The sequence below is a fragment of the Panthera tigris genome (assembly GCF_018350195.1).
Source record: "Panthera tigris isolate Pti1 chromosome D3 unlocalized genomic scaffold, P.tigris_Pti1_mat1.1 chrD3_random_Un_scaffold_123, whole genome shotgun sequence".
NCBI classification, from domain to species: Eukaryota; Metazoa; Chordata; class Mammalia; order Carnivora; family Felidae; genus Panthera; species Panthera tigris.
This window is the reverse complement of record NW_024962173.1, coordinates 1-63,623: the sequence shown is the minus strand read 5'-3', so window position 1 is coordinate 63,623 and position 63,623 is coordinate 1. Positions and strand designations below refer to the sequence as shown.

At 52.3% G+C, this 63,623-nt stretch overlaps 3 protein-coding genes and 1 pseudogene across 4 annotated transcripts; 3 read left to right on the top strand and 1 right to left on the bottom strand.

Annotated features, from left to right (window-relative positions):
* The first annotated feature begins 4,218 nt into the window (after positions 1–4,218).
* LOC102952388 (leucine-rich repeat-containing protein 74B) lies at positions 4,219–11,419 on the top strand. The gene is given in 6 exon segments (XM_042977130.1): positions 4,219–4,674; positions 5,660–5,775; positions 6,529–6,607; positions 8,400–8,495; positions 10,705–10,802; positions 10,804–11,419. Coding segments are annotated over 6 exon segments (783 nt in total). The 5' UTR covers positions 4,219–4,335; the 3' UTR covers positions 10,859–11,419.
* Positions 11,420–15,379: 3,960 nt separating this feature from the next.
* On the top strand, positions 15,380–23,652 carry LOC122236264 (tubulin alpha-3 chain). Its single transcript, XM_042977129.1, has 5 exons — positions 15,380–15,474; positions 19,205–19,427; positions 20,309–20,457; positions 20,771–21,451; positions 23,255–23,652. The coding sequence occupies exons 1-5, from the start codon at positions 15,472–15,474 to the stop codon at positions 23,549–23,551; spliced, it is 1,353 nt and encodes a 450-aa protein (XP_042833063.1). The 5' UTR covers positions 15,380–15,471; the 3' UTR covers positions 23,552–23,652.
* A 1,378-nt stretch (positions 23,653–25,030) lies between these two features.
* LOC122230429 (mitotic-spindle organizing protein 2B) lies at positions 25,031–32,720 on the bottom strand. Of its 2 annotated transcripts, XM_042977128.1 has the most exons (4): positions 32,520–32,720; positions 32,157–32,305; positions 31,059–31,238; positions 25,031–25,293 (listed from the first exon to the last, which is right to left on the bottom strand). In XM_042977128.1, the coding sequence occupies exons 1-4, from the start codon at positions 32,681–32,683 to the stop codon at positions 25,136–25,138; spliced, it is 651 nt and encodes a 216-aa protein (XP_042833062.1). In that variant the 5' UTR covers positions 32,684–32,720; the 3' UTR covers positions 25,031–25,135. The 2 variants fall into 2 exon arrangements, with proteins under 2 accessions (XP_042833062.1, XP_042833061.1); XM_042977127.1 differs by lacking the exon at positions 31,059–31,238.
* Positions 32,721–33,697: 977 nt separating this feature from the next.
* LOC122230411 lies at positions 33,698–56,436 on the top strand (annotated as a pseudogene).
* Positions 56,437–63,623: the final 7,187 nt, after the last annotated feature.

Sequence of the window (63,623 nt, the reverse complement as noted above, 5' to 3'; positions counted from 1 at the left end):
TGAAGAGGCAGTGGAGAGCTTCAGGCCTACAAATCTTGGCAAAAGGCATGAAGATTTTATTTCAAGTACCGTCTTCACGGTACATCCACTTTGATGGGATTTCTTGATCTCACCACTTTCTCTCATGTCCCGGGGCCTTTGCACAGGCTATCAGCTTTGCCAGGAGCATGCACTTCTACCTGTCTGTCCTCAAGCACTCCAGCCAGTTACAGGAATCACTCAGGACCCTGGGTTAGGAATACAAATTCCTGGGCCCTGAGCCTGCTGAACCAGAATCTTGGTGGGGGGATGCCCATGCATCCACATTTTAATGGGTACCCCAGGAGATTTATCTGATCAAGAAAGTTTTGGAATCACTTTTCTGTCTCAAGCTGCTTAGGGTAGGAATGGTACCAGCCTTGGCCTTTGAGAATCAGCCTTAGAATTTAACTGCCAGAGAGCCATTTACCTTCTAAGAAAATTATCTTGTTTTGAGAGAGAGAGAGAGAGAGAGAGAGAGAGAGAGAGAACGAACACAAGGGGGTGTGTGTGGGGAGAGAGACAGAGAGACAGAGAGAGAGGCAGAGAGGAGACACAGGATCTGAAGCAGGCTCCAGGCTCTGAGCTGTCAGCACAGAGCCCAATATGGGGCTCGAATCCACAAACTGTTAGATCATGACCTGAGCTGAAGTCAGTCGCTTTAACTGACGAAGCCACCCAGGTGCCTCCCTTCTAAGAGAATTATCATGATAAGTCTGTGAAATTAAAAGAGAAGTTCAGGGCTGCCTGGGTGGATCAGTCAGTTAAGTGTCTGACTTCACCTCAGGTCATGATCTCGTGGTTTGTGAGTTCAAGCCTTGCATTGGGCTCTCTGCTGTCAGCACAGAGCCCACTTCAGATCTTCTGTCTCCCTCTCTCTCTGCCCCTCCCCTACTCTCTCTCTCTCTCTCTCTCTCTCTCTCTCTCTCAAAAACTTGAAAGTTTTTTTTTTTCAAGTTTCAAAAACTTGAAAACAGGGAGAGAAGTTTATTTCAGACTTCCAAAAAACTAAGTATAGATGTCTCCCAGATCTTCACAGTGAAAAGGTAAGCACCAGAGAGACAGCCAGGATAGTAGGGGCCGGAAGCTAAAGCTCTGTGAAGCCTGCACAAATATGGAGTACGGAGGTCTTCATCTTGGAAAAGGACAAACTCAGCAGGACCATTTTGTTTCCCTAAATGGGGATCTGTGGGGATCTCAACTCCCTTGAGGGGTGAAGAGCTTAGGTCTCAATCTCCCGATCTGACCCATGGCGAAGGTAGCCCCTGCCTCATAGTTGGCTACAGAGGTCATGAAGACCAAGTATTGGAATTTCAAGAGGCCAATCATGCATGTTGGAGAATCTCCTCACCCTCTAGTTGTTCAGAAAGAAGGGTTTCCCTACAAAGTGCGGACCACCACTCTCTTCTCAGCCCTAGAAGTGTCTTTATCTGAGAACCCGCCATGTCAGACCCAGCGCGAGTGTGGAATCCAGAGTCCTAGCTCAGGAAGGCATCACTGGGAGTCCTAGCAGCCTTGCAGGGAGCTCTCCAAGGTGCCAAAGCATCTTGCTCCAGTGGGTCCTACTGGAGTAGGCTGGCTGGCTTTCTTTCTTTTTCTTTCTTTCTTTCTTTCTTTCTTTCTTTCTTTCTTTCTTTCTTTCTTTCTTTTAAAAATTTTTAACATTTTTATTTATTTTTGAGAGACAGACAGAGCGCAAGCAGGGGAGGGGCAGAGAGAGAGAGGGAGACACAGAAGCAGGCTCCAGGCTCTGCACGGTCAGCACAGAACCTGATGCGGGGCTTGAACCCACCAACTGTGAGATCATGACCTGAGCCAAAGTTGGATGCTTACTGGACTGAGCCACACAGGTGTCCCTCTTTCTTTCTGCCTTTCTTTCTGCCTTTCTTTCTTTCTTTCTTTCTTTCTTTTTTCTTTCTTCCTGTCTTTCTTCCTGTCTCTGTCTTTCTTTTCTTTTCTTTTCTTTTCTTTTCTTTTCTTTTCTTTTCTTTTCTTTTCTGTCTCTCCTCTCTCTTTCTTTCTTTTTTCGAGATTTTACTTTTGGGGCTCATGGTTGGTTCAGTAGGTTGTGCTTCTGACTCTTGATTTTGGCATAGGTCACGATCTCACGGTTTGTGGGATTGACCCCTGAGTTGGGCTCTGAGCTGAGAGTGTGGAGCCTGCGTCAAATTCTCTCTTTCCCTCTCTTTCTGCCCCTCCCCTGCTCACTCTCTCCCTCTCTCAAAATAAATAGATAAACTTAAAAAATATCCCATGTTTAAGTAACTTCTACACCTAAGGTGGGGCTTGAACTCACAACTCCTAGATCAAGAGTTGCATGCTCTACTGACTGAGCCAGCCAGGCACCCCCCAAGCAGGCTAGTTCTGCTTAATTAGTGCATCTGTTTTTCTTCCGTGCATTTCTTCAAACTAGCCTCACTAAACCTGCAAGAGGAGGGGCTGAGACCATGGAGAGGAGTCAAATTCAGATCCTTGAGGGACTCCTAGGCTGATGGGAAAGACTGGCCAGGCAAAGAGAGGTCATTAGATCAGAGCCTGGAAGGGTAGAAGCATAGTGGACCTGGGGCCTGAGGCAGCCTAGCCCAGCTGGGTAAGCAAGGCTTCCTGATGTCATGAACCCAGGTTAGAAGGACGAGGAGCTGTTATCCAGGTGAAGAAGGGGGTGAACAGTTCTACACAGGGGGACAGCCCAGAGGCATGGGAGCAGGTCAGACTGGCTGAATGCTGACAGAGTGGAGAGCATGATGGGTGGCTGGGGCTTCTCTGCATTTTATAAGCTAAAAATCTCTTGGGGTTTCTTACCCTGCACTGCTCCCTCTTTCCTTTCTCCACCACAAGCGTCTCCTTTGCACACAGCTGCACCAGCCTCATCACCTTTTGCCTATAGACTATGGCACAAGCCTTCCAACTGGTGTCCTGGGTTGTAACCCTGCCCCTGCCTACCCCAGTCCATACCCTACACCTGCCACTAAGGAGCCCAGCCTTGTCATTTCTTAAAGCCCTCCCTGCCTACTAATCGGTTTGTGCCCAAAAGTCTTGGTCCAGCATTGATGGCCTCTCAGTATCTTTCCAGGGTCCATCATTGCTACCTCATTTCACTGGCTTCCCCCCACCCACCAGGCCTGTGGGAATTTCCTCAGGTGCTCTATGCTCCCACATGCCTCTACACATTTGCTCTTTCCCATGTCTGTTCTCCACTGTGCATGCACACACACCTGGTGAGTCCCTCAGTCTTCAAGATTATCTCCTTTTTCCTCACTTTCCTGACCCTCCTCAAAAGGGAGTAAGTCCCCACGCTGTTCCCACACATCCCCATTTGTAGTCTATAATAACTCACATCCCATTAAGTTGTATTTACATTTGAACAACATGGGTTTGACTGCATGGGTCCACTTATACACAATTTTTTAAATAAATACAGTCTAGTATTATAAGTGTATTTCCTCTTATGATTTTCCTTCTTTTTTTAAGTTTTATTTATTTATTTTGAGAGAGAGAGAGAGCGAGCAAGCACGTGCATAAGCGGGGGAGGAGCAGAGAGTGGGGAGAGAGAGAATCCCAAGCAGGCTCCATACTGTCAGCACAGAGCCTGACACTGGGCTTGATCTCACAAACCATGAGATCATGACCTGAGCCAAAAGCAAGAGTTGGATGTTCGACCTACTGAGCCACCCAGGTGCCCCACATAATTTTCTTAATATTTTCTTCAGGTGGGGCGCCTGGGTGGCTCAGTCGGTTGAGCATCTGACTTTGGCACATGATCTCACCGTTTGCGAGCTCAAGCCCCATGTGGGGCTCGGTGCTGACCGTTCAGAGCCTGGAGCCTGCTTCAGTATCTGTGTCTCCCTCTCTTTCTGCCCCTCCCCCGATCTCTCTCTGTGTCTCTCAAAAATAAATAAACATTTAAAAATAATAATAGTATTGGGGTGCCTGGGTGGCTCAGTCGGTTAAGCGTCTGACTTCAGCTCAGGTCATGATCTCTCAGTTTGTGAGTTTAAGCCCCGCGTTGGGCTCTGTGTTGCCAGCTCAGAGCCTGGAGCCTGCTTCTGATTCTGTGTCTCCCTCTCTCTCTCTCTGTCCTTCCACTGCTCACGCTCTGTCTCTCTCTCTCAAAAATAAATAAACATTAAACAAATTTTTAAAAATAATAATAATATTTTCTTCAGGTTACTTTATTGTAAGAATACAGCATATAATAGGTATAACATACAAAATATGTGTTAATCAACACTTTACATTCTCGATAAAGTCTTCTTTCTAAAATCCAATAGCAGTGGGCTGTTAGTAGTTGAGGTTTGGGGGGGCGGTCAAAGTTATATGCAGATTTTTGGCTGCACAGGGGTTGGCACCCCTAACCCCTGTGCTATTCAAGGGTCAACTGCTTCTCCCCCATTAAATGTGAATTCTTTTAGGACAGAGCAGGCCCATATAGGGTTCAACTTGGTGACTGTTGTGCCAAGCGGAGACCCTGGCACACAGCGGTCATCAATATTATTTTTTGAGGGAAAGAACAGAGTGAATAAGGCCTGTCTTGGTGTTTCCGAAGGGGAGATGCTTGGACCAGCCCTGGCAGAAAATACTGGACTCACCGAGCTTAATATAAACTGGAATCACCTTCGAGGACCAGGAGCTGTAGCCTTTGCCAGGGCACTGGAGGTATGAACACCTCTGTCACCCATCTGCCCTCTGGCCTGGCCTGTGGGGACAGTCTCCCAGGTGCCAGCTTCCTATCTTTGCAGCTCTTCAGAAATGACCCTTGGATCCTTCAAGCAGAGCTTAAAGAATATTTTGTTTGGTGATTTTAATTGTCCCAGCCCCATTTCGTGACTCCAAAATACCGTGCTCACTCTCATGTCACTTACTCAAGGGTCTGCAGTTCAATGTTGCACACCTTCTCCATTTATTACAGACATATGGCTGGTGGGGGACATCGTGCAGTCTGGTGACACATGCCTGCTATGGGCACATGCAGATGCTTCCCTGAGATGACAGCCCTGCACCCTGCGTCCCAGCACATACTCTTAAACATCCCACCTGCTTCCTTCGATGTTGTGGTTCATAAGCCTCGGGAATGCATGGCTCCTAGCCCCTGCCAGGATGCCCCTGGTGCTGGCTAGCTTTGTGGGGCCCTCCTCAGGGAACAGCAGCAGCTGCCTTGCCCCCCTCCTCAGGGGCTGACCTGGGGATCCTGCCCCACAGGGTGGTGGGTCAGGCTCTGTCCTCCCAGTGCACCCACAAGCTCCTGCCCTTCTCCCCATCACAGCCCCCCAAAAGCCCTTCACCAGAGTCCCTCTGTCATTCTGCTCTGTGCCTCAGAGGACCTACCCTTGAGCCTCCCCCCCCCCCGCCCCCAGCAGTCATGGAACCAGACCACTGTGTCCCTGGGGTCTGCTGCTGAGCGGTGGGCCTCTCAGTCTCTGAGGATCATCCACACCCACAACCACCCTTGGTGCTGTGCTTCCAGTCATTTGGTTCTCCCGGTCACTGTCATCCAAGCCACAAGACTCTTACCAGGAACCTCTGACCTTCTGCTCTCAGCCCGTGCTTTTTTGCACCCTGGGCCTCCCGGGCTCTGAGGCTGTGACCCCTGGCTTTCCCCACTTCGCAGGTGGTCTCCTGGCTTCACTCTTTTGCATTCTAGGCAAACATCTTCCTGAGAGTCCTGGACATCTCATACAATGGCTTTGGAGATCCTGGAGCATCTGCAGTGGGTGAGGCACTTAAGACCAACAATGTGTTGGAAGAGCTCAACATGAGGTGAGGCACACAGGGTGGCCCTGTGTCACAGTCTCCAGATCCATAGCCACCTGAGGGACCAGGGACTCCATGATCCTGTTGCTGTTTACCACCTTAGCAACTCCCAAGCCTACCACAGTTTACCCACGATGGGGCTTGAGACACAATCCAAGAGCACCCAGCTCCCTCCTTCTCACTCAAGTTTAGCACTGGGTTTTTTTTTTTAAGTTTGAAAAAAAATTATTTAAGTAATCTCTACACCCTACAAGAGTTCAAACTCATGACCTCAAGATCAAGAGTCATGGGCTCTATCGACTGAGCCAGCCGGGTGCCCCTCAAGTTCAGCACTTGAACCTTGGAGCTCATAATTCCTGACGGATAGGTGGGGGCTGCTAGTGAAAACATATATGTAAAACATCTTCACTTGAAAAGGGGAGGAGGGGTGCCTGGGTGGCTCAGTTGTTTGAGTGTCCAACTCAACTTTGGCTCAGGTCATGATCCCAGGGTCGTGGGGGGGGGGCGGTAAAGGAGGGGAAAGTAGGGGAGGGATGCTCCAGGTGTGCTTGCTGAGTGATCTCCCTCAACACTGGGAACCAGGGCTGTTATCCAGCTTTTACATACTGACCTTCCCAGGGTCCCTGGGGCATCAGTGGAGGCTGGAACATGAAGCCCAAGCAGGTGGATGCACCAGCAACACCAGCTTGGACCCTGGGACCATCTGGCTCTACACAGCTGCTCGGAAGGTAGCAAAATGCATATGTCTTTCTGTTGCAGCAACAACCGCATCTCTGCAGTGGGAGCCCTGAGCCTGGGCCTGGGCCTCCGGGTCAACCAGACACTGAGGATTCTTGTTGTGAGTGCTAGCCTGATGGGGCAGGCCCCAGCATAGACCTGCCTGTATGTGTCCACACAGATCCATCCCTCCCCTGCCTCATCTCCCCACTCCAGTGGCAGCAGGGTACGAAATTTCTAGAGCCCAGATGAGGGAGGGGACCTCCTGGCTTCCTCCTATGACCACTTCTTTCCCTTGCCATTCCCTCACCCATCTCTGACCTGACCCCGGCACTTCTTCCGACTCCTCCCTCGTCCATCCTTCTCCCCCCAACCCCCAGCAGTGTCACCTCCACCTCCCGACTGTCCTTGCTCCTTCTCAGCTCACTGGGTCAGCCCAGGTGTACCGTTGGCTATGCTCAGACCTACTTGAGGCCTTGTGTGACAGATGGGGTTTCCCTTTCTTCAGCATTGCCAGTTGGGTAGGAAAAGGGAGGGTGCAATGGAACGTGAAGCCCAAGAGGGCCACTGTGCTCAGAGGACAGGTCCTGGGTGGCATCCAGCCCTGCCTGGCTCTCAGCTCCATCAACTGGCAGAAGAGCCCCCTGTGGGCATCTGGGTGGCTCAGTCGGTTAAGCATCAGACTTTGGCTCAGGTCATGATCTCATGGTTCATGAGTTCAAGCCCCGCATCAGTCTCTACTGTCAGTGCAGAGCACACTTTAGATATGTCTCCTCTCTCTGTGCCTCCCCTGCCCATGCGTGCTCGCTCTCTCTCTCTCTCTCTCTCTCTCTCTCTCTCTCTCTCTCATAAACATTAAAAAAGAAGAAGAAGAAGAAGAAGAGCCCCCTGAAGCACTCCCATCCACGCTCCCCCCTGCAGCCCAGACCTCTCTTAAGCTCTGGATCCCCATTTACAGCCACCTGCCGGACCATCCCCTGGATGTCCCATGGGCATAAAGCACAACCCGAAGGCATCCTCTCTCTCTAAGGGCTGCCTCTTGGTGGTGGGGGAGGGGGGCTCCTCACTGAGTCAGAAGTAGGCGCCCAGTGCTCACTCCTCCCTCTCTTTTCCTTGCCTTCCAACCTTCATCTTACTTCCTGCAGGGTGCTGGGGCTGCCTGCTCTTCCTTCTCACTTCCCCTCAAGTTCCGTTGACCTGTGAATTTCCCATCTCTGGTCCTTCCTTCTCACCTGCCAGTTGATCTTTCTAAAGCAGAAACATGCTCCCGTCCCCTCCTTGCTTTAAACCTGTCAACGGCTCCCCTCTGGATAAATCCAAGGTTAGTAGTATGTCATTCACCGCACATTGGGCTCTGGGCTCTGCCACAGCCCCTCTGCCTTCCACCGCTGAAGTTCATTCGCTCACCCCAAGCTGCTCTGAATTTTCTGCACATGATGCAATTTCTCCCCTTTGTTTTGCTCCTCCTGCTCTTGCTGAAATACCCAGCTCTGCCCGCCTCACCCGTAAAGCTCAGTGCGGGTGCGTAAACTTCACCTCCCCAGAAGAGTTGATGTACACTCTCATTGCACTTATCACACTGCATTTTCATGATGTTTCCTTTTCCTCTCCTCCCCGTGATGGGTGAATTCCTTAAAGGCAGAGCTGTGCCTTGTGTGTCCGTATCTTTGGCACCTGGCACAGATTTGGGCACATGGTGGGCGCTCAGCCAGTGCGTACTCCCTTCCCCTCTTCCCCAGCCTCACCGCCTCACCCAGGGTGTTTTGTCAGTGGAGACAAATTCTGAGCTGAGACAGTGGGGCTGTCCTGAGGCACTTGTCATCAGAGATGAAGAATCCTTCCCTCCCTTTGGACTTGCTCCACCTCCAGCTTCCCTGGGCTCAGTTTTTCTCAATTGTGTGTGTGTTTCTCAGATGTCCAGGAATCCCATGCGAGGTGAAGGCTGCTTTGGAGTTCTAAAGTCTGTCCGGGATAATCCAGGGTCCGCCCTGGAACTGCTGGATTTCTCTGTAAGAGCTTTTCATAAATCTCATCTGTGATCCTTCCAACAGCCCCACGAGTTCTCATTTAGAGGAAGAAAGTAGGGATTAGAGAAACAGCATGTCCTGCTCAGATACTTAGTGTGGCTAAGTCTGAGTTCCACCCCAGGCCTGAATGGAGGGTCACAATGCCACTGTGGCTTTATTTCCACTCCTGACTGGGGGATACCGTTGCGGTCTCATCTCTGGCTCATGCCTGGGTTCTTCGTTGGCTGAGAGAGAATTGCCTCAGAGGACACTTAGCTCGCTGTTCACTGATGTTTGGATTTGAAGGTTCAGTACTTACCCACCTCACCCCCTGGCCTGTTCTGCCTGCAGGTGGATATTGGTGCTGGAAGATTCACTCATGTGGCTTTGAGGGAGATTAAGACTCCTTTTCATTCAGTTGTGGGTTTTGTTTTTTGTTTTTTATTTTTAGGGGAGAGGGGCAAAGGGAGAGAGAGAGAATGAGAGAGAGAGAGAGAGAGAGAGAGAGAGAGAATGAGAGAGAGAGAGAGAGACAGAGAGAGAGAGAGAATCTTAGGCAGGCTCCATGCTAAGCATGGAGCCTGATGCAGGGCTCAATCCCACGACCCTGAGATCCTGACCTGAGCTGAAATCAAGAGTCAAATGCTCAACCATCTGAGCCACCGAGGTATCTCAATTGTGCCTTTTTAATATAGAAAATTCAAGGCACCTGGACGGCTCAGTTGGTTAAGTGTCTGACTCTTGCTTTTGGCTCAGGTCATGATCTCATGGTTCATGAGATCAAGCCCCATGTTGGTCTCTGCACTGAAAGGAGGGAGCCTGCTTGGGATTCTCTCTCTCTCCCTCTGTCTTTCCCTCCCCTGCTCGCTCGCACTCTCTCTCTCTCAAAATAAATAAACTTAAAAATATATAGAGAAAATTATATAAGCAGTTAAACATTAAGGAGAGAATCCCCAAACACCAGTTATTAAACTGAAGTCTAGTCACAAATCACTGCTTATTCTAACCCTCATTTATTTAAAACCAGATTTGTGTCAAAGTCTTTCCAGAAACTTTTTTACAGTTCCAATCCTTCAGGCTTGGGACAACTGATGCTTCCTTCTTCTTATTGCTTATTGATTCCTTCTGCCTGCCGAGTTTCTACAGCTCCAAAGCCAGAGAGTAGCATGCCTTGACCATGTTCCTCTTGCTCTGCGAGAATTCCTGTCAGCACTGGATTCCATCATTAAAAAAAAAAAAAAAAAAAAAAAAGGAATTATATATGAAACTGTTCTGCAAAAATACATGCTTATTCAATATAATGTATGGTTATTAACAGAAGCTTTTAGCATAACAGAAACACCACAGACTTTGGAATCAGGCCTGGGACCAAATCCTGAGTCCATCAACATGGGATCTTCTGAATTGGAGAGCAACACCTGTCTAGATGCAATGTTCCATTTTCCTATTCCTTAACTGTTATTAGTCTAATCTCCCTAGCCTAGATCTTCTCAGTTTTAAGGGAAATACTTCGGGGCACCCGAAACGCTCAGCTGGTTGAGCGTCCAACTTCGGCTCAGGTCATGATCTCACAGTTTGTGAGTTCGAGCCCCGCGTCGGGCTCTGGGCTGACAGCTCAGAGCCTGGAGCCTGCTTCGGATTCCATGTCTCCTTCTCTCTCTGCCCATCCACTGCTTGTGCTCTGTCTCTCTGTCTCTCAAAAATAAATAACTGTAAGGGAAATACTTCTAAATCCTTACAGTTCATGTAAAACCATTCCCAGGGCTCAGCCTGGTCTTTCTGTGAAATGGGGCTAAAATCTCCCACCCAGAGTCATTGTGAAGATGGGATGAGATAGCAGACCCCACAGAAAAGGCCTATGTAGAGAAAGACACTATTGGTGCTAGTATCCTTCCCCTCACTCCCCGTGCCTTTACATTTGTTATTGAGGAATAACGTTTATGCCGAAAAGTGCACATGGATTGGGGTGTGAATTTCCACAAACAGCACAGACCTATGCAACCAACCCGCAGGTCAAGAAATCACAGACTCCAAGGAGCCCCCCGGAGCCCCTTCCCTTCCCTATTTTAATAGTTTGGGGACTGATGACATTGTCATCCATAGGAGAGAAGCTGCCCTAAGGATTTTCTCCAAAACCTTGTGTGTACCAGCAAAAACCAGCAAAGTTCTCAGAAGGTGGTAATGTACTGCCTTGTAATGGGTTTCTCCTCAGGATATCCAAGTGGACAGAGAGTTTGATGACCTCGCTATCTCAGTGAAGGTAATTCTTCCAGCACTCCATATAAAGACTGCTGCCCACAGAGTGGAGTACAAAAGACTTGCCTCCAGTCTACACCCCGTCCCTACTGGCGTCTGTCCCTAAGTGACTGCGGTATGTGGCTTCCTCTCACATTGGCCACTTCAACTTCAATATGGAGGGTTCTTGGCCTCATGATGCTTTATTACCACTTGAGTCTGCAGTGAGTCCCATGTCAGCTGGGTGGTAAGTCCTGTGGAGCCTGTCTTCATGATGACTCAGACAATCGTACCCTCCTCTCCATCCCATGGCCTCTGTTAATGCAGAGTGTGGGCCTTCCTTTGCTCACACTAATTTCCGTAACATGAACTTGTGCTGTGTGCTACATGTTGAGCTGGGTATGGGGTCAAAGATCTCCAAAGTTCCTGCCTTGGTGACTTCAAGAGACCATGAAAATATAAGGTGGTGTGTGACTGGCATTCCCAAACTCAACTTGCCAGAGCGCAAACTGACACAACGTTTTTGGAAGGTTTTATGTACCAAGAGCCTTAAAACTGCCTATGTCCTTTGATTCAATGGTCTGACTAATCTGCTCTTCAGAAATAACCAGAGATGCATAAAAATATTGATGCCCAGGGGTGCCTGAGTGGCTCAGTAGGTTCATGCGTTTGAGCCCCGCATCGGGCTCTGTGCTAAAAGCTCAGAGCCTGGAGCCTGCTTCAGATTGTGTCTCCCTCCCTCTCTGCTCCTCCCTCACTCGTGCTCTCCCTCTCTCTCTCTCTCACACACACACAAAAGTAAATAAATATTTTTAAATGTTTCACAAAAAAATATTGATGCCCAAAAATGCTCACTGAAAGGCTGTTTATAATATGAAAATTGGAAATAATCTAGATGCCCAATAACAGGGGACTGATTAACTAAGAATTGGAACTCTGCAATCATTAAAAGCCAAGCGTTCAAAAAACATTGAACACGTTAACAGTTTATGAAAAAGCACATGGTTAATGTTAAGTGAGAAAATCAGGATTGAAAAAAAATCACATGGTTTGTCTGGCAGTTCCTTAAAAAGTTGAACCTGTAGTTTATCACAGACCCAGCAATTCGTGTCATAGAGAAATGAAAACATGTGTTCACAGCAGCTTTATTCATAATATCCACAAAGTACAAATGTCCACCAACTGATGAATGGGTAAATAAAATATGGTATAGGGGCACCTGGGTGGCTCAGTCAGGTGAGCAACTGGCTTTTGATTTCGGCTTAGGTCATGAGCTCACGAACCTTGGGATGGAGCCCTGCATCAGGCTCTGTGCTGTGCGTTGGTGGAGCAGAGCCTGCCTCGGAGTCTCTCTCTCCCTCTCTCCCTTGCTCTTTCTTTCTCTCAAAATGAATAAAATAAACATTAAAAAATAAAATAAAAATGGTATGCCCATACAATGGAATATTATTTGGCCGTAAAAAGAAATGAAATTTGAGGCGATGATAGCATTCTAAACTTGCTTGTGGTAATGGCTGCACAACTCTGTGAATATACCAAAAGTAATTGGACATTTTAAACAGACGAATTGTAGAGTATGTGAACTGTATCTCAATAAAGCTGTTTACAAGAAACAGGAGTGAAGGATCATGCTACCACAGGCATGTATCATGTAACAGGAGGAATGTGTCATGCTACAACATGAATGAACCTTGAAAACATGATGCTGTGAAAGAAGCCATTCACAAAAGACCACATATTGTATGATTCCGTTTATAGGAAATGTCCAGAATAGGTAAATCTACCAAGACAGAAAGTAGATTAGAAGTTGCCTAGGGCTGGGGCGCCTGTGTGGCTCAGTGGGTCGAACGTCTGACTCTTGATTTCAGCTGATTGTGATCCCAGGGGATTGAGTCCTGTGTCCTGTGTCTCCATGCTGAGCATGGAGGCTTCTTGGGATTCTCTCACTCACTTGCTCTGCTCCTGCTCTCTCGCTCTCTCTCTCTCTCACTCTCTCTCTCTCTCTAAAATAAAATTTAAAAGAAGTTGCCTAGGGCTAGGGAGATGGGAGGGACTGGAGGGTGGTAGTGAAAGAGCATGGGTTTTTTTGGAGATGATAAAAATGTTCTAAAATGGATTGTGATGGGGCGCCTGGGTGGCTCACTCGGTTATGCATCCAACTCTTGATTTTGGCTCAGGTCCTGATCTCACGGTTTGTGGGTTTGAGCCCTGCTTCAGGCTCCCCGCTTACAGTGTGAAGCCTGCTTGTGATTCTCTCTCTCTCTCTCTCTCTCTCTCTCTCTCTCTCTCTCCACCCCTCCACCATTCATGCTCTCTCTAAATAAATAAATAAATAAATAAACTTAAATAAGTCACCTTCTCTAACTTTTCAAATGGATTGTGGTGATGGTTGCACAACTCTGTGAATATACTGCAAACCACTGGATTGTACACCACTTTAAGTGGGTGAGTTGTGGGGTACCTGGCTGGCTCAGTTGGTAGAGCATGTGATTTGATTTCAGGGTTGTGGGTTTGAGCCCCACATTGGGTGTAGAGATTACTTACAAACAAAAAACATATTTTTAAAAAAATGAGTGAATTGTATGGTATGTGGATTATATCTCAAGAAAGTTGTTACTAAAACAAAAAATCATATTGTTGGATCCAATTTTGTAAAACCCACGTATAAGTATATACACAGGGGAAAAAGAAACTAAGAACACCTTGACATATTAATAGTGTTTAGCTATAAGTTGTGGGTTTGGGGATGATTTTTATTTTCCTTATGTTATTCTTCATTTCCTACACTTTCTACTCTGAATATGTGTCACTTTTAAAACCAGGAAAAATAAATAGTACTTTAAAATGTGATACAGGCTACAATTCAGTTACGTATGTGGAATGATTGGAGCCGTGAGGGTGGAGGAGGGTGCTATAGACTGAATTGGGTCCCCCTGCCAAATTCCTACGTTGAAGCCCTAACCCCCAATGCGACTATATTTGGAAATAGGAGGCAATTAAGGTTAAATGAGGTCATAAAGGTGGGACCCTGATCTGATAGGATTAGTGTCCTTATAAGAAGAGACACCGAGAGCTTGCCCCCTCCTCCCACCCCTATAGGCAGACACAGCAAGAAGGGAGCCTTTTGCAATCAGGAAGAGAGCCCTCGCTAGAAACCAACCCTTCCAGAACCTGACCTTGCATTACTCTTCTAGCCTTTAGAACCGCCAGAAAATAAACTTCTGTTACTTATGCTACCCGGTCCATGGTGTTCTGTTATGGCAGGTGACCTAAGATAGAAGGATTCACTCTCTTGGAGGGAAGAAGCAGGGAGGGTTTCTCCTGGTTTCCCTGGCTCTCCGTTGACCTCCTTCCATCTCCCTCCTCCCTGCTGCCAAAGCTATCTTTCTAAGGGCCGACCGAATCATACTATCCAAATGTTCCCAAGGCCTACAGAAAACTTCCAGCTCCTCTCCCTGTTGTGTTCCACTGCAGGGGCAGAGTTCCCCGCTCATCTGTAATAAGTTAAGGGTCTGCTCCAACATGCTCTAGGGAATCACCAGAAAGGATGTTGCATTCTGGTGATAAGTTTGGGGTTATGCCAGAATTCCTTTTACCCTGCTTTTCTCAGAAATAAATACACAGTGGATCCCAAAGAAAGTTAAGTCAGTCTTTACAGAATGGAAGAATCAGGTGATTGTACCAAAGTTCCCCAAAATGGACACTGCACTCCAACCCAGCCTTGGCGGGGGGAGCCTGGGGTATACCCTCCAACTCCCTTGTCCCCAGAAACTCAGAAATCCCCAGATTAAAGAAGTAATCAAATCCTGCCTGGTTCCCGGGCGCTGGATGGCAAAGGCCTTTCTGCACCGGAAAAAGGGTGGACAAGAAAGCTGGGTGCAGATTTTGGGTATGAAGCTGGCATCCATCTTGTTAGTTGTTAGTCTATCTCAAGTCTCTTGACATAGAACACACCTCCGCGGACCAGATGAAGCCACTTGAAGTAACAAAGTAACATCTGTGAACATGACTTCATAAGCCTCCAATCAACAGCGTCCACCTTCTCAGGAGACCCCCCCCCCCGCCCCCCCCCTCGCCCCCAAATTTCCCCGTAAAACCCCTCGTTTATAAGCCATCAGGGAGTTCGGGACGTTGAACACCGGTTTTACGTTCTCCTGGGTGGTGCCACACCAACCAATAGCCTATCTTCAAGGCAAAAACTTGGTGCAAGTCTTTTATTGGCTTGCGAAGCACGGGAGAGCAGCTCTCCTTTGCATTAGTTACAGGTAGATGGTGGGCAGGCCTTGAGAGGGTGTCTCGTTTGCAAAGACCGGAATCACGAGCAGACAGGTGAGTGGGCCTGGGCCTCCAAGCAAGAAGCCGGCACAAGCTTGGCGTGAAGCCACGCGCACATTGAGGCCTTACGTGCACGAAAATGTGCTATGTCCCACGCAGAGAAATCCGTGACCACTCCCACCTAACATCCCAGGATGCATCAGAATGCTCTGCTTTGGCTAGGCCACAGCCTTCCCGCCAAAGCCATATCCAATCAGAAAGCACCATACTCCGCAAGTCAAGTAACGTCCAATCAGAAGCGGGATTCCAGGCCTAGGTCCGCCCCGAGGCACTGAGGACCAATGGGCACCTGGGCAGCGGCGGGCCAATCCCGGGCCGTGTGCACAGCGCAGCAGCGGCAGTTGGGCGCGTGGCGTCTGTGGCAGCGGTTGAGGTCTGGTAACGGCGTTGGGCAGCAGCTGAACTCACCATGGTGAGGTCCCCCCCTGGCCACTCTCGGGTCATAGAGGCCCAGGCAGGAGGGAGGATGAAGCCCGCCACATGAGGCCCCTGGGTGGGGCAAGACTGCGACAAATCCTAGGGCCGGGGCTGTGTGTGTGTGTGTGTGTGTGTGTGTGTGTGTGTGGGGGGGGGGGGGGCGGGGGGGAGATCGGGGAAAGAGGGGGCTGGGGGGGGGCACGGGAGGCCCAGGGCTGCCCGGACGAACAGATGATAGTCCTCTCGCTTGTTCTCTGGGTGTGCGAACCCTGAGGGCAGCGGCAACCTGCGTCGTGGTAATGTCCCGGATGAAGGGGGGTCGGCAGGTGCAGATGTCTCCTCGAAAATTGTAACTTTATGAGCCAGGTTGGAAGCTGGGTGACCTTGACTTGTTGGGTGGCCTTGACTCAGTCTCTGAGGACAGCCGTTATGTTGGGTTCCTGAGGCCTGGAAGGTGGTTCTCAAACGTTGGGGTCCCAGGACATCCCTACAGTATGTATGTATGTATATATGTATGTATGTATGTTAACGTATGTTTATTTTTGAGAGAGAGAGACATACACACAGCACAAGTGGGGGAGGGGCAGAGAGCGAGGGAGACACGGAATCCGAAGCAGGCTCCAGGTTCTAAGCTGTCAGCACAGAGCCCAACGTGGCGTTCGAACTCATGTGATATGAGATCATGACCTGAGCTGAAGTCCAACACTTAACTGACTGAGCCACCCAGGTGCCCCTACAGTATTTCTTTTTTTATAGAGTTTATTTGAGAGAGAGAGAGAAAGAGTGCAAGTGGCGGAGGGGCGAGGGAGAGGGAGAGAGAGAATCCCAAGCAGGCTCTGCACTGCCAGCCCAGTGAGCTCAAACTCACAAACCATGAGATCATGACCTGATGGGGAAGCAAGAGTCACGCTTAACCATCTTAGCCACCCAGGCACTCCATGGACATCTCTACAGTGTAACAAAGTAGGACTCCAAAAAGCCTTTGTTTATGTGGGTTATCTCCGTAGTCGTTTGCCATGTTAGAAATTTTAAAAATATTTATTTACTTTAAGACAACATGCTGACATAAACACCAGATATCCAAGTTGCAATAGCCATAGTTTGTCGGCTCTTGCAAGGAAAATAACATTCTGTGAAAAAAGCTAGTTCAGTTGGCAACTGAAAGCACACAAGTGCTATTTCTTAAAACAGCTGTATTTCAGCAGGTGCACAAGAGCTTTATGGATACTTTCCGTTTTGTCACAGTACTTGAGGGTGGATGTTTTATAAAATAATCATTTTTTGCTTCATCATGAATATTCTGAAATGAAATTGACTTTTTTTTTTTTTTTTTTTGGTCTTTTTACCGTGAGTGCATAAGGGTGAAGAATCTAACGAACACTGGTATAGTTTGGTGCCACTACCTTGATTTGTACTAGGGCATTAACAGTTTTACCCCCCCCCCTTTTTTTTTAAGTTTATTGTTTTGAGAGAGCGTGAGAGAATCCCAGGCAGGCTCTGCACTGTCAGTGCGGAGCCCAGTGCGGGGCTTAAACTCATAAATGGTAAGATCATGACCTGAGCTGAAGTTGGATGCTTAATTGACTGAGGCACCCAAGCACCCCAGTTTTACCCACTGTTTGATTATGCACCATCAGTGAACACGGTGAAATGTGAACACGGTGAAAAGGGCTGGTTATCTCAGTAGTCCTACTGTGAAATCGCTTTAATTTCCAATTACCCTGAAGAGGTTGTGGATCTCTAGTGGCCTGAGAAGGCCGGTGATTACTTTGAGGACTGTTAGCGGGTAGGGGATCAGTAGAAACAATTGACAGGAGGAAGAGAGCAGAAAGGTCTGCGCATTTGCTGTCTGGAAGCTGAAGCTTCTGGGTACGTAGGGAACAAAGCAATCTGCCAAGAATATGAAGAGAGCAGTTGGACTGGAGCTTGAAAAGAAAGAGGATGAAGATAAGGCTGAGTAAAGTAAGGTAAAATTTTAATGATCCAGGTGAGGTTGGTGATGAATTTTGAATGGCTTTCTATTGAAAGCTAGGAATGATTTTTCTGACTGCTTTTCATTAGTTTCATTGGATAATCAGATGGAAGTGGCCTTGCAGATCATGTAGCACACCAGCCCCCATTTTGTAAAAGAAAAAACTGAGGGATTTTCTCAGGGTACAGAGCTTACTGTGATCATACTAGGGCTGAGTCCGTAGAAAACTAAATCAGGCATCCTGTGAAGCATAGGCTGCCTGGATATAAGTAAGGCAAAATGAATAATACTGATCTGTGAATGGTGTGATTGTGTGGATTCCAAAAGACTTCCCAGAGTGTTGATGAATTTCTTCTCTGAAGGAGTGCATTCCTTGTCATTGGAGAAGTTCTTTCTGCAAGTGAATAATAGTTCCTTCTGGGAGGGATTCTTAGGGTATTGTGGCGTTACGTGAATCTCTATGCCCCTAATTGGAGAGTTGGTGTTTGTGTAATAAAAAACGGGACTTCAGGGGCACCTGGCTCAGGCGGTTAAGCGTCCGACTTCAGCTCGGGTCATGATCTCCCGGTCTGTGGCTCGAGCCCCGTGTCGGACTCTGTGCTGACAGCTCAGAGCCTGGAGCCTCCTTCGGATTCTGTCTCCTCCTCTCTCTGTCCCTCCCCTGCTTGTGCTGTCTCTCCATAATAAACAAACCTTAAAAATAAGAAAAAAAAATTACCTGCCAAACTTAAAAACAGGACTTCAAGTTCTTGGTATTGTATATTAGGATTTAGGGTAGGTGGGACACCTTGAATTTTATTTGATCTCCTCTATGTATTTGTGAGGATACGGTGTCTAAAATAGAACAAATGATTAATGACTGTACAGTTATGTTTATGGCGGGAAAGATATGATACAGTCAAAAAATAGGTACTTTGAGTCTAAGGAAACCACCAAAGGACAGTGTAGTGTCCTACCATTTGTGATGCCTGGTTGCCATTAACTCCTAGCCTTGAGGTGAAGGGAGTGGTTACTAGAAGTTGAGAAGGTGGCTTTATAAAGAACACTGACTGCTGAAAGTTTGTGGCCTTGATAAACACACTCAGGGAGCCCATGGCAGTCCGGCAGGGTGGGAGCCAGGAAGTGAGCACCCTGACCACACTGTCCTCTAACCTCGCAGTCTCTTGCTGATGCCTGCCTTGGCTAATGCAACCAGAAGCCAGGTGCAAGGAAGCCCCTTTCATGCAGTCCAGATGGGTCAGCCTCCCTGAGCACAGCCCTGGGTGGAGAAAATAGAGGGTAGCTGTAGATGGGTAGATGGATGACACACATATGGTGACCACTGGCACCTGGGCCATGGTGACCTGTGTCCAAGTCCACTCTTCCTTCCCTGATCTATTAGTTGTTACATTCTCTTTGGACAGGACACCATCAGAAACTAGTAGCTATATTCTTTAGAGAATAACTGTGGCTGTATGGTGACTGTGGCTGTATGTGACTGTACGGTGTGGCGTTTACCATTGACATTACGCGTATGGTAGCAAACGCTTTTGTGTAGGGGCTAAGTCCGGCACTTAGTAGCTCGGGTGGTTTAGAGCACCTCAGTTTTCATAGGGACTTGAAAAGGGTCACATAAGCCTTCTGGGAAAGGTCTGGGAAAGCCATAGACAATGTGAAGTACATATAGATGTGTGTGTTAATATGGTTTCCATGCCATATAGTGTTGGTTCCCTTGAAGACAAGGGGATCTCAACGTTTGTGTTCTGGTTCCCAGCGCGAGTGCATCTCTATCCACGTGGGGCAGGCAGGTGTCCAGATCGGCAATGCCTGCTGGGAACTGTACTGCCTTGAACATGGAATTCAGCCCGATGGTCAGATGCCAAGTGACAAAACCATCGGTGGTGGGGATGACTCGTTCAACACGTTCTTCAGCGAGACTGGGGCTGGCAAGCATGTGCCCAGAGCGGTGTTTGTGGACCTGGAGCCCACCGTGGTCGGTAGGTGCTCGGGCACTTGGGCGGCTTTCCCGGGAGAGTGGGAGAGCCTCCCTGAAGCCCCCTCCATGCCCCCTGTGCTCCTTTGAATCCTTTCTGCAGAAAGGACGGGGTGTACAAGTACACGCCTGTGGCTACATCGGGTGAGAAACTGAGGCTCCTAAGTTAGGAGAACCTAACGTACAGGAAAAACATAGGCTGGTAATAGATTCACTCGTGGCCGCCTCAGCCCCAGGCAGGTGGTTGTGTAGACTCCACCTGCGGGGTGCCCAGGCACTGGTCCCTCCTTAACGCTGCGCACACCAAGATGCTGCTGCGTGAGAATCTTGACCTGCATCTGACAGAAAGGTAAGTAGAGAACATTCGTTGGCTTCCTCCAGATTAGAAGGCTGAAGTGGTTGCCAGGGAGAGCTGCAAGGAGAGAGCACCTTTCAGTGGCCACCCAGGGGAAGACAGGATGTCACCCTAAAGCCTGTGAGAGGCAGGCCACAGAGGGTGCCCTGATGGGACTGGCCGGCCAAAGTCATGCTGACCTGGTGACTGTCTAGCATGTAAGCGATTTTTTAGTTACACTCTTTGAGGTAGCTGTGGGTAGGAGGACATATGTATGCACGTGCAGAGTCACCTGTGTGCGGGTGTGAGTGGTTTCCCTCCTTTGAGGACCAGTCAGATTGGACTTTGTACCTCCACTTGACTTTACCTGCTGAGCCATAGATTGCTGTTGTGGTCTGCGTGTTACGCAGAGACGTTTTCTACGAGACCCTGATGCTGCCGACCGCGAGGAACGGCACGTGCTTGGTAGATCCCGACGGTCCCCAAACCCACCCCTCCTGGTGAGTTAACAACGGGCTTGAAGCCCTGCGGCCCACGTGTCCTCTTTGTAGATGAGGTGCGCACAGGGACCTACAGGCAGCTCTTCCACCCAGAGCAGCTGATCACCGGGAAGGAGGACGCAGCCAACAATTACGCCAGAGGCCATTATACCATCGGCAGGGAGATCGTCGACCTGGTCCTGGACCGGATCCGAAAACTGGTAAGGGGGTGCCGAGAAGGCTTCCTGTGGACGTTGCCCCGGACGGGAGGGTATGCAGGGATTGCGACCAGGAGGTCGCTCTGGCAAAACCCCAGGCCAGAATCTTGAGTCCACGTTTCCCTTCACGTGTGGCTTCAGTGCATCCGTACATCTCTAACGTCTGCCTTGCTTTGCTCCTGAGCGTCCTGCACGTGCGCTGTGGACGATTTGAATGTGTGATCATCCCGCAGAGGCAAAGAAGTGAGCGTGGCTTGTTGGAGGTCGGCGGTGTGGCTTCCGCGGGCACTGACTCGCGGTCTCTGGTTTCTCTCAGGCGGATCTGTGCACGGGGCTGCAGGGCTTCCTCATCTTCCACAGTTTCGGGGGCGGCACCGGCTCTGGGTTTGCGTCCCTGCTCATGGAGCGGCTGTCGGTGGACTACGGCAAGAAGTCCAAGCTGGAGTTTGCCATCTACCCGGCCCCCCAGGTGTCCACGGCCGTGGTGGAGCCCTACAACTCCATCCTGACCACCCACACGACCCTGGAGCATTCTGACTGTGCCTTCATGGTGGACAACGAAGCCATCTACGACATATGCCGGCGCAACCTGGATATCGAGCGGCCCACGTACACCAACCTTAATCGTCTGATCGGGCAGATCGTGTCCTCCATCACGGCCTCCCTGCGATTCGATGGGGCCCTGAACGTGGACTTGACGGAATTCCAGACCAACCTGGTCCCCTACCCCCGCATCCACTTCCCCCTGGCCACCTACGCCCCGGTCATCTCAGCGGAGAAGGCGTACCACGAGCAGCTGTCTGTGGCCGAGATCACCAATGCCTGTTTTGAGCCGGCTAACCAGATGGTCAAGTGTGACCCTCGGCACGGCAAGTATATGGCCTGCTGCATGTTGTACAGGGGGGACGTGGTCCCGAAAGATGTCAACGCAGCCATCGCCACCATCAAGACCAAGCGCACCATCCAGTTTGTGGATTGGTGCCCAACTGGATTTAAGGTAGGACTGGGTGATGTTGAGTGGTGTTCCCGGTCAGCAGGCAGCCGACCAAGCACAGCATGCCCTTTGTAGGGTATGCCCTGTTCCATGGCAGCCAGCCCCTTGGTCACAAATTAGTGAGCCAGAGTGATAATTTATTCAGTGGTGCCATTTGAACTCCCTTCCTGAGTTATCACATTGTGTATCTGTGTGAGAATTTTCTTTTTTAACAGAACAGAAAGTTTGGGGAAGGATTTTTGTTGCCGCTTCTGGGTGAAAGAATTAGTGTGGGAAAAATAGTTTGGACTTAGAAATGTAGCAATTTTCAAGGGCATTTTGACAATTTATGTGGATATTTGAAATCGGGGTATCACTATAAACATCAGTGTTCCTAAATCCCACGTCATTCTTCAGGCATAAGGAAATTAAACCAAACCTAAATGTCCCATGCAGCATTTGATTTAACGAAAAATGGTCATGGATGTTTTCGGAAGAAATGGCAACATACTCATTTCTCTGTTAGTAGGATTGGCAAGTTTGGACAGAGGCTGCCTCCAACACAGTTTGTGCCAGTCTTCCATCTGATACAGAATAGGAAACTTGCTGTAGCTCTTCAGCTTTGTCCAGTACTTGGACGCTAAACTGTCGATGCTTTCCATCTGGGAAAATGTGCTTCCCTCTGCCTTGCTTTCCATGCCGCCTAGCTGGCTCAGACCTTACTGCTTCTGGTGGGCTTGCTGCAGCGGGTCCTTCACTAGCCCTTCCTATTCTGGGTTCAGGGATCGGCACAGTTGGCAGACCAGCCATGTAGAGTTTTATGTGGACACACCCACACCTGTTCATTGGTGTCTCGTTGTGGCTGCTTTTGTGCTCCAAAGAGAGAATTAAGCAATTGTGACAGAGACCATGTGGCCCACCCAGCCTAGAATATGTGCTGTCTTGCTCTTTTTTTTGTTAACGTTTATTTTTATTGTTGAGACAGAGAGAGACAGAGCATGAACGGGGGGAGGGTCAGAGCGAGAGGGAGACACAGAATCTGAAACAGGCTCCAGGTTCCGAGCTGTCAGCACAGAGCCCGACGCGGGGCTCGAACTCAGGCCGTGAGATCACGACCTGAGCTGAAGTTGCACACCTTAACCAACTGAGCCACCCAGGCGTCCCTGTCTTGCTCTTTATAGACAAAGTTTGCCGACCCCAGCTCTAACTGACCCTGTGTATCCCTGCCCAAACCTCTGGTCGTGTTGTCTCCTGGTTTGGAAACTTAGAATGCCTCCCCTTTTGGACCCAGCCCTCGAATATCACCCCCTTTCTCCTACTTAGCACACACATAGGCCACCTCCTGTTGCAGTAGTAGCAACAGTCCTAGGACCTGAGGGTGTGCCTGTCGCCCTGTTATGCACAGGCTGGCTCATTTGGTAGGAGACCGGGGGTACGATCTCCCCTGGTGATAACAACCATAGTACTCTGAATCGAGTGGAAAAGGTTTCAGCTCCAGAAATGAATCCCCATCTTGTAGAAGCCTATGGGGAAAATAACATGAGGAATACAAAGCAGTGTCCCCTTTTAGAAGAAACAGCCCTGTTACCTGAGCACCTGTCACATGTCTCAGTTGCTGGGACACAGCCCTTCAGGCAACTTGGGACTGAGCCGGGAGCCAGGGCTCCTTTCCCCAGTTTTGCTGGTCTGGAAACCAGCACCCTGCTCACCTGACACCTTGCCGGGCACAAAGAAGGCACCTGCATGTCTTTTGTTTCCATGAAAGCAGCTACCATTTCTGGGTTTGACACAAGTTTCACAGACTGTTTTCTTCCCCTTCTCTGGCAGGTGGGCATCAACTACCAACCCCCGACTGTCGTTCCCGGAGGGGACCTGGCCAGGGTGCAGCGGGCCGTGTGCATGCTGAGCAACACTACCGCCATTGCCGAGGCCTGGGCCCGCCTAGACCATAAGTTTGACCTCATGTATGCAAAGCGAGCCTTTGTGCACTGGTACGTGGGGGAAGGCATGGAGGAAGGGGAGTTCTCCGAGGCCCGGGAGGACCTGGCAGCTCTGGAGAAAGATTATGAAGAGGTGGGTGTGGATTCCGTGGAAGCAGAGGCTGAAGAAGGGGAAGAATACTGAATGGGGACATGGCTGGCAGGCATTCCTCTCTCCCTCTCTCTCTTGCCACCCTGCAGCACAGGTGGTTTTCAGTTGTTTCCAATTAAAGTTTCTGTATGAAACTTCGGTCTATTGTGATGCCCCTTTGGGATGCACTCATGCGACTGCACAGATGGGTGGGACCCCAAGGCCTGTCAGGCCGTGTGGAAAGCTGTCCTGGGCTGCACTGTGAGTTGTGTACAGCACTACCTACATCTGTAGGGAGCCAGTGCATACTTGACATGATCTGCATGACCTGGGGAAAACAGTTATTTCCAAATTGAGGTTCCAAAGCACAAAGATTTCCTAGATTCTAGCGAAACTGAGTTAGGCTTTCAATTGAATTTGCAATTTTTCAGGTTTCTCTGTTGATGGCACATGGTGACTAATGTGTAAGTTTGGAACTGGAGTTTGAACACCTGAGGTCCATGGAAGGGGGCTGTCCACAAAGTCCTTAATGCTGTGGGTCAAATGTGTAGGGTGAGGACATTCGGCAGGGGCGGGGGGGGTGTGTTGGAGTTTTATTGGATTCTCCATGGCATTCACAGTCACAGGGTGAGCTCTAGATTACGGTTCATCTTTGACTTTACTGTGCACGTAACCTGTAAGACAGCATTTCCACTCCACCCTCAGACCCTTGCAGCTCTACCCTGGGAATGGTCTCGGCAAAAGCACTGCACCTTTCTCTTTAGCGAAACATGTTGACGTGCATTTATAAAAGTTTTAGTAGGGGCGCCTGGGTGGCTCAGTCGGTTGAGCGTCGGACTTCAGCTCAGGTCATGATCTCACGGTCCGTGAGTTCGAGCCCGCGTCAGGCTCTGTGCTGACCACTCAGAGCCTGGAGCCTATTTCAGATTCTGTGTCTCCCTCTCTCTCTGACCCTCCCCCATTCATGCTCTGTCTCTCTCTGTCTCAAAAATAAATAAACGTTAAAAAAAATAATTAAAAAAAAAAGTTTTAGTAACAAGAGTTTGAACTGTGCAGGTCACTTCTATGTGGATTTTTTACAGCATGGTACTGTGAATGTATTTCTCTTACGATTTTCTTTTCTCCAGTTTCCTACAGTATAATACAGTATATAATAGTATATGATATACATAGTGTATGTATACAGTCTATAATACATACGTAAAAGATGTGTTAGTTGACTGTATATTAACAGTAAGGCTCCCTACTAACAGTAGGCTGTTGGTAGTTAAGTTCTGGGGAGTCAAAAGTTACGCTGGGATTTTCAACTATGCAGGGGTTGGTGCCCCTGACCCCCATTTGTTCATGGGCCAACCATACAGAGATTTTTCTGTATGACCTGAAAATAAGGTATAGTAGGGTGAAACCACTGGTTTAGGTCAGTTGGTTGTTACGTTCAGCTGCAGTACATCCAGGCCCACAATGCAAAACTGATTCTCAATCTTTGAGCCTTAATGTATTCAAAAGGTGATAGAAAACAGCTTGGATGGACCCTCGGTTTTTCACAAAGCTTTATTACCAACCGGAGGAAACCACACGTAGCCTCTGCTAGGAGGCTGGTGGAGCCCACAGCTGGGTGGCGTGAGAAGTCTGCCCGTCTCAGGTGCTGCTCCGAGTGGGGCTCTTCCCCGGCCCGCCCCCCTTCGGCAGCCTGGTAGCACTGGGTTGTCGGGGCATTCTTTGGCTGGATCCTTCCCGGCCGCCACGTTCTGCCAGTGCTGGGCCTCCACCCAGAGCCGTGCTGCCTTTGTTTCTCCCTGAGCGGACGCAGAACACAATTGTTAGGAACCAGGGCAAACTCCACAGTCGGCACACCTACTACATCTGTGTTCCTTGCACATTACGTCTGGTACATCTCTGTCCGACCTTTCAGCCAGGGATCCTCTCAGCTCTGAGCCCTGAGGCTGAGGACCACCTGGAGAGGGCACATCCAAGAGAAGTCCTCGACAGAGTGCAAGAGGCCCTGGAGCATAGGTCCTAGGACAGAAGCAGCACGAGGAACAATGGGGAAAGTCCGCAAGGCCCATTTAGGGAAAGGTGAGCTCAGCCGGTTGACTCCTGCCCTGGAGAGTGTAAGGAATCGCCCGACCACCAGCAGCACAGGAGGGCTCGCCACCAGGGCCACCACTTTGAAGCCTCCCCTGGCGCTCCCTGCTCCAGATCACCCACAGCTGAACTGCTGGAAGCACATCCATCAAGAATGGAAGTCAGGCTTTTGCATTTGGACCTTGGAATCTTTCCCTCAGGCATTTCCCTGACTACCTCAAAGTATTTTGCAAACTTTTGCTGGTCAAGCCTCTTGCTCTCAAGTTCAGCTCCAGGATCCTGTGACTGGCTTCATGCTGAGGCTTGACTGCTCAGAGGAAGCTTGCCCTGACCACAGGTAGTCACATTCAGATGGAGACCACTGGTGCAGATATCCCTTGACTTGTAATTTACTTACCTTCCCCTCTTTCTGTGAAGACCGGAAGATCTGTAATCACACTTGGGCCAAACTTTATTCTAAAGGAATTCAGGATGTTGACAGCATTCACAAGACTGAGAGGACACCAGGAGGCACAAAATGCGCCCAGGGAGCAGGCTCACCCCCTGGGTCACAGTCCCTCCCCACTGGGCCTTCCCCAGCCAGGGCTCCTCTCTGCTCCAGCCTGGCAGGGTCCATCCTGCAGACTCTGACCAGGGGATGCGTCCCATGTTTGACCCTCAACCTTAATGTCAGTTCTTAGTCAAATAAACAGCCTGCAATGGGGACATGTGGGTTTTTGGAGAAAAGACACCATGAATTTCTTGGGGGCATGTTGAGTCACTCCTGGTTCACCATTTGTCACCTGGAACAAGGGGAGGCACCTACATTTGTGACACTGCAGATCCTGGCTTCTTCAAGACATCAGACTCCCTTTCCATCCTCTCTGACACTACTTTCTCCCCAGGACTCCTACAGAGATAGGACAGCCCTTCCTAAGAGCATTTCTGAACAGCTCCTCCCCAGGGAACAACAGGGGGGCTTTGCTGCCTAGTGGGGTGGAAAGGGTTACCATGGTGCCACTGCTTGGAATTCCACAGCTCAGATTTTCCCCTGCCCTGCCTCCCTGGGCTTGCACAGGTTTGATTCAATGGAGATGTAATAACACGTTACAGAGGACCAAGGGCATGTGGTGGGGTGAAGCTGGGCCAACTCAGCCTGCCAGTGGTTCATGGAAAAAACAAAAGTAGAGAACCGTCACCACACATTTCCTTTTTCCGGTTACACATTCTGATATTCTGGTTCCCGCTGACTGGTCAGTGGGCAAGGATCCTGTCTCCTGTGAGTGCACGAGCCCCGCCACTCTACAGCTCCCAACCTGCTGGTCAGCTATGAGGCCATGTCCCTCTCCAGGCCTGGCCAGACTGGCATAACTCATCTGTAGCACCTGGCCTACCCCTGCATGCTTAGGCATCCTACAGACTAGGCCCAGGGCCCCTGAAGGACCTGAAAATATAGCTCAAGCATAGGCCACCCCCAAAATGGCAGTGTGGGTCTCAGACGTGGGCCCGGGTCTGAATGCAGCTTTTCTTCACCCTGCCATATATCTGAATTTCCTCTCCCCCTCAGTATAATGACCAGGGCCCTTCTGGAAACTCCAGGATGAGAGGAAAGGAGAAAATAGCAAATAATGTTCATTTTTAACCTTGATGAGGCTGACAAACCCTGGAAATAAGACACCAATGTAAATTTGAGCCATTAAGAAAACCATCTAACCGTTTATCGAGCTCTGCAATTCTTGGAACCTTCAGGAATCACATGCTCTCAGTTAGTGGAGAGACCCACTTAGGCCTCATGCAGAGCTGGGGAGGCATTCTGGTCTGAGGAGAATGGTGTGAGGGCCTGTCAGTGGACAGACCTGCTCTGTCCTGGACACAGCAGGGGACTTTCTGCAACCGGTCTTACCTGCCCCAGCTCCCTGCAATGGGGTAGTTAGGGTCCGATGGATTGGAGGGCAGGACTGAGCCAAGGGTGATTATAGGCTAGGGTGGGTGGCAGTGACATGCCCCCAGGCCCGATGCCTGAGGAGCCCTCACGGGTGTCAAAGACAATGAGCACTGAAGGTTAAAAACAGCCTGGCTCACGGTGTTAAAAAGTTGGTGCTCCTCCTACCCCTAATACCTGCCCGAACCGCCCCCAACCCCAGATGAAGCAAAACCCCAAAGGCAACCCTAAACACACCCCCTGCAGCTGGGGAGCTGGCCCGCCCCAGCGGGACCCACTGAACCATTTAACTCTGGTGTGGCCCATGTGATCCCAACTCCCCATCCCCTGCAAGCTCTGTTGGCAGAGGTGCGGGGGGATCAAGTGTTGACAAAAAGCCCAGAATGTGAGAAGCTGCTCCCATCTTGCCCATGTTCCCCGGGAGTGGCCTTTCTCCTGCATGGTGGGAGCACTCCCTCGTGCTCAAATGGGCCGGTGGGGCCCCTGCGGTCAAATATTAGTGAGGGGCCGTAAGCGGACACTGGATGTGTGTGTGAGGAAGGAAAAGAACAAGGGGGTGAGGCAGCATAGCAAGTGCCCTGATATCCTCAAGGCTGGCTGGCAAGGTCTGGTGGCCAGGGTGAGCGTGCAGCCAGGACCACCTATCACTGCTACTCGAGAGCCCACCAGAAGGTCTACACCCACCAGCCAGTCCTGCCGCCCTCTCTGGCTGAGCACACAGAAGTGGCTTAATCAGTGCTTCCAGAACACATACAGACATAATGACAAAGACTGATGTGCACCATGGACATGCATACATGCACTTTTGACCCTTAACTGGGCCTGTGCTTCTTAGGAGATGTGACCCTCTCCTGCACACATGCGGTACATACAGCCCTGACTCAGTGTTTCAGGCAAAGTACAATTGTTCTGGAGCAGCGCTGTCCCAACAGAAATATGATGTGAACCACATGTAACTCATTTTCCAGTAGCAACATTAAAAAGTAAAAAGTTGGGGCGCCTGGGTGGCGCAGTCGGTTAAGCGTCCGACTTCAGCCAGGTCACGATCTCACAGTCCGGGAGTTCGAGCCCCGCGTCGGGCTCTGGGCTGATGGCTCGGAGCCTGGAGCCTGTTTCCGATTCTGTGTCTTCCTCTCTCTCTGCCCCTCCCTCGTTCATGCTCTGTCTCTCTCTGTCCCAAAAATAAATAAAAAACGTTGAAAAAAAAAATTAAAAAAAAAAAAAAAGTAAAAAGTGGGGGAGGGGCCGGGTGGGCTCAGTCAGTTAGGTGTCCGACTTCGGCTCGGGTCATGATCTCATGGTTTGGGGGGTGGAGCCCTGTGTTGGGCTCTGTGCTGACAGCTCAGAGCCTGGAGCCTGCTTTGGATTCTGTGTCCCCCTCTCTCTCTGCCCCTCCCCCAGTTGAGCTCTGTCTCTCTCTCTCTCAAAAATAAATAAATGTTAAAAAAAAAAAAAAGTAAAAAGAAACAGGAAATTAATGTAAATCATGTATTTTAATTAACCTAAAATGTGCAATATTACCATTTCAGCATGTAATCGATATGAAAATTACTTGTGAGGTATTCTTTTTGTTCCAGTTCTCTGGCATCTGGGTGTCTGGTGTATACTTAAACTTGCAGTGAGTCTCAGCCGCAAGCCCTGGGGGGCCCATGGCTCCTGTATTGGACAGCGCAGCTCTGTGTAGGGCTCACAGCTTCTGCATACCAAACTTCATCTTACACATTCCAGAGGAACATCTTTTTAAAGCATACAGTTTCCCTAAACCTCAGCAGAGAACACTCGACCGAATTTTATTTTTCCTTGGTGACCACACCCTCATCATGACAAGCATTTACCCTCTTTGTGCTCTTAGGGTCTTCTGTTTCCCCATGTTCTGCCTAGTAGAGCCAGGAATGGATGAGCTTGTCAGTGACAGTCCCCACAGGCCACCTGGATGCTGTGCATGCTGCAGCTTACCAGATCAAACTCCTGGGCGGGCCTCCAGCCCCTGGTCTGCAGCAGCTGCCACCCCAATTCTGTGGGAAACCTAAGGCCAGCGAGCCCTAACAGCCCCAAACCCCCATCATGATCCTAGGCCACCACAGTCCCCCAACTGATCACTCTGACAACTCTCCTCATTTTTTTCTACCTCAGATTCTGCCCAAGGTCTGTGTGGACAGACAGATTCTGCAACATGTGGCCTCAGAGCTCTTGATCTCTGATGGCCTCTGCCTCTTGGCCACAGCACACTCCTGGCATGGCCCCTCATGTGCCCCACTCCCCTCCACTGCCTCCCCACCAACCCCCTCTCCAGGCTGCCCTCTACCCTCACTGGGCATCTCCCCAGGACCTCTATGTCCTCATATCCTGGCCACTGGCTGCCCAACCCAGCAGACCCAAGGCATAAGCACTTGAGAAAACCCTGTGGGGCCCAGCACTCCACGCCACTCCTGTCCCTATGCTTGGGGCTTCTTCCCCACCTCTCTCCGAGCCCCTCTATGTCAGTGCTCTGAGCACCAAAGCAAACCCACTCCACCTCTGGGCTCTCCGCCCTCCCTTTCCCACCTCTCCCCTCCAAGCTCAGGCCTGCTCCCACCAGTGACCTGGGCCCACATCTCAGGCTGGAGCGCTCCCCACTACTCCTACCTCAAAGGGCTGCAGGGCAACAGGACTCTGAGCCTGCGTAACCCTTGCTGCTCCAGCAAGGCTGGCTACACTGGCTTCCTCCTGTCTCTGTCACCATTGGTGTATCTAGCCATCTCCCAAACTGGAAGGGGGACCTGTCCATCTCACAGCCCCCCTGAGCCCTCAGCGCTGAGAGCCAGCCTGGCACCCAGTCACTGGGTGAGCAAGCAGCAACACCCCCTTGAAAGAGGAGGGCTCCATTCCCAGTTTCTCCCTCCCTCTCCCCACTGATTCCTCAACTCAGCCTTGTAGTCTACTGGCTCTACCCTGACCTGCCCCTTGGCCCTTCCCCATGCCGAGTTTCAGGTGGCACCTAGAACAGCGAGGTAGGTGATGTGGGAAAGGATACGGAGAGCACAGCCAGGGCATCTGTGGGATCTCAGCCCCTCACACGCCCCTGGCTCTGGGCCTCCAGCCTCACCACACCGGGCAATGCCTGGAAGGTACCCTCAGCTCAGGAAACAGGCAGGAAAGGACAATCACATCTTACCCTCTAGGCTACCTGTCAGGTGACAGCATCTAAGCAACCAAGGCGTTTCTCACACCTAAGGCTTCCCTCTCTACAGCAAAGTAAAGGCTCTCCTGCCCCTTGGCCTGTTGCCCTCCTCTCGGGGTGAGGGCACCTCTACAGAGCACAAGTCACACCTGGCAGAATTGGCCTCTGGGGGCAGGGGGCGTTGGTCCCATTCCAGCAGTACTGCAAGTGGTCTCTAATAAACCAAGATCTGAAATTGTGTCCCCAATCCCTAAGCTGTGTAACAGGGATGGCCCATAGGGTCCTGCCCTGGCAGTTCATCTCCAAGTTGCTCTGACTCTCGAATAGGGGCCACAGCAGTTTCCACAGAAACAAGAAAGAGCACCAACCCCCAGAGATAAACCAGTAAACGCAACCTGCAAAAGGAGAGAACAGGCAGCAAGAGAACCGGAGGGAACCGGGGGGCCCTGGAGAGAGAGGCGAGTGCGTGGCAGCTGGGCCGTGGAGCAGAACCGGAGAGGCCGCAGGCCGCGGGGCCGAGGAAAAGGAGGGCCTTGCAGGGGAACTACAGCTCTTGGCAGAGAGAAAGGAGGCCTCTGGAGGTCAGAGAGAGACACAAAGAGAGCAGACAGAGCGTGGATCAGTAAGGAAGCCTGCGCTCCAGTGCCCAGGGCCTCTCAGGAAAGGGGGCGTGGGTACCCAGGGCCCTGGCACTCCCTCCCACAGGGACCCAGCCTGCCCCCCACCTGAACGTCGGCCCCTTCTCAGGATGTCTGTGAGTGCCCGAATGCTTCTGGCCAAGCATTCAGGTTGTTTCTGAAACTGGGAGCAGATGCGACACACCAGGAGGATGCAGCTGGAGCTCCACTGTGACACCTTTGTCATGGGCACCTGCTTATCCCCCAGTCATGCCTCTCGAGAGTGAGGAGGCCCCTCAAACTTGAGCCCAGTGCGGTGCCCACTCAGGCCTCTGCACCCTGCGTGTCTAGGGCAGCCAGGGGCTGCCATGATGACCCGTCCTGCAATCCGAGGAAGAACGCTCAGCTGGCTAGACTCCTGGGCAGCACCTGGGCCCAGATGGGGTATAGGCTAAGGGGTGGCAGTAAGACCTCTGCCTGCCCCGCTCCCTGAACACTTTCCTGGAGGCTGTACACACCGTGAGAACAGGAACCAAAGCCACCTTGTTCCCGTGTTTGTGGAATGAAAGCATTTCTACCCAAGGAAGGAGGCAGAATCCCACATGAGGCTTAGCCTGCTGGCCACCCTGGACACCCACTTTGCGACCACCTGATCTGGACTTGCATATGTAGCAAAGGGTAGCAAAGAAACGAAACTGGGGACTGGAAACCAAAAGGCGAGCCCTTGGGCAGTCCCTGTGCGTCCTGGGACAAGACGCACAGTAAGGCCAGGCCACTCAGGACCAAGCCCACCTTGTGTCTGGCACCGCCCACGTGCCTCCCCTGCCACCCGCCTCCTGAGTCACAGGGGCAGGGAGCACCGGGCCCAGCTCTGACCTCGGGTCTCCGGGACGCTCGATGTGGGCAGAGACACGGCCACAGGGTCCTGGGGCTCGCTCGCCAGCCTCTGCCCAGCACACATGGACTTGAGCATCTGGAAGACAGCGAGGGGCGCCACGTTCAGCTTCAGCAGGTCCACCAGGATCCTGGAGAGAACACACGCGGTGGCCAGTGAGCCTTCCTCGCCCAGGCTCAGGAAGGCCACTTCCCTCAAGACCCCAACTCTACTCTGGGCGCTCAAAGGGGTCCGAAAAGGGCGGGGTGGGGGTGGGGGGCTCCTCCAGATCAGAGGCCCGGGCGGGGGAGCAGGGGTGTCTGGGGGGTAGGATGAGCGCGCACTCCCCACCCGCGCGCGCTCACTTGAACACGTCGGGGTCTATGGCGCCACCCGCCGCCTGCGCCAACTCGTAAAGTTCCATCTCCTCGGCGCTCAGCACCTTCTTCCGCCGCAGCGCGAGCTTCTGCAGGGCCGCCTCCAGCCCCGGGGGTGCTCCCGGCCCGGGGCCCGCGCCCGGGGCCGCCATGTACCCGGCTAGCGGGAAGACGAGCGCCCCGCCCCGCCCCGCCCCGCCCCGCCCCGCCCCGCCGCGCTCCCTCCTCTGACCCCGCCTCCGCCGGGCCCCTCCGGCAGCTCCCACAGCGCCTTCTACTGGCTCCGCCGGTCGCTTCTCTCCCTGCAGCGCTACCGCCTGGCCTGCCCCGCAGCCCTACAGCAGAGGGCGCAAACCGGTTTGTCTCCTCTCCGCCGTTCGATCCGCAGAATTTACCTGCGGGATGATGAGGGATAAAAGCAGAAAAATGTTCATCTTTAGCCCAGAAAGCTGATAGCCTGCATAGTTTTGATAAGGATCAAATAAGTACTGGTTGCTACATTCTTAAAGGGTCTCATGACTGCCTGTATGTCTCATCGATAGTTAATACCGAACTGAATGATAAGCACCAGAGAAATCTTGTGACAGTAGTTTTAGGAGTAGAAATTGCAAGAAGACATTTATGATCTATACTCCCTGCACGTCCTCTCCCCCCTGAACACTAAGCATATAACCACTAGCTTCATACAGCAAAAATGCAGCTCTTTCGGCCCACAAGTCCTGTATCGTGCTACCTAAATGAACTTACTAAGTTGCACGGATCACCTCAAGAATTCTTTTTTGAGGGTCGCACTCAATGATCCCACAACAGGGAGACGTGTTAGGCGTAGGGGATGCCGTGGCGGACCTCAGAAACCCGTTTCTGGGCCATCAGGGTCGGGCCGCATTGGTCGTTCTCGCTTGGGCAGCAGCACCCAGGGCAGTGCCTGGCATATTGAAGGCGCTCAATAAACGTCTATCGTAAGAAGGTCAGTCAATGCACAGTGTATGATTTTTCCGCTCCAGTTCCCCATTAGAGGGCGCGCTTCCAGGACCTTAATAAACGGCTTCTCTTTAGCAGGCGCACGCGCGCTCCTTCCAGGGCACACGGAACTCTGGGCTAAGGGACACAGCTGCCCCCGCTGCACACGCGCATCCGGAGGTGTAACCCATAAACCCCGCCGGCCTTCACTCTGCGCACGCGCCCTTTGAGGTAACTGCTCGCAGAGGTAGCGGTGCGTTTCCCGCCAGGCCAGGGGAGGCGTGACGCCAAGCGCAGCTTGATGACGACATTTCGGCGCCGGGTAGCCGAATGGCGGTCTCCGTCCCTTAGGCGGGCGACTTTATGGGTCCCACAGGTGAGTGGTTGGGGCCGCGTGCGGGACGGCCCCCGCGTTCCGCCCCCCCCCCTTCCGGACCTCCGCCTAAGTCATTTCCGTTTCTACGCGAGCCGCAGGCCTTAGGCCCGGCGCCGGTAGCTCTGCCCCCGGCCGGGCGGGCAGGCTGGGAAGCCAAGGGCTCGGCTGTGCGCTCATGCCGTCTTCCTGGGCTGCGCACTCGTGCCACCTTCTCGCGCGCCTCGCACACCCGGTCCTGGTGGGTGCTTGGTTAACGTTCGTTGACGGGTTGGCGGAAGGAGAGGTTCAAGTGAAAGTTGAGCCTTGGGCTCCACAGGCTGTGTGGGAGGAAGAGCCGGGTGTGGATTCTCGCCTGACTCTTCCTCCCTGTGTGGACCGACCTTTGTGAGCCTCAGTTTCGTCTTCTGTAATATGGAGCTCCCATGCTCACTTAACAGGATACTTGTGAGCATACTCTGGGAACATACTCTGCTTCTCAGAGCGCAACCAAAGGGAGGCCTTGGCAGTAGTGTGATTCGCTTGGAATGACTGGCGATGCCTCTCTGAGAAGAAACTCCAACAGGATCCGAAGCAGCCATTGAAGAAAGTGGGTGTAAAGTGGCGGATGAAGGGAACACTTGGTACACAGCGGACAAGGGTGTGATGGATCAGCCAGGCTGTGGCAGCGTTAGAGAACAGGGCAGACGAGACACTGCCCTCTCTTGGAAATACTCCTTGTTTTGGTGCCTCTGGGCCTCAGTTCTTAAGCTGCTGCCTATGCAGGCTTCGTCTAAGAAGGAGGTGCTTCCACCCCATCATCTCTAAAGCTCTGCCCTTTGCAAACAGGCCAAGATTTTATGCTGCTTTGATCCTTCTGCTTTGGTCATCTTAATCAGTGTTCTCCTGGCCACTTGGTTCAGGAGCAAAGTGTTTACATTTTCCTTGAAACTGAATTTGATAGCGGGTGCCTGGATGGCTCGGTTGGGCTTGATTGATTGATCACTCGTGGTTTTGGCTCTGGTCACGGTCTTGCTGTTCATGGGTTCAAGTGCAGAGCTTGCTTGGGATTCTCTCTCTCTCTCTCTCTCTCTCTCTCTGCCCCTCCTCTGCTCATGTGCTCTCTCTAAATAAATAACCATTTAAAAAAGACACCTGAATTTGATAGCTAATATCAAGAATTGAAGAAAACCTGGAAGATGCTTATATTGCCAAGAAGCAGAGATGCACATCTCCCTTCAACTCCACTGCCTCACAGCCTCCTTGCATCTAGTCTTTCTCCATCCACATACACTTTCATTTGCCACCTCAGCACCTTTACTCTTGCTGTGGGCACAGCTGTGCCAGGAAAGCCATCATCAGTGGGACTCGGCAGGCTCCCTTCCTGTTCAAGTCTGGATATTTTCAGTTTCTGACCTGGGTGGTCAGAGAGAAGGGAATCTAAAGAGTCGCTCCTGATTTTCTGATGGCTTGTTTGAAAGCTTCCTCCAGCTTGCTCATCCCCTCCATTCATTCTCATAGAGCACAGGTGACATTCGGGAGATTCACCCACCTGTCTCTGTGGGAGATGTGTTAGGAGATGAGTATATTAGAGTCTTGGCTCTGCTGAGTGAGGGCAAGTGAGTTACCTCCTCTCTGCTGCTAGTTCTTTATCTGTATTGGCCCAGCAGATTGTTGTGAGGAAGTATAGTCTGTTCTTGCTTAACAAACTTAGCAGCTTAAGACTGCGTCCGTTTATTATCTCACAGTTCTATAGTCAAGTCCAGGAGGGCTTGGCTGGATTCTGTGCTTAGGGTATCACAAGACTGAAATCAAGGTGTTGGTTGGCTTTGCTGTTACCTAGAGGCTCTCAGGAAAAATCTTTCCAAGCTTCTTCAAGTTGCTGGCAGAATCCACTTCCTTCGGGCTGCAGAACTAAGGTCCCCATTTCCTTATTGGCTGGCAATGGGAACTGCTTAGGGTCCGCCCACTTGAGACTTCAATTGTATCTGCAGAATTCCTTCACAGGACCTGCATGAGCATTTGGTTGATTCTTGGAGGGCTATCTTTAAAATTCTGCCTACCACTGAGTATTAAATGAGGAAACGCGTGGAGGGTCCTTAGAACCAGGCGTGCCACACAGCAAGTGCTGTACAAGCTTTACAGATTCGCCACTGCGAACCTGGCTCTGAAGCTGGCCACCACGTACTGCATCAGAACAGCGTTTTTGTAAAACGTGAAACTTGGCAGCACAGGCTGTGCTGTAGTATAGTGTCGTGTGGCAGATGTTGAGATTTCGCCTTGGTTTTTTCACAGTGGTTTCCTCAGGTGGCCGTTTTCAACGTTCCCCAGGAGGCTGCTATGGCGTTCCCTCACCTGCAGCAGCCCAGCTTCCTCCTGGTAAGTGTCAGTTGCCCACGTGAGGGTCAGTGAGATGATGGTTCTACAGCTGAGGGACTTGAGAGTCCTATCCACTGACTTGAACTTTGCACTGGTGGTTTTCTGAGGGGCATGTGAGGAAAAGAACGTTGGACTTGGGATTAGAACCCTTAGACTTGGCTCTGCCCCCTAATGGTGTAGGACCTTGGGTTTACTCAACCTCTGAGCCCTGTTTTTCTTATCTACAAGAGGAGCTTCTTACCTACAAGATAAGCTGATTCACATGCCATTTTTACTGCTTCCTGAGGTCTGGGGAGGAGCACGGGAAAGGATATACATCAGAATTTTCATGTCTTATAAACCTTTACACACTTCTGGGATATTCTAATAATCGTACTGTCATCCCTGGATAATGGAGGGACAGGGACCCTGCTGTGCTGGGGGCAACCAGGACTGTACTCTAAGTATTAAACATGACACCAAGAAGTTAGGTGTGAGGCAGATATCAGTGGTGAGGATTCCTAATTTCAGGTCCCAGAAGATACTTCTCGTAAACATTTATTCAGAAGGACATCCTTCCATGGTGCACCCTCTAGAGCCAACAGATGCAGTGCCTCTGGCATCGATTGGGTAGAGACCAGGCATGCTGCTAACCTACCCACCCTGCGTGGCTGCAACAGCCCAGGTTTCCACCTCTGACTGAGACACCACCCTCATTTAGAGGTGGCTAAGGCCTTAGGTATCCTTGGGCAAAGCCCTCTTGGTTCACATTCTGATATTTTCTCCTGATCTGAATCCATACCCCATGACCTTGGGTAGATTTCCTTCATTCTTGTCCTGAGTTTCCTAGCCTGTCCATCACCTTCATGATTAGTGTCAACATTTGGTTAAAGCTATCATTTCTCACCTGCCTGCCTTGTTTCTTAAGGTAGTGAGTTTAGTTGGTTTGTTACCTACTGAATAAAGGGTAGCTTGGTTAAGAGGCCTTCTGTCACTCTCATTTTGCTGGGCATCCTCACTGATGATCACAGTGGGGTCATCACAGAGGGTCATCACATGGGAAATTTCCAGTTCACGTGTATACACTCAGTGAGTACCCTGTGGTCTCTGAGGGGTGTCCTATGCATAAGCATCCTCTTCTGGTTGTGGGACTGACCCTGGAGCTGACCCCCTGCTTATGGATTGTGTGGAAGTCACTTTGGTCATGCAAATGTGCAGTTCTCTGCTATAAGTGGGGATGCCTGACAGAGGGTGCAGGGAAGAAGCCTGAGAGTTGGCGATGTAGAGAGCCAAGGCGTCTCCTAGTCGTGTCCTTTAGGCCACTGACACAGGCACGAGGTGCCGGGGAACCAGGCCGGTGGTATGTCTGACTCCTACCTATCATTTGGATTTCTGTTTTGATTCGAGCCAGGATAACTGCAAAAGCCACCAAGTGAATATGCTCATGATCTTTTTGGTTTGTTCTATCTTCTAGGCTAGCCTGAAAGCTGACTCTGTAAATAAGCCTTTTGCACAGCGGTGCCAAGACTTGGCTAAAGTCATTGAGGATTTTCCAGCAAAGGTACAGCTCTGCTAGCATCTCCTTGGGGCATGTCTCCTACTCGTTGAAAAACTTTTTTTTTTTAAGTTTATTTATTTATTTTGAGAGAGAGAGAGAGACAGAGAGACAGAAAGAATATCCCAAGCAGACTCTGTGCTGTCCAGGCAGAGCCCTGTGCAGGGCTTGATCCTGTGAACTGTGAGATCATGACCTGAGTGGAAATCAAGAGCCAGATGCCTAACCGACTGAGCCACCAGGCACCCCTGAAAAATGTTCTTATATAAGCCCCTGATTCCTGCCTCTGAGCATTGCCCTGGACAGAGGCTTGACCCAGTATCGTAAGTGTCGCATTTATGGACACATTTAAACATGTCAGCATGTAGGCCAGGGGTTCTCAGCCACAGGTGCTTCTGTCCTGCATGGGATTCTTAGCACCGTCTGGAGACATTTTTGATTGTCACACAGGGGAGGGTGCTACTGGCATCAAGTGGGTAGGGACCAAGTGTGCTAATAAGTATCCCCAAATGCACAGGACAAACCCCGCCCCAACAAGGAAGCATCCAGCTCAAAAAGGTTGAGAAACCCTGATGAAAATACTGAAAAGATACATTTAAATCACACCCAGAATTATCAAATAGTAGCGTAAGCCCAGGCAGCTGACCTGGACAGGGATTCTCACCGATGATCACAGGAATGTCATCAGGGGTGGTCAGTCACTCCAGAAATTTCCAGTTCATGTGTTCACGCTCCATGAACAAGGTGGCAGTTTGTGGCACGGGGCTGGTCTGGGTGGGAGGCTCACGTGGCATGGAGCCCGGCAGTGGGCACCGGTCCTCAGCAAGCCTGCCCGCAGCCTCCCCTGCACACCCATTTCAGGAGCTGCACGCCATCTTCCCGTGGCTGGTAGAGAGCATTTTCGGCAGCCTGGACGGTGTCCTCGTTGGCTGGAACCTCCGCTGCTTACAGGGGCGAGTGAGCCCTGTGGAGTACAGCATTGCAATGGAGTTTCTAGACCCCGGGTAGGTAGGTTTGTCACCTGAGAGGGGCCGGGTGTTTTCTCATGGTGGTCCCATTCTTGAAGCACTGAATTTCTCAAAACTCAGAAACCGTCAAAGCAAGATGGTTTGCAGTTCATTGCCCTGTTTTTGTTGTTTTAATTTCATCTCCAGTGGCCCAATGATGAAGTTGGTTTATAAGCTCCAGGCCGAAGACTATAAGTTTGACTTTCCGGTTTCCTACCTGCCTGTAAGTAAGCCGTGGGGTGAGAGCCGTGCTCGGGCAGAGCACCCTGCACAGCGGCTGCGGCCGTGGGGGAGGCGGGCAGGGCTTGAGGGGCTGCGTCAGTGGGCACGGCACCATGGTGTCTGCTCAGGGCCCAGGGGGCGTGGCACATAGAACTTCAGTGGTTACTTTTTTTAAAGATCATTCCAAACTCTGCCCATGGGGAAGGCGCCACACTCCTGGTTTGTACCTGGCTGAGTGGCAGGCAGGGCCTTGTGACCAGTTGCTGTTTTTCTGAGTCTCCGGTCCAGGGGGCAGAATTAAGGGATGGCTTGTTCAGGGGGTTTGAGGAGCAAAGAAGACGGGGAACGTCAAGTGCTTGACAAGGCTCAGAAACTCAAACAGCTGCTGCCCTTGCTGTTTGCGGGTGTTCCTGAGGATGGCGTGAACAATTCTGAGTGGAGGCCCTCTTGCTCTGGTGCTACCCAGAGGACGGCACCACTCCCCCAGGCAGGGTCTGAGTGCCTGTGGCCTCCACCGCACCCCTCCCAAAGGCTGCACTGCATGGGGCGCCCTGCCAGAGCCTGTCCACAAGCCCAACACGCTCTCTCCGCAGGGCCCCGTGAAGGCATCCATCCAGGAGCGCGTGCTCCCCGACAGCCCCCTGTACCACAACAAGGTCCAGTTCCCCCCGACGGGGGGCCTCGGCCTGAACCTGGCCCTCAGTATCCTTTGTCAGTCCCCCAGGGGTGGGGAGGCCATGGGTGGCCAAGACGTAATGCTGAGGGTGGTCCAACAACCCCTGCCTGTTTGCCCCCTGACACTGCCATCAGATCCGTTCGAGTACTACATGTTCTTCTTTGCTTTGAGCCTCATCACTCAAAAGGTACGAAAGGGATGCCCCTAAGCAGCTCTTTACCAAAGCCCCCATGAAGGGTGGGGGCTGTGGCCTAGGACTTTCTTTCTCTTCCCTCTCCACCTCATTTCTCCAGCTCCTCCTTTGCATCCTCCTCCAGCCTTCGCCCTTCAGGCCATTCTCACTTAGTGAGGATGACAGGCTGGTGGGCGGATTTGACAGGTCATGTGGGGTGACCTGGGTGCCTCGAGTGGTAGTCGGGAAGGCTTCCCACAGGAAGTGCTTACTGGGCATGGGCGCAGGGCAGAGGTGCCCAGGAAGTTTGCTGTACATCATCTTCCCATGTGCCGAAAAGGACTGTGGGGTCTAGCCCCCTGTGGTGGGAACTTTGCTCCTGGCACTGCCCACGGTGCTTGCGTTCGGGCCCTTGGGATATGGCCCATGTCCCAGGGCTCATGTGCAGTGATTTGAGCCCTGCGGTTGCTGGGGTTAGCAGCCAGGGTGGCACCCAGAGCTACACACCAATGCAGATTTGCTTTTCCAGCCACTCCCTGGGACTCTCCACATACGAACTTCAGACTGTGCCTATTTCATTCTCGTGGACAGATACCTGTCATGGTTCCTGCCCACAGAAGGCAGTGTGCTCCCCGCACTCTCCTCCAGTCCTGGGGGGCCCAACCCCTCACCCGCTCCCAGGTAAGGCTCTCTGGTTGCCCTGGCCCTTGGCCTGGGGTGGCCCAGCCCTGTGGCTAGCCTTTAAGGCCTGGTTCTTCCATGAGGGGGTGGTCTGGTCAGCAGGCATTGCTCATAGGGACAGTAGTGCCACTCTTTGTTCATGGTGTCCCAACTTTTCTTATGCCTGAGATCTCAACCCCAGCTACCCTAGCCCAGACTGGAGAGGAGGGTAAAGGAGGACATCTGTGTGGGTTTTCAGTGATTAGGTCCTGTGGCCACAAGGACGAGGGCTGGCTTTGGTCTGGGAGTGGGCTGTGTTCTGCCCACAGCAGCCCTCCCCACATGTGCATCCAAGCCCCACACCGAAGCGGTGTGTTGCCAGGGCCGATTGATGGCACTAGGCAGGTGGTGCTGGAGAGAAAGGGGCTGTGGGCAGGCCACAGCAGGGCTGACGTGTGGAGGAATAAGAACAGGAAGAATGTGTGTAAGCTGCAGGACCAGGTCTTGGCCTGAGCCAGAGGCCCTGGGGCAAAAAGCCTTTCGTGCCAGTCCAAGGCTGGGCTGTGGCTAGACCGTGCAGGACGGGAGTGTAGAGCCAGCCTCAACTCGAGGGTGAACTGAGGCCTTGGCGGGGTGCATTTAGCCAGTGGCTCATTGGCCGCCTCTCCCCAGGAGACGCTCCTGACCTGGGAGCTGCCAGCTGTGCTCCTCACCCTCCTCAGTCTTGCTGGTGTACCTTCTTCCCTGGGAGGCAGGTTCAGGCCCACCCCACATCTGCTGACATGTGCCGTGCTGTGACCCAGAACTCACATGTGTGCACAGATGTGCCCAAGGAGGGGGGATTGAAAAGAGGAGGTGGGGGCACGGAGGTGGGGAGAGGCTGCCCCGGCATCAGTAATGCTGCGGCCAAGAAGGACCAGGGCTGGCCAGGTTCACACCCTCTCAGAGGCAGGTTTCAGCTGCCCAGCTGTTCTCTGGGCCCGATTTTGTTGGCTTGTTTTAACATAGAATTTCAGACTTACAGAAAACTTGCCACAATAACAAAAAACTTTTAAGTCCTTCACCTACGTTTCTGAATCATTTCATTCTTTATCTGTATGTGTTTTTTCTGAGCCATTTGAGTAAGTTATAAATACAATGCCTGTTCCCTCTTAATGTCTTGGAGTGTATTTCCTAAGAGCCAGTGCATTCTCCTACACAGCCTCCTGCACTTCTATCCAAGTCAGGGAATTAATATTGCTACCCGGCTGCCATCTAATTCTCAAACCCCATTCGGGCTGCACTGTCTACCCCACTAATGTTTGCTACCTGGCTGGGATCTGGGGGAGGGTCACTCTCTGTGTGTGGTTGGCTCTGGTCCCCCTCCAGTCTGGAACACTCTCTCAGTCTTTCCCTGTTTCCTGACCTCAACACCTTTGAAGCGTGCAGCCTGGAGGTGTGCAGAATGCCCTTATCTTAAGTTCTCTGGTATTTCCTAGTGATTAGACCCAGCAGCCCGTGGAGTCTGTGTGCTTGCAACATTGTCTTGATCGCTGGGCCAAGGGCGTGTTGGCCAGGTTTTCCTACCATAAAATTAAATGGGTCCTTTGTGCCTAAATTAATTAGCAAAAGGGATTTGTTGGGAAGATCTACTGAGACTCTGTAATTATCAGTGGTGTTCGTGTCCCTTGACGATCGTCAGCCAAATCAGTTATTAATTGGTTGGTTGCCAGATGATAGCTGTCTGGTTTCATCCTATAGTTATCAGTGGGCATTCTGTGGTAGGAAAGACTTTTCTTCCTGTCTGTTGATTGTGTGTATCGATATGGATTTGTATGGATTTGGGGGTCGTTCTATGATTCAACAAGTGGTAATGGTTACTGTTGCCAGTGATGTTGATGTTGAGATTGCCCCCGGTTGTGCCAGCAGGATCCCCTAACGAAGGCCTTTTCCTGTGTCTCCCTCAGAACACCAACCATGCCCTTCGCTTCTTATGGCCTCCACCACACCAGCCTCCTAAAGCGACACATCTCTCATCAGACATCTGTGAATGCAGACCCTGCCTCCCATGAGATCTGGAGGTCAGAAACTCTGCTTCAGGTGAGCGCGAGGAGGCTCTTCTCATCTTCTGTTTCAAAATAAACTGCCTGGCCACCTTCCACCCCCAGGGGCAGAGGCCTAAAGACTGTCCTCAGCCTGAAAGTGGTTCTGAATTGTTGGTGTTCTCCTGCTGTGGCGTGTGGGAAATCAGACTAGAAGAAACGTGCCCATGTGTCTAACCTGTATGTCATTGGCAGTATTTTTCATCCCAGCGTCCCCTTTCCAAAGACTTTTGTCTTTCTCATGGTAATATGAGCGCTGCTCAGTTTCCATTGGATCCGTGTAAAAGCTTTCCCCGCCTTCGACATTTTCAACCTGTTCCCACGTTGCTGGAGATGTTTCCTGTGATCACCATCATTTGGATATTAAACCCCTGCCCCAGTAGCGTTTTTGTTGTTGTTGTTTGGTTTTGTTTGTTTGTTTTATTTTAGGGAGAGAGCGCATGCACACGAGCAGGGGAAAGGGGCAGAGGGGGCGCAAGAGAGAATCTTAAGCAGGCCCCGTTCTCAGCGCAGAGCCTGACACAGGGCTTGATCTCATGATTCGTGAGATCATGACCTGAGCCGAAATCAAGAGTCCAATGCTTAACCAACTGAGCCACACAGGTGCCCCAAAGTTCAATAATGTTCTGTCATGTGGATATTCCCCTTTTTGTGTTTCTGTTCATCTATGGATGGCCACTTGGGTTGTTAGCACATTTTAGCTATGGTGAATAGCTGTTTCTACATGGATGTACAAATATCTCTTGGAGACTCTGATTTCGGTTCTTTGGGGTATATATCCTGAAGGGGAATTGCTGGGTCATATGATAGTTCTATTTAATACTTTAAGGAGCCGCCATACCATTTTCCACAGTGGCTGTACCATTTTATATTCCTGTCAGCGGTGCACGACCTTACCAAGGCGCATCATTTTCTGTCTTTTAGTATAGCCATCCTCATGGATGTGAGGTGGTGTCTCCCTGTGGTTTTGATTTGCACCTCCCTCATGGTTGATGATTTGAGTATCTATTCATGTCCTTATCGGCCATTGGTACGTCTTTGGCGAAATGTCTATTCAAGTCCTTTGCCCATTTTTTAATTGAGTGGCTTTATTTTTTTGTGGTTGAGTTTTAGGAGTTGTCTTTATATTCCGGGTATCCATTGTTTATCACATACACGATTTGGAAATACTTTCCCCCATCCTGTGGGTGACCTTTTTCTGTGGATAATGTCTTCTGACGTGCAAAATATTTTTTGAATTTTCATGAAGTCCAATTTGTCTGGTTTCTTTTGTTGCCTGTGCTTTTAGAGCTAGAAATCATAGCCCAGTCCAGTGTCCTGAAGCTTTCTGCCCACAGTTTTTGCTAAGAGTTTTAAGTCTTAGCTCTTACATGTATGCCTTTCATCCGTTCTGAGTTATTTATTATTCGTGGTGTGAAGTAAAGGTCCAGCTTTATTCTTTTGCGTGTAGATATCCAGTTTTCCCAACACCGTTGGTTGAAAAGAACTGCCCTTGGAATGGCTGTGATACCTTAGATGGAAACCATTTGACCATCCAGTGCTCTCTTGCAGGTTTTTGTTGAAATGTGGCTTCATCATTATTCCTTGGAGATGTACCAAAAAATGCAGTCCCCTCACGCCAAGGTAGGTTCCACACTTTTTCATCCCCTCTGCTCTGGCCGTGGTGTGCCTGGTCCACCTGCTGCTTCTTGTCCTTGATCTCAGCTCGTTGTCAAGGGCTGGATGGTGGGAAGCAGAAACTCACCATCACCCCTTACTCTGATGCCGGACGGCAGGTGGGTTTCATTCTGTGGTGGGCTTGCACCCTGCGGGCTGGAGGCCTGTCCTCTCTGGGGTCCTCCCCATGCTACTTCCAGAGCCCCCTCCCTGGCAGCCGGAATGGCTGAGGTTGTGGTGCTCGTGCTCTGGGGCCAGGAGAGCTGCGGATGCCTCTGGGAGTCACATCCGGGCCTGTTCCCTCTGCTGTCACAGCGTGTCCTGCTTTCCTGCTGAGGTGGCACCCGGCCGACTTCGCTCACCTTGGTGCCCATACTGCCTTCCACCTCCTCCAGAGCATTGGCAGGCAGCCCTTTCTGCAGTGGGTGGGAGCTGATGCCTCCCTGCATGCAGCCTGGCCTGTCTCCTCCTCTTCTTCCCTTCTCTTCCCTCACAGGGCAGCATGCTCATTTGCAGAGGCGTGGAGGCAGCTGTGTCCCTGGGACGTTCCCAGGGCCGGCAGCCTACTGGACTCGTCAGAGTACAACAGCTCTGTTCGCCTCTTACTAGGCAGGGTGGGCGCCTAGGTTCACGCTCCATGAAACAGCCTGAAACGTGTGAACTGGGGCCTGTAACCAACTGTGTGATCTGTGGCTTCTGTGCACTTCTGTGTTTGCTCCTCAGACTTTGCTTTTGTCAACGCCAGACAGAATTCTTGAGAGATTCCTTACGAATTAACACTCTATAGGCTAAAATTCACGAGAGTGGCCTGTGACCTTCCCTCTGTGATTCCAGCAAGTGGTGGTGGTTCTGCAAAGTGTTGGCAACCAGTTCTGCTTCCCTGCTGCCCTTCTGAGTACCCATTTGGGGAGCAGCCCCCAACCACTGCTCTCTTAAAGTGCAGAGTGACCCAAATCTCTCCTTGACATCACAGGGAACAGAGGGAAAGCCAGAACTCTGTCTTGGGCCTCTCGCGTTACTAAGTGCTTGCACTGCCATTGCTGCTTCCACAGTGGACTGGCTGCATGTTCCTGGCTGGTGCACGGGGGTCAGGGGCCAGGCTTCCCCCTAGGGCCCTGGGGGCTCACTCAGCCCCTGTGCATGTGGCTTTTGCAGAGGCAGGGGCTGCTTTGCTGCATTGCCTTCCCATCTGCTCGTTCTGTCTTCTGAGCCAGTGGGAGCACATTCACTGTCATTTTTAGCAGATCTGCCAGTCACAGAGGTCCTCTAGGTTGTCTCCTGTGAGGATCCCGAGCCCTATACGAGGGAGGAGGGTGGGCCATCCCTGCCGGAGCAGGGGAGCCTTCCCCTTCTTCCTCACGTTTGCTTCCTCTTGGCCAGATCACAGGGCGGGGGAGAGCTGCTCAGAATGACTGGTAGTCAGGGGGCGACTGGGAAGCCCCCACCAGGTACCCATTGAGGTGTTTTGTTTTGTTTTGTTTTGTTTTGTTTCCTATTTGTCTTTGCCTCCCATTGAGGCTGAAAGCAAAATCTAAGAAAACCTGGTATGTGGGAAGGGGAGAAGGACAGCCATGGAGGTCTGCTTCACCTGAGGCTCCTTACCATTTGCCCAGGCCTGTGCTGTGCCGTTTGGAAATCCTAGCCTTGGGGTCAGTTTTCCTGATGTGAAAGATGCAGGAAACGCAGCTCTGAGAGGTCCCATGGTGCTTCCATGCCTAGCCTGGGTCCAGAGTGTATGCTCGCTCCTTACAGCCCGGGCCTCTGCTCTGCCTCAGCTTACTGGGCAGGGAGGGCTTCAGGAGAGTCAGATGATCGGTAAAGACCGCATATTCCTGCAGGACACTGTGGGGCCTGCACTGTGTTCCTGCAGGCTGGGCAGACCCCCAACAGGGGAACCGTGTGCTCCCTGATTCCTCACTGAGAGCTGTCGCTGAGCCCGGGTCTGGCCCAGAGGAAGGCCATGAAGGGCAGACACCTCCTTGCTGTGCTGCTTCCTGCCCCTGCTCTGCGCGTCTGTGGCTGTGCCTGTCTCCTCAAGGTCTGGCACATGCGTTCTGACCTCTCCCGTGTGAAGCATGGTACGCGGTGGGAGGCATGGTCCTCCCAGGGCAGGATGTGTGCCAGGGCCGGCTCTGGGTTGTGCTTGGCTAAAGGGGACTGCTTTAGCAGGCCTTGTCGCTGCAGCGGGGCAGGGCAGAGGTGGGGTGGGGGTGGACAGCTTAAGCCAGCTCTGCTGTCATCCCCCATGGCCCAGGCTGTCCCAGCCTCAGGGTTCCAGCTGCCTCTGGGTGTGTGTGGCCATGACCAGATTCCTGGGGCCCGTCGGGACTGACGGAGGGCTCTGTGTGTCTGGAGTCGGGGAGTCCTGGTGAGGTACGAGAGGTGGGTCTCCCAGGATTCGAACCCATGAGTGTTCACGTTACCTTTAACGATTTCGGGAATGTGGGACGTGGAAGGTGTCAGGCCTGGTGAGCTAAACCTTGCTTGCCTCTGTGCCACCCTGGGAATCAGCCCCATTCAGGAGGGGTCGCTGATTGGATCTTTGACACCTAGGAACTGATCTCATCATATATCAGTTTGGTAAATTTCTTCTTGGGACAACACAGAGAAGTCCAATAAGTTACAATTTTTTCTTTCTTGAACAAAGAGGTCTCCATCTGGAACTAGCTCCTCAAAAATTTCTCTTCTGAGCCTCAGGGCCTTCAGGGCCTCGGTGGCCATCAGTGTGTCCCAGCAAGACTCCTGGGATCCTGGTGGGCTCCAGTGTGCACACACTGCACACGGAGCATTCAGGGTTGGGGGAGGGCAGGACCCTCTGGAAGGAAAGTGAGTCAGGCTGACCTCAGGGAGCTGGAGAGAACTTCAGGCCCCAGAGACATGAAGGAGGCTGCCCAAGTGACCTTGAGGGTCTGTCTGTCCCTCTGCCTGGCAGGTGGAAGAGCACCCCTTGGGCCTGGCTCTAGTCTGCCCACCAGGAAGGGCTCCGTCTGGGCGGCTGAGAGGGTGGTGTCCCATTGGTCTGAGGCTGCTGGGCTGTGACTGTTTGGATTGTCACTGACATGCTTTTGTTTTTGTTTTTGTTTTTTGTTTTCTCTCCTTACTTCTGGGCTCACTTTTGTCTTTCTCTCCCTGCTGTCCCCTCCCCGGTCTCTCCCCTCCTGTCCCCTGCCCTGTCCTCTGCCCTCCCTGCCTGTTCTTGGCTTCTCTGTTTTGTTGTCTCTCAGCTGGAGGTTCTGCACTACCGACTCAGTGTCTCCAGCGCCCTCCACAGCCCTGCCCAACCCAGCCTCCAGGCCCTCCACGCCTACCAAGTACTGGCCGCTCTCATATTGTTTTGTTTCACCCCTGCCCTGTGGTGTGAGCCATGGAGCGCATGGCAGTGCAGTGGTAAAGCGAGGGTCCGGCCGGGGACCAACTGGGGTGATTCAGGCCAATTCCAAGCAGAGTGAGGCCAGTGTGTGTTGGGGATGGTGGCAGGCATCCGTCTTTAGCCTGGCTCAGCCCTCAGCTTGGTAGACTAGCCCGGGTTTGGGGTGTGGGGCCACCAGATCTGCCTGGCCAAGCCCCAAGCCAGTTGGAATGTGGTAGGCTCTTGGGAGTTGGTGGCTTCTGTGCTTGGCCCTGGGTTGAGGGAGCGGAAACAGTGTGGCCTTCGCAGTGGCCTGACTCACCTGGCTTTGCGGGCCTGGTACCTAGGAACTGACTGAGCCCAGGGAAGCCCAAGGCTCATGGTGGCATGGTCTGTCAATCCCAAGCCTGTGTGAGGCCAAGGGGCAGGGAGGACGAGGGCTTCGTCCCCTAGCCTGGAGAGGCTGTTGGTCCTTGACCAACAGCTGGGGCCTGGCCTCTTGTGGACTTTTGTGCTCCCACAGAGGTAGGCGAGAGCCAGAGAGGGCCTCACGGAGACTGGTCTGCTTTAGGCAGAGATGATCAGTGTGGACGGATTTGAAGTCTTGAGGTCGGTAGATGGAGTGCAGGACTACAGGCTGTTAGAGGGCAGATGGAGTCTGGTAGTTCATGGATTCATGAGATGAATGTCAGGAAGTTTGGGCAGAAAGCATGCATCTAGATCCCATGCCCGAGGCCAGGGTTCTGTCCAGTTCCCCCTCAGTGGGAGCACACCACATTTAACCTGATATTTGAGCACACGGTAAGAAATGACGTTTGCTGGGATGGGGTGGTGAGTGCACACAGGGTTCCCACTCAGAAGCAGCAGCCACAGGGAAGAGGGAAGAGAATGATCCAGAAGGGCCAGCAGGGGCGGGTTTAGCACAGAAATGGTACCACTCCAGCATGTGTTGGGGAAGGGCTCACTTGGCCAAGAGCAGCGTCCCTGGAGAAATGTGCACAGCAGGAGGGGTAAGAGCCCTCCCCCCACCCACCATGGGAAGGGTTGCTGAGCTGAGAAGGGCTGGGCCCAGTGAGAAATGCCACTGGCTTTGGGAAAGTGTCCCTAACGGCCATGCGGGTGGAGGAGGCCCACTTACAGCAGCGGTGGCTGGATTCCTGTGGGGATTTGGCTCTCGAGGGTGGGGGGGGGGGGGGTGAGAAGAAAGGTTTGGCTTCTGTCCAGAGGGAAGATAGCCCAAGGAGCTTCCCGGTTCAGTGCAAATGCTCTGTCCTCCGCTAGGGAGATGGTGGGTGGGTCGGCGAGGGGCCAGGAATGAGAAAGGGGGAGGCTCCTGGGGGGAGTTACAGCCTGGCAACAGTGCCCTCTGATCCTCCGTTACTGTGAAAATATCTTACGTTTTTTTTGTTGTTCAAATGATGCAAGTTCATCGCTTAAGCTTACAGATAAGCAGAAGAAAATCTCCTCCTGAAGCCCCATAGCTTCCCCCGCAGTCATATCGAGTCGTGTGGTGTGTTGCCTAGGCCTGTGGAGACAGATCCATGGCAAGGAGAGCGGAGAAGGCAGTGCCGCGGGCAGTGGTGGGGCTGTGACTGGGTGCCCGGGCTGTGCCAGGAGGCACGGCTTGTGCCAGCCTCAACATTGCTCAGGATTTGGACTAGGCTGCCAAAAGCTCTATCGAGGTTGTGGAGGTCCCAGAGGCCTGGGGGGTGAGTGTGGGGAGAGGAGCGCGTCTGGGCACCCCAGAGCTGGGAGCCGGAGGCAGCGTATCCTGCCGGTGCCATCCTCTGCCACTCTGGAGACTCCATCCTGTATTCCGTCACAGAAGAGCCAGCAGACAGGCTTTCCTCTCGGGGCTGGGTCTTAAAGATCCTACCTGAATCTTGTGAATGAGAATTTCACCTGACAAGATAGAAAGCGCTCTTGTCTTGTGCTGACGGCAGGGCTGTTAGCAATGGAGGAAGGGCCACCCTGCGCCAAGCCCCCAGCTGGCTGTGTCCAGGACAGGAAGTGGATGGAAGGGTGAGGGTTACAGCAGGAGAAGGAATTTGGGAGTGTTTCTCCCTGAAAAGGGAAGCCATGGGCCCCAGCGAGCTGTCTTTATATACCTGGGAGGCAGGCAGGAGACCCTGAGTCCGGATCCAGGGTGGGATACTGGCCTGCCTCGCCCCCTGCTCCTCCTCTGGCTGGCCAGGAGTTGGGGGGGACCCCTGAGGACTTGGCCGGGCAGCAATGACCCGAGTCAACCACAGAGGGTAAAAGAAGGGGTTGGAAGCACACAGGGAAGCATTCAGGTCTGCTTTAGCAAAGCCGTCCCGCCCTGTCTTGCGTGCTCTTAGCAGGTCTCAGAGCTGGCATGCGAGGCCTATCTGCTGCGTGCCAGGCCCAGGGAGGGCCCTGTGGGTGGCCCACACATCCTGTCGGGGAGAAGTGGTCCTGGGCGGGACATACATGGCCAGGCCTGGGGGCCCCACCCTGGGACCAGTCTGGGTCCTGACACAGCTCCCCCTCAACCTCAGGAGTCGTTCACACCCACGGAGGAGCACGTGTTGGTGGTGCGCCTGCTGCTAAAGCATCTGCACGCCTTTTCCAACAGCCTGAAGCCTGAGCAGGTCTCTCCCTCCACCCACTCTCACGCCACCAGTCCCCTGGAGGAGTTCAAACGGTGGGTACAGGGCATGCACAGGGCTCCCGTGTCCCTGGCTGCCACTGCCTCCTACTGCACATACTCGTTGCCCACAGTAACCTATCCTTAGGGCATGGGGTCGGCCTGTGAGGCGTCTGCAGGGTGGGGCAGGTGGGAAATCACCTTGACCCCTCCGGGGTCTGTTTCCCGACCCCTCCTCTGGCTCCACAGGCGGGTGGGGGCTGCCTGGCTGCCACGGCCTTTCCTTCCAGGCCTGCCGTCTTCAGTAGAAAGAGCCAGGCTGGCCAGAAAGAGGCCCCATCTTGTTGCCCTGTCTTGTCCCCTCCCCAGTGTGGGCAGAGTGGAAGATCTACATTGACCGCACTCAGAATGCCCAGGAAAGCCGATGGGCTGGGAGTGCCTTCACTGCAAAGTGGCTCATTTGTCATGGGAGACTGAGCTCTATGCTGCACCCTCCCCCTCCTCTTCCTCTCTGCTCCGCCAGTCCTTCTGTCAAAAGGGCCAGGATGGTGGCCTGACTCCTAGGCCAACTGGGTCCAGCAGAGCAGGTGACTTGTGTGTGGTGACCCAAGCAGAGGTGGTCACAGGAGCCATACTAGGTCAACCGCTTGTGTGCTGTGTGTCCTTGGGACATTCCCTAATCTCTCTGAACTTTGGTTTCTTTGTGAAAAATGGGGCCCAAAATAGGAGGCCTTACCTTCAGGGGTGCCCAGTGTTCACCCCGGCAGAGCTGGCCCTTGGAACCGGGAGCCACTTGGCTCACCTATGAGGGGACCCTCTCCTCACCTCCCCTCCCCTGCAGGGCCGCCGTCCCGAGGTTTGTCCAGCAGAAACTCTACCTTTTCCTGCAGCACTGCTTTGGCCACTGGCCCCTGGATGCGTCCTTCAGAGCCGTGAGTGTCAGCCCCATCTTGCTTTCTTTGTCTTTGCCCTCTGTGCTTGATGAGGGAGGTCCCGTGGGGCGGATGCAGGAAGGAATCAGCTATTGCCGCAGAGGGTCACATTGGTGGGTCACATTGTTCTGCTCATTTGAGTTTTCAGAGCCAACCCCCAGGTACAGAAAAGCTGTCTGCCCTGACCTGGAACCCAGTGGGTCCACGCTGGGTGGGTTCCCAGCCCCACTGAGCCGCACAGGCTCCCTCAGCTGGGGAAAGCACTCCTGTGTTCCACACGTTCCACACTCGCTTCCGAAGGGCTGGCACAAGGGTTAAAACTAATGTAACGTTGTGTGTCAGCTATCTGCAGATTAAAAAAATCATTTTAATTAAAGATGAAAAAAGAAACATCATAGGGGATGCGGAGTTCCCTCCTGCTCCCTCTCGGAGTGGCGGGTGGGAAGAGAACGTGGTAACGCCTCCAGGAGAACCGAAGCCCCACGGTTAGGATCACCCCCTCCTCACCTGAGCTGCCTGCCGGGAGCCGAGCTCCAGGCCACCCAAGGATCTGGACCAAAGCCCCAGCCCCACAGCCCAGCAGAATGCCAGCCTCCAGGCCCTCAGGGCACACGTGTCCCACCAGGTCCTGGAGATGTGGCTGAGCTACCTACAGCCCTGGAGGTATGCACCTGAGAAGCAGGCTCAGAGCAGCGACTGCCAGGCCCGGTGTGTGTCGGAGAGATGGTGAGCCCCGGCCCGTTGTCCTCCCTAGGGGGACCTGCTTCCAGGTGGGGCACAGGCCCCTCCCTCCTTGACTGTGCTTTGTTGTCTGGGCCCTGGGCTTGATCTCCCACAGAAACAGCTGGTGACTCCTCTGTGCTGTCCCCTTGCCGTTGACTGTCTCCCCTCAGATGTATGTTTGCACTCGCCCCCAAGCACCCCTCGACCCGTCTTTACTAGCGTTCTGCATAGCAGCCACCACCGCCTCCCCTCCCCCCCTCACGGCCAACCCCCCAGCCTCCGCCAGCGCCTCCTCTCCACGACTGCCTTCCTTGTGCTCCTTCTGGTGCCCAGGCCAGCCTCTGCTGCGGAGGCTTTGGCCCTCTCGGGAAGGGCCGCATCCTACAGAGGATTGTGCCGTCTATAGGAGGCCTAGGTCTTCCCTGCCTCCCTTGTGCCTCCTCCCTCGCCCCCACCCCTGGTCCCTCAGCCACGATGAGGTCGTGGCAGGGGAGAACCTGGAACCCAAGGAAGAGAGCGCTAGTGAGGCGGGGGCATAGACTGGTGTAGTCCTGCCTCCAGTGGGAGTTCTGGGCCCTGATGCACTGCCTGGTCCCCAGGGCACCCTTTGTGCAGGAGAATCTGCTGATGTACACCAAGCTTTTTGTGGGCTTCCTGAGCCGCGCGCTCCGCACCGACCTGGTCAGCCCCAAGAACGCGCTCATGGTATTCCGAGTGGCCAAAGTCTTTGCCCAGCCCAACCTGGCTGAAATGATCCAGAAAGGTAAGCCCTTAGCCAGAGGGAAGCAGCACTTAGAGAGGGACCCATGGACCCTGCATGTGCCTCATGGGCTCGGGGTGGGCTGGCAGAGGTGCCACGGGGACTCCTGGTACACGGTGGCGGGGTGGACGTCGGAGCCTAGCGGCATCCTGCCTTCCCTGTGGCACGCGTGCCGGGCAGGAGCTGCGGGGGTGCTGGGTGGGGGAAGCAGAGCTCAGAGCTGTGTCTCCCTGGTGACTCTTGGTGGCATCAGAAAGCAGTCTTGGCCCGTGTCGTGTCTTAGATGGCTTTGTCGGGTGTTAGCTTCTCTGGTTTTCTTTTGTGCATGTCGGCCTTCCTGTTGAGACTGGTGGGGGCTCCAGGAACATTAGGAGTTGGGCCCCTGTGCCACTCGGTCCCTATCCCTCGGAAGCCTCAGCGGCACCCAGGAAGCCAGCCAGCGGCTGCTGGCTGTTTGGTGCCATGGAAGCTGAAGCCAGAGTCGGGTTCTGCTTTCCAGGGGAACAGCTGTTCCTGGAGCCAGAACTCGTCATCCCACACCGCCAGCACCGACTCTTCACAGCTCCCACTTTCACCGGCAGCTTCCTGTCCTCGTGGCCCCCAGCCATCACAGACGCCTCCTTCAAGGTGAAGAGCCACGTTTACAGCCTGGAGGGCCAGGACTGCAAGTACACCCCAATGTTTGGGCCCGAGGTCCGGACGCTGGTGAGTTGGGGCTCCCCCAGGCCGCACGGCCGTCCCGAAGCCGTGGCAACAGCAGGGCCAGGGAGAGCACACGTGTTGTACGGAAGGAGGAAGGTTGGGTGTTGGTGGACGCTGCTGTACCTTGGCTTTTTTTCTTTTTTCAGTGCGGGCTACGTTTTTTCTGATGATAAAGGCAGCACTTGCTAGAAAGTTTTCACATTTAGAATATGGGCGTCTTGGGGGCACCTGGTGGCTCAGTGAGTTAAGTGTCTGACTTTGGTTCATTCAGGTCATGATCTCAGGGCTCCTGAGTTCGAGCCCCACATCGGGCTCTGTGCTGACAACTGGAGCCCGGAGGCTGCTTTGGATTCTGTGTCTCCCTCTCTCTCTGCCCCTTCCCTGCTCACAGTCTGCCTCTGTGTCTCTCCAAAGGAAATAAACACACACACACACACACACACACACACACACACACACACACACAAATGTAGAATATGCACGTCTTAGTCTTCAAAGACCCTGGCCTCCTCCTGGCCTGCTGGGGGCCCCCAGGTCTGCCTGCCAGCCTGTTGGTGGCTGGGTGGCGTCCGGTGGCACCACCCGAGCTGGCTGACCTGTCCCCATGCCCCGCAGGTCTTGCGCCTGGCTCAGCTCATCACGCAGGCCAAGCAGACTGCCAAGTCCATCTCTGACCAGTGCGGGGAGAGAGCACGGCCGGCCGCCCCTTTCTGTCGTGGCTGGGCTTCTGCTCCACGGACACGAACGGCTCCTACGCAGCCAACGACCTGGACGAGATGGGGCAGGACAGTGTCCGCAAGACAGACGAGTACCTGGAGAAGGCCCTGGAGTACCTGTGCCAGATGTTCCGAGTACGAGCCGGGGGAGCTGTCCCCTTCCTGGCGTTCGGTCCCGCGGCCCTCATCCCCTGCCCAGCCCGTGGGAGATACAGCCCGTGCCCACAATGTCACGTCTGGGTCCCCTTGCTGTCGCCGTTAGAGGCCCAGGGGGGCCAGTCTCCTCCCTTCACCCCGAGAGTGAAGGCAGGTAGCAGGAAGCGGCACTGCCTCCTCACGGGGCTTCCTCCCTCACAGCTCAGCGAGGCTCAGCTCACCCAGCTCACGCTTGCCTTGGGGACAACTCAAGATGAGAATGGGAAGAAGCAGCTCCCAGACTGCGTCGTGGGGGAGGACGGGCTCATCCTCACGCCCCTGGGCCGGTACCAGGTAAGGGCCACACCCCGGAGGGCTCCGCTCTCCTGGCGGCGTGGCCGTGGCTCCCGCTGGCCGAGCCTCCGAGCCCTGTTGCCCCGGCAGGCCCGGCAGCGGAGACCGCACTTGGGAGGCGTCGCAGAGGTGTGTTGGCAGGGCTGCTCGCGCGGCCCAGGTTTCACCCGGGGCTCGCCTCCTTTGCTGCTTCTAGATCATCAATGGGCTGCGAAGGTTTGACATCGAGTACCAGGGTGACTCAGAGCTGCAGCCCATCCGGAGCTATGAGATCGCCAGCCTGGTCCGCGTGCTCTTCCGGCTGTCCTCCGCCATCAACCGCAGGGTGAGTGCACGCGGGAGGGCCGCCCCCGCCTCTGGTCCTGCCACCCTCGGGGAGAGGCCGGGGCAGCGTGCGGCCCTGCCCGCGCCCACTCCCTGTGCCTCTGTCTCTGCCCAGTTTGCAGGCCCGATGGCAGCCCTGTGTTCCCGTGCCGACTTCCTCGGCAGCTTTTGTCGATACCACCTCACGGAGCCTGGGCTGGCGGACAGGCACCTGCTGAGCCCGGTGGCACGAGGGTGTGCGGCCCGCCGTCCCCGGGGCCCTCGGCTCAGCCTGCGCTTCCTGGGCAGCTACCGGACGCTGCTCTCGCTGCTTCTGGCCTTCTTCGTGGCCTCCCTGTTCTGTATTGGGCCCCTCCCTTGCGCCCTGCTCCTCGTGCTGGGCTACCTCCTCTACGCTGTGGCCATGACGCTGCTCACCGAGCGCAGCAAGCTGCACCATCTCTGACCTCAGGCCGGGTGCCGATGCAGGGCCGCCAGCAAGAGGGCCACACAGCCTCTCCCTCGAGCCTGAGAGGCCACCTCCGAGCTAGGGGGCCACTTTCCTGCAGCCACGGAGCCATGCGACGCGTAAGAGGAGATGAAACCGGAAGGGTGTGGTCCAGACTTGGCAAGGAAGGGAGTGACATCAAAGGGCCTGTTAGTGTCACAGGACGGGGCCGGACCCAGCCACTCGGTCCTCCCTGCTTCCCTCAGCCACAGGCCCTGCAGTGAAATGGGCCTCCAGGCCTTTCTCCAACCTGACGCCCCAGGGTCTAGCTGTGTGAGGCCTGGGAGGCAGTGCTGCCCAGGAGGGGCCTCGCCATCCTTAAGGTTGGCAAGGTGGTGTGCCTTTCCTCTCCCTGCCGACAGCGGGACGGTCCCTCAGTGTCTGGTTCCAGAGAAGATTCCAAAACCCTAGAGGTTCCTGAGAAAGTTAGAGGATGGTTCTCTGATTCCTAACTCTAAACCTAGATTTTGCCATCGCATTTGGCAAAGTGAGGGTCATTCTTCACGCATTGCCAGCAATTCTGGGGCTGGGCCCTACAGCTCCACTTTCTAGAAGAAAAGATCCTCCAGGAGCACAGATGCTCAGTGGGACAGTGCTTCACCTCCGGCTCCCTCCTGGCCCCCAAGCCATTAAGCACGTTGCTTGGTGGCAGCCCAGCGTCACTGCCTCATCCGGGACAGGCTCGCCTGTCCCATGGGCAGAGGGGATGTGGCTGGGCCGTGGGAGTTGGGCATCGTCTGGTGCTGCAACCAAAGATGGTCAAAGGCATTGTTTGTACCTTCGGTAAAATCGAGTGCAAAGACACTAACTTTTTGATGACATGTGAATGTTCATACTACACAACAATTTCATGTTCTCTGTCGAAAGTCATCCCCACAGGGTCTCAAGCACATGCATTCATCTTACAGGGGACGCACCAGAGAGAACATCTCAACGACGATTTGAAACCAAACCTTTGTTTTGGGTGTTTTGGGTTTTTTTTAAGTTTCCAAACTAAATGTTGAGCTTTGTGTTTTGATGTGAACTCAGAATAATGGCATTCTGGGGCCTGTGACCAAAAAACAAACCAAGTTTGTAACTGACCACAGATCTGAATAAAGCTGTTTTTGCTCCCGAGTCTTGTGGTCCCGGGGCTCAGCCTCCACGCAGGTCTCCCAAACAGCTGGGGTTGGCAGAGACCACTGAGGGCACCATTGTCCTTCCCAGGGGGACGGTGGGTTTGTTTACGGCAGCAACAGACCAAGGGAGCCATAAACCCCTAAGTGGCCATGATGGGAGAGGGCAGGCCTCCGAGAGCTCCGGGAACCAGGCCCAGAGTTGGCCTCAGCCAGCATGGGCCCTGAACTGTATCTAAGCTGGGAGAATTTTTTTTTAAGTTTTTACTTAGTAGAATCCCAAACAGGCTCCACGCTGTCAGCACAGAGCCCCACGTGGGGCTCGAACCCACGAACCACGAGATCATGACCTGAGCCAAAATCAAGAGTGGGTCACTTAACTGAGCCACGCAGAGGCCCCTATGCTGGGAGAATTTTGCCTTCTACTCAGCACGCCAGGGGTGGCCTTAATACAAAAAGCTGGCAACCCCAGGATGTGAGTCAAATTTCCTGTGACTCCCGGAAGCTCCGAGGGTTGTGTGTGCAGCTGGGAACCGAACCGTGCACCTTCCGGCCCCACATGAGTGCCTCTGGGGTGCTTGGCCAGGCGTGAGTGTTAATGTCCTCCTGTCCCTGGGCAGGATTGTTACTTTTGTCAAACTCGATGGAAGTAAGATCGTATTTCTACAAGTTGGACGTGAACAGATGAGTGAGTGACTTTTTTTCCCAGACTCATTCAGTCAAGGAAAGCGATACGAACACACGGAGATGATGGTGTGGGGTCAGATCTCAGTGGCGCCGTTTCCCCGGCACACCTCCCTCATAGCTCCCCCTGACGGTGTCCACCCTGCCCACAAGGATGGGTGTCCCCGTGACCCTTCACTTTCCCATGGCTTTCCTCATCCACATTTCTCTTGTGCCCTTTTTTCACCTGAAAACATTCTCCAACACCCTAAAATGCGAAAACAAGACACTCCACCCGTTCACCCATGAGCTGTAAAACAGCCACCTGCTGTGTATACCCTGCGCTGTGCCGGGTGGGCGCTGTGTTCCCCAGAGAGAACAGACAGGACCCTCCGTTTCCCTGGGACTTAGTAGATGCAGAGTCCGGAAGTCATAACGAACAGTGAGGTCAAGGAAGGGAATGGTTCCAACGGTCGGGGTCTGGGGGAGCAGCGGCACGTGGTCAGACAGCCCACAGCGTTCGGTGGCTCCCGCCTCAGGAGCGGGAGCAGAGTGGGGTCCGGCGTGGCTGCTGCTCCAGGTGAGGGCAACGGGACCTTACCCTCACTGTGACCCCGAGCTACTTTGCAAAGAGCTCTGAGCTGCAGCGTTGAGAAAGGGCCGTGGGACGAGAGCAGAGGCAGAGGTACAGGCGGAGGAGCCCTGGAGTCACAGTTGGGGGAATGGGGACCGCGGGTGGGCAGTGCCCGCAGCAGTTCTGTCCACAGCACACTGGAAGGGTAGGTGACATCCAAGGGCAGAGGCTGCAGGGCCTGGCTCGGGCTCAGACGGGCTTCCCGCCGCCCATTCATTCCCGCCTCCTGGAGCTTCCCATCCTGCTAACTGGCCTGGCCCTCCAATTCCTCACGCCTCCGCCACCAGCCACCACCACCCCAAATGCTGCCAAAGGGCCAAATCCAGACACCTCAGAGCTCACGACCCCTTCTGGTGGCATTCAGCACAGGAAGCACAGGTGCACGATCTCTGGAGGCTCTGCTCTGCCTCCCGCGCCTCAGACTTGCCAACCCCTCAGGTGACATTGTTCCCAGGAGCCATGCTGGCCCCACTGCCTTTCAACGTTTTTTTTGTTTTTTTTGTTTTGTTTGTTTTTTTTTTTTTTTTTTATTTTTGGGACAGAGAGAGACAGAGCATGAACGGGGGAGGGGCAGAGAGAGAGGGAGACACAGAATCGGAAACAGGCTCCGGGCTCCGAGCCATCAGCCCAGAGCCCGACGCGGGGCTCGAACTCACAGACCGCGAGATCGTGACCTGGCTGAAGTCGGACGCTTAACCGACTGCGCCACCCAGGCGCCCCCCCACTGCCTTTCAAGACCAAATCCATCAGACACCGAGGCTTCACCCGGCCCCACCGCTGACCCCAGGTGGCTCACTCAGGCTCTGATTGCTCGGTATAGGTGACGTAGGACAGAGGCTCTGGAATTGGGAGGAACCTGTACTTCCCCTCTGATGTCGAAGAGTAGATCAGACCTTCTGCATGAGCAGTCCTCAGATGATACGTGACTCGGGTAGCTTTCACTTTAAAAACTTCGCTAGCTTTTTTTTTTTTTTTTTTTTGACTCTGCAAACCAGAATTCCTAGCATAAGTTTCTCAAACATCTACGGACCGAAATAGATCAAATTGTTTCCCAACCTCTCCTCTCCCCATCAAGAAGTCCTACTCCCTCTCAACCAATATTCCAGCTGTGAGAACAGCCACTGACTTTAACATCCATGTGAGTCACCGCTGCCCCAAGAGGTCAGAAAAATGCAAAGAAGCCAGAGAAGGGAGCAAATGCCTTCCAGCCATAGAGTAAGGTGGGCCCTTGGGGGCGCCAAGCGCTTACCGCACCAGGCGGTAGGGGAAGGTGAAGTTGTCAACCGTTCAACTGCTTTCACCGTCCCTTTTGGGTCTCCGCACCATTATACATCTGCAGCCACCTCCCTTAGCCTGCCTTTAGCTGTGTTCAGCTTCTGGAGAGCAGCCGCTTCAGGAGAGAATTGAGACCTATAGGACCTGCCACACAGCACCCCCACAGCCTGAGTGCAGCAGACATGGCATTTCCCGGCATGCACTCAATTTATTTCTTGTGATGCTCAGGTGAAAAGCTCCCCAAACCATCTGGAGAACGGTGGACTTCCCACAATGAACGTCTGCATCTTCTGCTGTACAGAACACCATCCGGGAGGCTCTGAGTTTGTGCATCTGACGTCTTATTATTTAAGGGTCTGTGTTCTAGGCAATGCAGTAAAGTGGGTGAAGCGAGCCTTCTGCCTGGGATGGCTTCAGACGGCCCGGAACTTGCTTCCTCCACCCTCCCTCTCTGGGTGGAAGGAGCGCTGTTTTCCCCACGCACAGCTTGGTGCCCACTGAGGAAGTGTACATTCTGCTCCTCGGGCCACGTCTCTGAAGGTCGGCTTAGCCTCCTTCCTTCCTCAGCAGCCGACTGCCACCCATCCTGGAAGACCGCCAGTCATCGCTTCCTCTAAGAGACCTTGCCTCCTCCACTTCCCCTCCTCCTGGACTGGATTTAGTGCCCTCCTGTGCACTCATTGCCACCATTCAGCAAATAAAAGTAAAGAGGGATGTCTTATTTGCTTGGTGCCGGGCACTTCAAGGTGCTGAACAGAGGCTCCTGGCTGGCTCAGTCGGTAGAGCACATGACTTTTTTTTTTTTTTTTATGTTTGTTTATTTTTGAGAGAGAGACAGAGTGTAAGCGGGGGAGGGGCAGAGAGAGAGGGAGACACAGAATCCAAATCCAGGCTCCAGGCTCTGAGCTGTCAGCACGGAGCCCGATGTGGGGCTTGAACTCACGGACGCACGAGATCATGACCTGAGCCGAAGTCAGGTCCTTAACCGACTGAGCACCCAGGCGCCCTGAGCATGTGATTCTTCAATCTCAGGGTCCACTCTCTTCGCGGCACTGTGGTAGGAGTTCAAGTACCCACATTGGACATGGAAGCCTACTTAAAATAAATACAAAGTACTGAATAAATAAATACTTCTGCATGAATCTCCAGCTTGTGTGTTTGCTCCTTGAGGACAACTATCATATTTTACTCACCTTTCTAGCTCTGGCATCGTGCAAGCACACAGCAGCTGCCCAATAAATACGATTGTTTGACAAATACTGTACCTATTATATACACATCCAGCCACTAACACCTCAGGAATCACAATATGAATGCCTTGGATAAGTTAATTTGTACATGAGTAGAAAGGATCGAGGTCAGGGAAGGGGCTTTTCAGCCTAAGGTTGAACAAAAATCACTGGGGGAAAAACACGATCACTGCACTGGAAGGGTCCTGTCCAAAAACTTAGAGCCAGAGAGAGGATCAAAGACCCAGATAGAGGAGCTGAAAGTATAAAAGAGGAGAGCGGCGCCTGGGTGGCTCAGTCAGTTAAACATCGATCGGACTGTGGCTCAGGTCATGATCTCTTAGGTCGTCAGTTTGAGCCCCGCTTTGGGTGAGCCCTGCTTCTCTCTCTCTTTCTCTGTTCCTCGTGGGATTCTCTCTCTCCCTCTCTCTTTGTCCCTCACTCGCTTGTACCCTCTCAAAAAAAAAAAAAAAAAAAACAAAAACAAAAACAAAACCTGTTAGGAGAAAACAGAGGAATAATCTTTATAACTTTGCATTAGTTAATAGTGTTTTAGGTATGACACCCAAAGTACAAATGCCAAAAGAAAAAATAGGGAGAGTGGATTTACTCATATCGTGGTGTATATGAGTGCTTCGTTCCGTTTTATGGCCAAATAATATTCCATTGTGTGGATATACTACATTTTATTTATCCATTCACCACTTGGTGGACACTTGGGTTATTTCTCCTTTGGGGCTATTTATTGTGAATAATGCTGCCATGAACATTTATGTATCCATTTTGTATGGAACTATGTTTTTTATTTATTGTTGAGAGAGAGAGAGCGGGGGGGGGGGGGGAGGGCAGGCAGAGAGAAGGGGACAGAGGATCCGAAGCGGGCTCCATGCTGACAGCAGAGAGCCCGATGTGGGGCTTGAACCCACGAACCACATGACCTGAGTCAAAGTAAAACGCGTAATTGACGGGGCCACCTAGGTGCCCCATTTATTTCTTTTTTTAATGTTTGTTTATTTTGTGTGTGTGAGAGAGAGAGAGTCAGGGGGAGGGGCAGAGAGAAGGAGAGAGAGAATCCCAAGCAGGCTCTGCACTGTCAGCACAGAGCCCAATGTGGGACTCGAACCCACGGACTGTGAGATCATGACCTGAGCCAAAATCAAGAGCTGGACCCTTAACTGAGCTTCCCAGGCTCCCCTGGAACCTATATTTTCAATTCTCTTGGGTTATGTACCTAGGAGCAGAATTGCTGAGCCTTCTCTTTACTTTTTGAGGAATTGCCAAACACTGTTGCAACATTTTACATTCTCACCAGCAACCTGTGAGGGTTCCAGCTCTGCCTCATATCATGAACTCTTAGTAGTGTTTGTCTTTTTGGCGACAGCCATCCTGGTGACTGTGAAACGGTATCTTATTGTGGTTTTGGTTTGCGTTTCCCTGATTACTAACAGGTGCTGAGTATCTTTTCTTGTGCTTATTGGTCATTTGTGTATCTTCTTTGGAGAAATGTCTGTTGAACTCCTTCACCCATTTTTATTTTTATTATTTTTGTTTTTTTTTTTATTATTTTTTGAACATGAAATTTATTGTCAGATTGGTTTCCATACAACACCCAGTGCTCATCCCGACAGGTGCCCTCCTCAATGCCCATCACCCCCTTTCCCCTCCCTCCCAGCCCCCATCAACCCTCAGTTTCTTCTCAGTATTTAAGAGTCTATTATGGTCTGCCTCCTTCTCTCTCTGTAACTTCTGCTTCCCCCTGCCACTCCCCCCTGGTCTTCTGTTAAGTTTCTCAGGATCCGCATAAGAGTGAAAACATATGGTATCTGTCTTTCTCTGTATGGCTTATTTCACTTAGCATCACACTCTCCAGTTCCATCCACGTTGCTACAAATGGCCATATTTCATTCTTTCTCATTGCCAAGCAGTATTCCATCGTGTATATAAACCACAACTTCTTTATCCATTCATCCATTTTTATTTTTTAAAAATGTTTATTTTTGAGAGAGAGAGAGCATGAGAGGAGGAGGGGCAGAGAGAGGGGGAAAGAGAATTCCAAGAAGTCTCTGTGTTGATAGCAGACAGCCTGATGCAGGGCTTGAACTCACAAGCTGCGAGATCATGACCTGAGCCAAAGTCGGATGCCTAACCGACTGAGCCACCAAGGTGCCCTGGCCTTCACCCATTTTTAATTTGGATTATTAACTTTTTTATCATTGAATTGTAAGAACTCTTTGCATATTCTAGATGTAAGCACTTTATCAAATATGTGACTTGGAAATATTTTCTCCCATTCTGTAGATTGTCTTTTCATTTGGAAAGTATCGTTTTTCAGTACAAAATATTTTTTAATTTTGAAAACATAGGCCCACACAAAAACAGATACACAAATGTTCGTGGCAGCATTATTTACAATAGCCCCAAAGTAGAAATAACCCAAATGTCCACCACGTGATGAAGGGATAAACCAAATGCTGTATGTCCATGCAATGGAATACTATTTGGCCATAAAAAGGAACGAAGTATTTACAATATGAGTAAATTACAATTACTCATATTTACAATATGAGTAAATCTTTTTAAAAGCTATTTATTTACTGGGTTGCTTGTTTATTTAGGAAACTCTATGCCCAGAATGGGGCTTGAACTCACAAACTCGAGATCAAGAGTCACATGTTCTACCGACTGAGCCAGCCAGGTGCCCAAGAGTAAATCTTGAGAACATTATATTAAGTGAAAGAAGCCATTTGCAAAAGATCACATATTGTGAATTCTATTGCTACGAAATGTCCAGAACAGGCAGACCTATGGAGACAGAAAGTAGATTACTGGTTGCTTAGGACTGGGGCCAAGAGAGGCAGTGAGGAGTGACCATTAATGGGTACAGGGTTTCTTTTAAAAGAACAAAAAAGTTCTAAAATTACTTTGTAGGGGTACCTGGGTGGCTCAGCTGAAAGAGTGTTTGACTCTTGATCTTGGGGTCATGGATTTGAGCCCCATATTAGGTGTGGAGATTACTTAAAAACTAAAAAAGTTGTGTAAAAAATTGTTACAATCAGGGGCACCTGGGTGACTCGGTTGGCTGAGCATCCGACTCTTAATTTCAGCTTCAGGTCATGATCTCGTGGTTCATGGGATCAAGCCCTGCATTGCAGTGTCAGCACGGAGCCTGCTTGGGATTCTCTCCCTCCCTCCCTCTCTCTCTCTCTCAATAAGTAAATAAACTTAAAAAAAAAAAAAAGACTCAGGGACTTCCGTGAGTGTGGGAAGAGCCAAAAGAACAGAGGAAATGGAAGCTATCTGCAAGAGCGAAGAAGCTCATGCTAAAGGACTCAGCCTGAAGCACCAAGGTGGGTGGGTCTCAAGATTCTCCAAGAAGCTTCCACAGAC

What these genes read in the sequence shown, in the direction of transcription:
- LOC122230429 (XM_042977128.1), bottom strand. Translation starts at nt 32,683, where the DNA reads ATGGCGGCCCCGGGCGCGGGCCCCGGGCCGGGAGCACCCCCGGGGCTG. An exon ending in GAGCGTCCCGGAGACCCGAG is followed by an intron (nt 31,239 to 32,156) that starts GTCAGAGCTGGG and finishes TCTGACCTCCAG; the next exon opens with AGGCCTCCTTTCTCTCTGCC. An exon ending in CCTGTTCTCTCCTTTTGCAG is followed by an intron (nt 25,294 to 31,058) that starts GTTGCGTTTACT and finishes GCGTCCGCTCAG; the next exon opens with GGAGAAACAAAGGCAGCACG.
- LOC122236264 (XM_042977129.1), top strand. An exon ending in CCTGGAGCCCACCGTGGTCG is followed by an intron (nt 19,428 to 20,308) that starts GTAGGTGCTCGG and finishes TCCTCTTTGTAG; the next exon opens with ATGAGGTGCGCACAGGGACC. An exon ending in GGTGCCCAACTGGATTTAAG is followed by an intron (nt 21,452 to 23,254) that starts GTAGGACTGGGT and finishes CTTCTCTGGCAG; the next exon opens with GTGGGCATCAACTACCAACC.